Genomic DNA, 71,229 nt, shown 5'->3' on the forward strand with positions numbered 1-71,229 from the left:
TTGGGAGGAAACACCGACAAGCAAACCCGCCCAGATTAATTTTGGCTGTGTCTGTCATTTTTTAAAACTTTTTTCCCCTTCCCTTGGTGTCTTTCCAGGCAGCTGCTCCTCCTCAGTCATGGAAGTGTTGTTAAAGCATCTCACGGAGGCAAATTGTGGAACCGCGCCGCCCAACGAGTTCCACCACCAGATCCCCGCGCTCAGGCCACGCAGCTGTTACTGCGTAACCAAAACTCCATCAGGGCATGATAGAGAAAAATAAACCTTAAGAGAAACCAGACTCAGTCGGGGTGCCAGTTCTCCTCTGGCCTATTAACACACCGTGTATGATTATTATTCTGGCAACCTTACAGGTCAGAAAACATATTAGATCACAATATTCAAAATTTCTGGGTATCACTCAAGAGGCGGGATTATAGAGGATAACTAACCTTAACTACCTAGTGTACTTCACCTAGTGTGCACTACCTGTAAATAAACATAACTACCTAGTGTACTTCACCTAATGTCCACTACCTAGTGTACTTCACCTAGTGTTCATTACCTAGTGTACTTCACATAGTGTGCACTACCTAGTGCACTTCACCTTGTGTGCACTACCTAGTTTACTTCATCTAGTGTGCACTACCTAGTTTACTTCATCTAGTGTGCACTATCTAGTGTACTTCACCAAGTGTGCACTACCTAGTGTACTTCAACTAGTGTGCACTACCTAGTTTGCTTCACCTAGGGTGTACTACCTAGTGTACTTTATATAGTGTGCAGTACCTAGTTTACTTCACCTAGTGTGATGAGAGAGGCCCCCTATGGGAATCCAGAGATTCGAGAAGATCAGAGAAACACAGAATTGTCACCCCAAAAAACCCAAAGGGGTACCCCTTATAAATTTTTTGGGTTGGAAAAACATGTATCTCAGATCTTCTTGAAACTCTAGATTCTGATAGGGGGCACTGAGGCGTAGACAGTAGTGCACGTGTGGTGGCCCTAGAGCCTTCCAGAGCTGAACAGGAGCCAAAAACATAAAGACATGCCTCTTCCCAATTATTGAGCGCCGCCAGATAACCGGTCCACGGACACATTGTTTAAAGATGATATTTCACATTTAATATACATTTTCATGGATTAAAACACCTCTGCTGTACTAGGCAAACTCAACCGCACACATTCATCTAACTTTTGAGTAATATGAGTTCTTAATTTGCATAGAAAAAGCAGTGTCCATGGGCCCCTTATTTGGGTGCCACTGCATAAATTGGAAATGGGATGCCTTTGTGTTTCCGCTCCTGAGGGCTGTAGGGCCACCAGACTTGCGCTCCAGTGTACGCTTCCGTGCCACCTATGGGAATCCAGAGATTTAAGAAGATCAGAAAAACTCAAAATTGTCACCCCAAAAAACCCATACCCCTTATATATTTTTTGTGTCTGAAAAACATGTATTTCAGATCTTCTCGAAACTCTGGATTCTGATAGGGGGCTCTGAGACGTAGACAGGAGTGCAAGTGTGGTGGTCCTAGAGCCTTCCAGAAGTGAACGGGAGCCAAACACATAAAGACAGGCCTCTTCCCAATTATTGAGCGCCGCCAGATAAGCAGTCCGCTGACATAGTGTTTATAGATGATATTTCACATTTAATATACATTTTCAAGGATGAATGAAACTCTACTGTACTAAGCAGACCCAGACCCACTTCTGATGGAACATTTGCAATGGACTGAACTGGAACATCATGAGTCCTTGATCACTTGGAATCCACTATGGAGTTGATTTATTTATTTAATTTCATTTACAAAATTGTGCACTATGCAGCAAAAGCAGCATTCTATATGTATATAGGTGAGTTTGGGTTGTTTTAAATGTTTGTTTTTTTTTAAATATTTAAATATCATAGAGTTGTTTGTGTTTGTATGGATTGGCTGTACACATGAAAACACAACGGTGTAATTTTCAGATTTATCCATTCTGGGTTTTTAAAAATAGTGGTTTCAGGCTCCCAAAATGCTGGATCTGTCTGGACGAAAAACTGATATAATTCATTTATTTGGTGCTTTTTTACCAGTTGATGTGGAATAATACTCTGTGTGTGTGTGTGTGTGTGTGTGTGTGTGTGTGTGTGTGTGTGTGTGTGTGTGTGTGTGTTGGGTTTTCATTCAGTAGAGCTCAATGAATCACAAGAGATGAACATTGAAACTTCAGTTCTATGGGATATAACATCAGCTTCAATGCTGAGTGATTGATTAATTATTGATCTCATTAATTAGCTAATTTGCTCCAACAATGAGTTAACGAGTCCTCCAGGTGGTACAAATGGTGTTCTGTTTGGCTTTAAAAGACTTGGTTGGTTTGGACATTTTGCTGGCATTTGCTTTCTTAGTGGCTTGGGTTGTGTTATACAATGGGCTTGATTAAAGTTACCGTTTTAATGGTTCTTTATCACCAGTTGGTGTGTCATGGTGAGTTATTTTTTTGTTTGCTTAACGTAAATTGTATTATTTGTTTTTGTTTAATATCTGTGTTTTCCAGTTTTCAGCTCCCCAATTGAAGCGGTATCCTTGGATCCTTCCTGGAGTAATGCTGGAAAAAGTTTGTAGACCTCTTTGTGTTTCTTAATCTAATGTTCTGTTGTTGTGTTAAAGAGTATGAGTTTAATAACCCATTTGCATGGTTCTTGTTACTTTTGGTGTTAGCTGAGGGATCTGGTTCTGTCAACGCCACCTTAACCCAGAATAATGCTGAGGGATCTGGTTCTGTCAGCTCCACCTTAACCCAGAATAATACTGAGGGATCCGGTTCTGTCAACTCGCCCTTAACCCAGAATAATGCTGAGGGATCCGATTCTGTCAACTCCACCCTCACCCAGGATGATGCTGAGGGATCTGGTTCTGTCAACGCCACCTTAACCCAGAATAATACCGAGGGATCCGGTTCTGTCAACGCCACCTTAACCAAGAATAATGCTGAGGGATCTGGTTCTGTCAACTCCACCTTAACCCAGAATAATGCTGAGGGATCCGGTTCTGTCAACTCCACCCTCACCCAGGATGATGCTGAGGGATCTGGTTCTGTCAACGCCACCTTAACCCAGAATAATACTGAGGGATCCAGTTCTGTCAACTCCACCCTCATCCAGGATGATTCTGAGGGATCTGGTTCTGTCAACTCCACCTTAACCCAGAATAATGCTGAGGGATCCGGTTCTGTCAACTCCACCCTCACCCAGGATGATGCTGAGGGATCTGGTTCTGTCAACGCCACCTTAACCCAGAATAATACCGAGGGATCCGGTTCTGTCAACGCCACCTTAACCAAGAATAATGCTGAGGGATCTGGTTCTGTCAACTCCACCTTAACCCAGAATAATGCTGAGGGATCCGGTTCTGTCAACTCCACCCTCACCCAGGATGATGCTGAGGGATCTGGTTCTGTCAACGCCACCTTAACCCAGAATAATGCTGAGGGATCCGGTTCTGTCAACTCCTCCCTCATCCAGGATGATTCTGAGGGATCTGGTTCTGTCAACTCCACCTTAACCCAGAATAATGCTGAGGGATCCGGTTCTGTCAACTCCACCTTAACCAAGAATAATGCTGAGGGATCTGGTTCTGTCAACTCCACCTTAACCCAGAATAATGCTGAGGGATCCGGTTCTGTCAACTCCACCCTCACCCAGGATGATGCTGAGGGATCTGGTTCTGTCAACTCCACCTTAACCCAGAATAATGCTGAGGGATCCGGTTCTGTCAACTCCACCTTAACCCAGAATAATGCTGAGGGAGCCGGTTCTGTCAACTCCACCCTCACCCAGGATGATGCTGAGGGATCTGGTTCTGTCAACGCCACCTTAACCCAGAATAATACTGAGGGATCCAGTTCTGTCAACTCCACCTTAACCCAGAATAATGCTGAGGGATCCGGTTCTGTCAACTCCACCCTCATCCAGGATGATTCTGAGGGATCTGGTTCTGTCAACTCCACCTTAACCCAGAATAATGCTGAGGGATCCGGTTCTGTCAACTCCACCTTAACCAAGAATAATGCTGAGGGATCTGGTTCTGTCAACTCCACCTTAACCCAGAATAATGCTGAGGGGTCCGGTTCTGTCAACTCCACCCTCACCCAGGATGATGCTGAGGGATCCGGTTCTGTCAACTCCACCTTAACCCAGAATAATGCTGAGGGAGCCGGTTCTGTCAACTCCACCTTAACCCAGAATAATGCTGAGGGATCTGGTTCTGTCAACTCCACCTTAACCCAGAATAATGCTGAGGGGATCTGATTCTGTCAGCCGGCTCGGGGGGGATCCGGTTCTTCATCCTGGATAATGAGGGGTCTGGCTGATGGTTATATTTTGGCTGTTTCTTAACTGTTTGCATGATCCAAGATTTTGTGTAACAAAATAAATTTTATATTTCTGAATGTGTTGGTTTGTTAACCCTACTTTGCTTGTAGAATAAGCTCTTTACAGACTCTTGGGTTAGTTTGTAATGCTATTAGCATGTGGGTAACGGGTGCCCTGTCTTGAGGTTGGGTCTTGCCCAACAATTCTTGCACTAAAGTTCTGTCAACACTGCTTCTTACTTTAATTTCTTAGACTATGACAGGACATTGCTAGCAATATCTAAAGCAGAAAGAAGGACTGGTTTGTCCAACATTTGTTACATGCGTTTTGTGGCGCTAAAGATTTGTTTTCATCCATTTCTTTAGGTTTCTAATCTTACATCAAACCAAGTGACTTCTCATATGATACAGGTGTTCATTACTTCAAGTATTTAAAGGGTTTCAGTGTGACAACGGCACGTCTAGAATCATATTTTCTAGAATGGTATATCAACTGTTTTGAGAGCATAATGTTTATTTCCAATGGCTGCATTGCTCAATACTGCAAATTTATCATTTGGGATATTTTTGTTTTACTGACTAGCCAAGCAAATACATTTAAGTTGAATCCACTCTCAAATCTTGATCTAAACTAATTTATAACAAAATGTAGGCTAGATGAGATTCATTGTGCAGACGGCTTCATTGGCCACAGTGGAATATTGTAAGGTTGTGTTGAATTGAGGTTAACTTTTTAGTGATTAAGGGAGTGACCTTTCCACACTTTTTTTTTTTTTAAGGTGACATATCCATTCAGAATTTTAATTGGTTATTTATACAGTATTCCATGCCTATGCAGTGTTTGCTTTTCTGTTCAAATAATAGTTTGCGACTGTAGCCCTTTTGATTTTATCTGAAGCATTTATCCTGGGATGTGTAGGTTGTTGCTAGATGACACAACACATTCATGACGTTCTATTTAAAGGTTTTTGACTTCAGAAGAAAATGTTTCAGGTCTTGTTTATTTGTGTACTAAAATCTGCAATGCGTTGTAACCTCTTTCTCTGAGTTTGCTGAGAGTACTGCAGGTGCGAGTGAGTTTTTCTCTGCTTTCTCTTAACTTACACAATGTTTCTGCTTCAAAGTTTTGGAGCGTAGATCTATTCTAAGCAGTTGTTTGTGATTGTAAAAACCATATCTTTTAGCTGTCGGAGAATTTGTCAATTTCGATAGCGTATAATCAGCTTCTACAGTGCTGCTGTGGTTTTTCCTGACACTATTGGAAAAAAAACAGTATTGTACAGAATGGCATTGTTATATTTGTAATATTGCTTACTTAAACCTGTGGACTATAGGCTACCAAGTAGCAATCCACATCAACAGTGTAAAAATAGGCCAGTTCCAGACTCGGCAACACTGAACCGAGCGCCTTTAAATAGTTTTTGTTTGAGAGGGGTTTTTAAAAAGAAAAAATTAGCAGAAAAGTGTTTTTCTCTTTTTGTTTTGTTTTTTGTTTTGATTAGATTTTGACATGCTTCAAAGCCTGCAACAATAGGAGACCAGACCATAACCAGGTAGGCTAAATACACTCACCTGAAGGAGTATTAAGAACACACACTAATACTGTGTTTGACCCCTTTCACCTTCAGAACTGCCTTAATTCTACGTGGCATTGATCAACAAGCTGCTGAAAGCATTCTTTAGAAATGTTGGCCCATATTGATAGGAGAGCATCTTGCAGTTGATGGAGATTTGTGGGATGCATATCCAGGGCATGAAGCTCCCGTTCCACCACATCCAAAAGATGCTCTATTGGGTTGAGATCTGGTGACTGTGGCGGCCATTTTAGTTCAGTCAACTCATTGTCATGTTCAAGAAACCAATTTGAAATGATTGGAGCTTTGTGACATGGTGCATTATCCTGCTGGAAGTAGCCACCAGAGGATGGGTACATGGTGGTCATAAAGGGATGGACATGGTCAGAAACAATGCTCAGGTAGACCGTGGCATTTAAACGATGCCCAATTGGCAGTAAGGGGCCTGAAGTGTGCCAAGAAAACATCCTACACACCATTACACCACCACCACCAGCCTGCACAGTGGTAACAAGGCATGATGGATCCATGTTCTCATTCTGTTTAGGCCAAATTCAAGGAACTTGAAACTGGAGACACATTCAACAGCCATTCCATTGATGTCACTTGACCTACAGACCTGTTTCTCTCCTACCATTCATAGCGAAAACACTAGAAAGAGTTGTTTTAAAGTCTCCAGGTCTCATCTTTCCTCTCACAGTCTAATCAACTGGACATAAACCAGTCAGGTTTCAAAAAGGGCCACTCAGCTGAGACGGCATTATTGTCAGTTACTGAAGCCCTGCGGCTGGCTAAAGCTGCATCCAAATCATCAGTCCTCATCCTCCTTGATCTGTTTGCTGCCTTTGACACTGTGAATCATCAGATTCTCCTATCCACCCTCTCATCACTGGGCATCACAGGGACTCCACTCCACTGGTTTGAGTCCTATCTCACAGGTAGCTTTTTTTAAGGTTGTCTGGAGAGGAGAGGTATCCAAAAAACACATCAACTGACCACGGGGGTTCCTCAGGGCTCACTGCTTGGACCTCTCCTCTTCTCCATTTACACTACATCACTGGGACCCATTATTCAGGCACACAGCCTCTCATATCATTGTTATGCTGATGACACACAAGCTCTACCTCTCCTTGGAACCAGATGATCCGACAGTAGCTGCACGAATCTCAAGCTGTCTGGCGGACATCTCGGCATGGATGAAAAAACATCACCTGCAGCTCAATTTAGCAAAGACTGAGCTGCTCGTCTTCCCTGCTAATCTGACCATACAACACGATTTTACCAGCTGTCCTTCAAAAACCACATCTCAAAGACAGCTCGGTCATGCAGGTTTGTGTTGCACAACATCAGGAAGATCAGACTGTTCCTTACATAGCATGCAACACAGCTTCTTGTCCAAGCCCTGCTCATTTCTAGACTTGACTATTGCAATGCGCTTCTGATGCGTGATTCCTCACCCCGTAATACTGGTGGAGAATGCGGGCAGATTTGGGAGGAAACACCGACAAGCAAACCCGCCCAGATTAATTTTGGCCGTGTCTGTCATTTTTTAAAACTTTTTTCCCCTTCCCTTGGTGTCTTTCCAGGCAGCTGCTCCTCCTCAGTCATGGAAGTGTTGTTAAAGCATCTCACGGAGGCAAATTGTGGAACCGCGCCGCCCAACGAGTTCCACCACCAGATCCCCGCGCTCAGGCCACGCAGCTGTTACTGCGTAACCAAAACTCCATCAGGGCATGATAGAGAAAAATAAACCTTAAGAGAAACCAGACTCAGTCGGGGTGCCAGTTCTCCTCTGGCCTATTAACACACCGTGTATGATTATTATTCTGGCAACCTTACAGGTCAGAAAACATATTAGATCACAATATTCAAAATTTCTGGGTATCACTCAAGAGGCGGGATTATAGAGGATAACTAACCTTAACTACCTAGTGTACTTCACCTAGTGTGCACTACCTGTAAATAAACATAACTACCTAGTGTACTTCACCTAATGTCCACTACCTAGTGTACTTCACCTAGTGTTCATTACCTAGTGTACTTCACATAGTGTGCACTACCTAGTGCACTTCACCTTGTGTGCACTACCTAGTTTACTTCATCTAGTGTGCACTACCTAGTTTACTTCATCTAGTGTGCACTATCTAGTGTACTTCACCAAGTGTGCACTACCTAGTGTACTTCAACTAGTGTGCACTACCTAGTTTGCTTCACCTAGGGTGTACTACCTAGTGTACTTTATATAGTGTGCAGTACCTAGTTTACTTCACCTAGTGTGATGAGAGAGGCCCCCTATGGGAATCCAGAGATTCGAGAAGATCAGAGAAACACAGAATTGTCACCCCAAAAAACCCAAAGGGGTACCCCTTATAAATTTTTTGGGTTGGAAAAACATGTATCTCAGATCTTCTTGAAACTCTAGATTCTGATAGGGGGCACTGAGGCGTAGACAGTAGTGCACGTGTGGTGGCCCTAGAGCCTTCCAGAGCTGAACAGGAGCCAAAAACATAAAGACATGCCTCTTCCCAATTATTGAGCGCCGCCAGATAACCGGTCCGCGGACACATTGTTTAAAGATGATATTTCACATTTAATATACATTTTCATGGATTAAAACACCTCTGCTGTACTAGGCAAACTCAACCGCACACATTCATCTAACTTTTGAGTAATATGAGTTCTTAATTTGCATAGAAAAAGCAGTGTCCATGGGCCCCTTATTTGGGTGCCACTGCATAAATTGGAAATGGGATGCCTTTGTGTTTCCGCTCCTGAGGGCTGTAGGGCCACCAGACTTGCGCTCCAGTGTACGCTTCCGTGCCACCTATGGGAATCCAGAGATTTAAGAAGATCAGAAAAACTCAAAATTGTCACCCCAAAAAACCCATACCCCTTATATATTTTTTGTGTCTGAAAAACATGTATTTCAGATCTTCTCGAAACTCTGGATTCTGATAGGGGGCACTGAGACGTAGACAGGAGTGCAAGTGTGGTGGTCCTAGAGCCTTCCAGAAGTGAACGGGAGCCAAACACATAAAGACAGGCCTCTTCCCAATTATTGAGCGCCGCCAGATAAGCAGTCCGCAGACATAGTGTTTATAGATGATATTTCACATTTAATATACATTTTCAAGGATGAATGAAACTCTACTGTACTAAGCAGACCCAGACCCACTTCTGATGGAACATTTGCAATGGACTGAACTGGAACATCATGAGTCCTTGATCACTTGGAATCCACTATGGAGTTGATTTATTTATTTAATTTCATTTACAAAATTGTGCACTATGCAGCAAAAGCAGCATTCTATATGTATATAGGTGAGTTTGGGTTGTTTTAAATGTTTTTTTTTTTTTTAATATTTAAATATCATAGAGTTGTTTGTGTTTGTATGGATTGGCTGTACACATGAAAACACAACGGTGTAATTTTCAGATTTATCCATTCTGGGTTTTTAAAAATAGTGGTTTCAGGCTCCCAAAATGCTGGATCTGTCTGGACGAAAAACTGATATAATTCATTTATTTGGTGCTTTTTTACCAGTTGATGTGGAATAATACTCTGTGTGTGTGTGTGTGTGTGTGTGTGTGTGTGTGTGTGTGTGTGTGTGTGTGTGTGTGTGTGTGTCTGTGTGTGTGTCTGTGTGTGTGTTGGGTTTTCATTCAGTAGAGCTCAATGAATCACAAGAGATGAACATTGAAACTTCAGTTCTATGGGATATAACATCAGCTTCAATGCTGAGTGATTGATTAATTATTGATCTCATTAATTAGCTGATTTGCTCCAATAATGAGTTAACGAGTCCTCCAGGTGGTACAAATGGTGTTCTGTTTGGCTTTAAAAGACTTGGTTGGTTTGGACATTTTGCTGGCATTTGCTTTCTTAGTGGCTTGGGTTGTGTTATACAATGGGCTTGATTAAAGTTACCGTTTTAATGGTTCTTTATCACCAGTTGGTGTGTCATGGTGAGTTATTTTTTTGTTTGCTTAACGTAAATTGTATTATTTGTTTTTGTTTAATATCTGTGTTTTCCAGTTTTCAGCTCCCCAATTGAAGCGGTATCCTTGGATCCTTCCTGGAGTAATGCTGGAAAAAGTTTGTAGACCTCTTTGTGTTTCTTAATCTAATGTTCTGTTGTTGTGTTAAAGAGTATGAGTTTAATAACCCATTTGCATGGTTCTTGTTACTTTTGGTGTTAGCTGAGGGATCTGGTTCTGTCAACGCCACCTTAACCCAGAATAATGCTGAGGGATCTGGTTCTGTCAACTCCACCTTAACCCAGAATAATGCTGAGGGATCCGGTTCTGTCAACTCCACCCTCACCCAGGATGATGCTGAGGGATCTGGTTCTGTCAACGCCACCTTAACCCAGAATAATACTGAGGGATCCAGTTCTGTCAACTCCACCTTAACCCAGAATAATGCTGAGGGATCCGGTTCTGTCAACTCCACCCTCATCCAGGATGATTCTGAGGGATCTGGTTCTGTCAACTCCACCTTAACCCAGAATAATGCTGAGGGATCCGGTTCTGTCAACTCCACCTTAACCCAGAATAATGCTGAGGGAGCCGGTTCTGTCAACTCCACCTTAGCCCAGAATAATGCTGAGGGATCTGGTTCTGTCAACTCCACCTTAACCCAGAATAATGCTGAGGGATCCGGTTCTGTCAACTCCACCCTCACCCAGGATGATGCTGAGGGATCTGGTTCTGTCAACGCCACCTTAACCCAGAATAATACTGAGGGATCCAGTTCTGTCAACTCCACCGTAACCCAGAATAATGCTGAGGGATCCGGTTCTGTCAACTCCACCCTCATCCAGGATGATTCTGAGGGATCTGGTTCTGTCAACTCCACCTTAACCCAGAATAATGCTGAGGGATCCGGTTCTGTCAACTCCACCTTAACCAAGAATAATGCTGAGGGATCTGGTTCTGTCAACTCCACCTTAACCCAGAATAATGCTGAGGGGTCCGGTTCTGTCAACTCCACCCTCACCCAGGATGATGCTGAGGGATCTGGTTCTGTCAACTCCACCTTAACCCAGAATAATGCTGAGGGATCCGGTTCTGTCAACTCCACCTTAACCCAGAATAATGCTGAGGGAGCCGGTTCTGTCAACTCCACCTTAACCCAGAATAATGCTGAGGGATCTGGTTCTGTCAACTCCACCTTAACCCAGAATAATGCTGAGGGGATCTGATTCTGTCAGCCGGCTCGGGGGGGATCCGGTTCTTCATCCTGGATAATGAGGGGTCTGGCTGATGGTTATATTTTGGCTGTTTCTTAACTGTTTGCATGATCCAAGATTTTGTGTAACAAAATAAATTTTATATTTCTGAATGTGTTGGTTTGTTAACCCTACTTTGCTTGTAGAATAAGCTCTTTACAGACTCTTGGGTTAGTTTGTAATGCTATTAGCATGTGGGTAACGGGTGCCCTGTCTTGAGGTTGGGTCTTGCCCAACAATTCTTGCACTAAAGTTCTGTCAACACTGCTTCTTACTTTAATTTCTTAGACTATGACAGGACATTGCTAGCAATATCTAAAGCAGAAAGAAGGACTGGTTTGTCCAACATTTGTTACATGCGTTTTGTGGCGCTAAAGATTTGTTTTCATCCATTTCTTTAGGTTTCTAATCTTACATCAAACCAAGTGACTTCTCATATGATACAGGTGTTCATTACTTCAAGTATTTAAAGGGTTTCAGTGTGACAACGGCACGTCTAGAATCATATTTTCTAGAATGGTATATCAACTGTTTTGAGAGCATAATGTTTATTTCCAATGGCTGCATTGCTCAATACTGCAAATTTATCATTTGGGATATTTTTGTTTTACTGACTAGCCAAGCAAATACATTTAAGTTGAATCCACTCTCAAATCTTGATCTAAACTAATTTATAACAAAATGTAGGCTAGATGAGATTCATTGTGCAGACGGCTTCATTGGCCACAGTGGAATATTGTAAGGTTGTGTTGAATTGAGGTTAACTTTTTAGTGATTAAGGGAGTGACCTTTCCACACTTTTTTTTTTTTTTAAGGTGACATATCCATTCAGAATTTTAATTGGTTATTTATACAGTATTCCATGCCTATGCAGTGTTTGCTTTTCTGTTCAAATAATAGTTTGCGACTGTAGCCCTTTTGATTTTATCTGAAGCATTTATCCTGGGATGTGTAGGTTGTTGCTAGATGACACAACACATTCATGACGTTCTATTTAAAGGTTTTTGACTTCAGAAGAAAATGTTTCAGGTTTTGTTTATTTGTGTACTAAAATCTGCAATGCGTTGTAACCTCTTTCTCTGAGTTTGCTGAGAGTAATGCAGGTGCGAGTGAGTTTTTCTCTGCTTTCTCTTAACTTACACAATGTTTCTGCTTCAAAGTTTTGGAGCGTAGATCTATTCTAAGCAGTTGTTTGTGATTGTAAAAACCATATCTTTTAGCTGTCGGAGAATTTGTCAATTTCGATAGCGTATAATCAGCTTCTACAGTGCTGCTGTGGTTTTTCCTGACACTATTGGAAAAAAAACAGTATTGTACAGAATGGCATTGTTATATTTGTAATATTGCTTACTTAAACCTGTGGACTATAGGCTACCAAGTAGCAATCCACATCAACAGTGTAAAAATAGGCCAGTTCCAGACTCGGCAACACTGAACCGAGCGCCTTTAAATAGTTTTTGTTTGAGAGGGGTTTTTAAAAAGAAAAAATTAGCAGAAAAGTGTTTTTCTCTTTTTGTTTTGTTTTTTGTTTTGATTAGATTTTGACATGCTTCAAAGCCTGCAACAATAGGAGACCAGACCATAACCAGGTAGGCTAAATACACTCACCTGAAGGACTATTAAGAACACACACTAATACTGTGTTTGACCCCTTTCACCTTCAGAACTGCCTTAATTCTACGTGGCATTGATCAACAAGCTGCTGAAAGCATTCTTTAGAAATGTTGGCCCATATTGATAGGAGAGCATCTTGCAGTTGATGGAGATTTGTGGGATGCATATCCAGGGCACGAAGCTCCCGTTCCACCACATCCAAAAGATGCTCTATTGGGTTGAGATCTGGTGACTGTGGCGGCCATTTTAGTTCAGTCAACTCATTGTCATGTTCAAGAAACCAATTTGAAATGATTGGAGCTTTGTGACATGGTGCATTATCCTGCTGGAAGTAGCCACCAGAGGATGGGTACATGGTGGTCATAAAGGGATGGACATGGTCAGAAACAATGCTCAGGTAGACCGTGGCATTTAAACGATGCCCAATTGGCAGTAAGGGGCCTGAAGTGTGCCAAGAAAACATCCTACACACCATTACACCACCACCACCAGCCTGCACAGTGGTAACAAGGCATGATGGATCCATGTTCTCATTCTGTTTAGGCCAAATTCAAGGAACTTGAAACTGGAGACACATTCAACAGCCATTCCATTGATGTCACTTGACCTACAGACCTGTTTCTCTCCTACCATTCATAGCGAAAACACTAGAAAGAGTTGTTTTAAAGTCTCCAGGTCTCATCTTTCCTCTCACAGTCTAATCAACTGGACATAAACCAGTCAGGTTTCAAAAAGGGCCACTCAGCTGAGACGGCATTATTGTCAGTTACTGAAGCCCTGCGGCTGGCTAAAGCTGCATCCAAATCATCAGTCCTCATCCTCCTTGATCTGTCTGCTGCCTTTGACACTGTGAATCATCAGATTCTCCTATCCACCCTCTCATCACTGGGCATCACAGGGACTCCACTCCACTGGTTTGAGTCCTATCTCACAGGTAGCTTTTTTTAAGGTTGTCTGGAGAGGAGAGGTATCCAAAAAACACATCAACTGACCACGGGGGTTCCTCAGGGCTCACTGCTTGGACCTCTCCTCTTCTCCATTTACACTACATCACTGGGACCCATTATTCAGGCACACAGCCTCTCATATCATTGTTATGCTGATGACACACAAGCTCTACCTCTCCTTGGAACCAGATGATCCGACAGTAGCTGCACGAATCTCAAGCTGTCTGGCGGACATCTCGGCATGGATGAAAAAACATCACCTGCAGCTCAATTTAGCAAAGACTGAGCTGCTCGTCTTCCCTGCTAATCTGACCATACAACACGATTTTACCAGCTGTCCTTCAAAAACCACATCTCAAAGACAGCTCGGTCATGCAGGTTTGTGTTGCACAACATCAGGAAGATCAGACTGTTCCTTACATAGCATGCAACACAGCTTCTTGTCCAAGCCCTGCTCATTTCTAGACTTGACTATTGCAATGCGCTTCTGATGCGTGATTCCTCACCCCGTAATACTGGTGGAGAATGCGGGCAGATTTGGGAGGAAACACCGACAAGCAAACCCGCCCAGATTAATTTTGGCCGTGTCTGTCATTTTTTAAAACTTTTTTCCCCTTCCCTTGGTGTCTTTCCAGGCAGCTGCTCCTCCTCAGTCATGGAAGTGTTGTTAAAGCATCTCACGGAGGCAAATTGTGGAACCGCGCCGCCCAACGAGTTCCACCACCAGATCCCCGCGCTCAGGCCACGCAGCTGTTACTGCGTAACCAAAACTCCATCAGGGCATGATAGAGAAAAATAAACCTTAAGAGAAACCAGACTCAGTCGGGGTGCCAGTTCTCCTCTGGCCTATTAACACACCGTGTATGATTATTATTCTGGCAACCTTACAGGTCAGAAAACATATTAGATCACAATATTCAAAATTTCTGGGTATCACTCAAGAGGCGGGATTATAGAGGATAACTAACCTTAACTACCTAGTGTACTTCACCTAGTGTGCACTACCTGTAAATAAACATAACTACCTAGTGTACTTCACCTAATGTCCACTACCTAGTGTACTTCACCTAGTGTTCATTACCTAGTGTACTTCACATAGTGTGCACTACCTAGTGCACTTCACCTTGTGTGCACTACCTAGTTTACTTCATCTAGTGTGCACTACCTAGTTTACTTCATCTAGTGTGCACTATCTAGTGTACTTCACCAAGTGTGCACTACCTAGTGTACTTCAACTAGTGTGCACTACCTAGTTTGCTTCACCTAGGGTGTACTACCTAGTGTACTTTATATAGTGTGCAGTACCTAGTTTACTTCACCTAGTGTGATGAGAGAGGCCCCCTATGGGAATCCAGAGATTCGAGAAGATCAGAGAAACACAGAATTGTCACCCCAAAAAACCCAAAGGGGTACCCCTTATAAATTTTTTGGGTTGGAAAAACATGTATCTCAGATCTTCTTGAAACTCTAGATTTTGATAGGGGGCACTGACCGTAGTGCAAGTGTGGTGGCCCTAGAGCCTTCCAGAGCTGAACAGGAGCCAAAAACATAAAGACATGCCTCTTCCCAATTATTGAGCGCCGCCAGATAACCGGTCCGCGGACACATTGTTTAAAGATGATATTTCACATTTAATATACATTTTCATGGATTAAAACACCTCTGCTGTACTAGGCAAACTCAACCGCACACATTCATCTAACTTTTGAGTAATATGAGTTCTTCATTTGCATAGAAAAAGCAGTGTCCATGGGCCCCTTATTTGGGTGCCACTGCATAAATTGGAAATGGGATGCGTTTGTGTTTCCGCTCCTGAGGGCTGTAGGGCCACCAGACTTGCGCTCCAGTGTACGCTTCCGTGCCACCTATGGGAATCCAGAGATTTAAGAAGATCAGAAAAACTCAAAATTGTCACCCCAAAAAACCCATACCCCTTATATATTTTTTGTGTCTGAAAAACATGTATTTCAGATCTTCTCGAAACTCTGGATTCTGATAGGGGGCACTGAAACGTAGACAGGAGTGCAAGTGTGGTGGTCCTAGAGCCTTCCAGAAGTGAACGGGAGCCAAACACATAAAGACAGGCCTCTTCCCAATTATTGAGCGCCGCCAGATAATCAGTCCGCAGACATAGTGTTTATAGATGATATTTCACATTTAATATACATTTTCAAGGATGAATGAAACTCTACTGTACTAAGCAGACCCAGACCCACTTCTGATGGAACATTTGCAATGGACTGAACTGGAACATCATGAGTCCTTGATCACTTGGAATCCACTATGGAGTTGATTTATTTATTTAATTTCATTTACAAAATTGTGCACTATGCAGCAAAAGCAGCATTCTATATGTATATAGGTGAGTTTGGGTTGTTTTAAATGTTTTTTTTTTTTAAATATTTAAATATCATAGAGTTGTTTGTGTTTGTATGGATTGGCTGTACACATGAAAACACAACGGTGTAATTTTCAGATTTATCCATTCTGGGTTTTTAAAAATAGTGGTTTCAGGCTCCCAAAATGCTGGATCTGTCTGGACGAAAAACTGATATAATTCATTTATTTGGTGCTTTTTTACCAGTTGATGTGGAATAATACTCTGTGTGTGTGTGTGTGTGTGTGTGTGTGTGTGTGTGTGTGTGTGTGTGTGTGTGTGTGTGTGTGTGTGTGTGTGTGTGTGTGTGTGTGTGTGTGTGTCTGTGTGTGTGTCTGTGTGTGTGTTGGGTTTTCATTCAGTAGAGCTCAATGAATCACAAGAGATGAACATTGAAACTTCAGTTCTATGGGATATAACATCAGCTTCAATGCTGAGTGATTGATTAATTATTGATCTCATTAATTAGCTGATTTGCTCCAATAATGAGTTAACGAGTCCTCCAGGTGGTACAAATGGTGTTCTGTTTGGCTTTAAAAGACTTGGTTGGTTCGGACATTTTGCTGGCATTTGCTTTCTTAGTGGTTTGGGTTGTGTTATACAATGGGCTTGATTAAAGTTACCGTTTTAATGGTTCTTTATCACCAGTTGGTGTGTCATGGTGAGTTATTTTTTTGTTTGCTTAACGTAAATTGTATTATTTGTTTTTGTTTAATATCTGTGTTTTCCAGTTTTCAGCTCCCCAATTGAAGCGGTATCCTTGGATCCTTCCTGGAGTAATGCTGGAAAAAGTTTGTAGACCTCTTTGTGTTTCTTAATCTAATGTTCTGTTGTTGTGTTAAAGAGTATGAGTTTAATAACCCATTTGCATGGTTCTTGTTACTTTTGGTGTTAGCTGAGGGATCTGGTTCTGTCAACGCCACCTTAACCCAGAATAATGCTGAGGGATCTGGTTCTGTCAGCTCCACCTTAACCCAGAATAATACTGAGGGATCCGGTTCTGTCAACTCGCCCTTAACCCAGAATAATGCTGAGGGATCCGATTCTGTCAACTCCACCCTCACCCAGGATGATGCTGAGGGATCTGGTTCTGTCAACGCCACCTTAACCCAGAATAATACCGAGGGATCCGGTTCTGTCAACTCCACCTTAACCAAGAATAATGCTGAGGGATCTGGTTCTGTCAACTCCACCTTAACCCAGAATAATGCTGAGGGATCCGGTTCTGTCAACTCCACCCTCACCCAGGATGATGCTGAGGGATCTGGTTCTGTCAACGCCACCTTAACCCAGAATAATACCGAGGGATCCGGTTCTGTCAACGCCACCTTAACCAAGAATAATGCTGAGGGATCTGGTTCTGTCAACTCCACCTTAACCCAGAATAATGCTGAGGGATCCGGTTCTGTCAACTCCACCCTCACCCAGGATGATGCTGAGGGATCTGGTTCTGTCAACGCCACCTTAACCCAGAATAATACTGAGGGATCCAGTTCTGTCAACTCCACCTTAACCCAGAATAATGCTGAGGGATCCGGTTCTGTCAACTCCACCCTCATCCAGGATGATTCTGAGGGATCTGGTTCTGTCAACTCCACCTTAACCCAGAATAATGCTGAGGGATCCGGTTCTGTCAACTCCACCTTAACCAAGAATAATGCTGAGGGATCTGGTTCTGTCAACTCCACCTTAACCCAGAATAATGCTGAGGGATCCGGTTCTGTCAACTCCACCCTCACCCAGGATGATGCTGAGGGATCTGGTTCTGTCAACTCCACCTTAACCCAGAATAATGCTGAGGGATCCGGTTCTGTCAACTCCACCTTAACCCAGAATAATGCTGAGGGAGCCGGTTCTGTCAACTCCACCTTAACCCAGAATAATGCAGAGGGATCTGGTTCTGTCAACTCCACCTTAACCCAGAATAATGCTGAGGGGATCTGATTCTGTCAGCCGGCTCGGGGGGGATCCGGTTCTTCATCCTGGATAATGAGGGGTCTGGCTGATGGTTATATTTTGGCTGTTTCTTAACTGTTTGCATGATCCAAGATTTTGTGTAACAAAATAAATTTTATATTTCTGAATGTGTTGGTTTGTTAACCCTACTTTGCTTGTAGAATAAGCTCTTTACAGACTCTTGGGTTAGTTTGTAATGCTATTAGCATGTGGGTAACGGGTGCCCTGTCTTGAGGTTGGGTCTTGCCCAACAATTCTTGCACTAAAGTTCTGTCAACACTGCTTCTTACTTTAATTTCTTAGACTATGACAGGACATTGCTAGCAATATCTAAAGCAGAAAGAAGGACTGGTTTGTCCAACATTTGTTACATGCGTTTTGTGGCGCTAAAGATTTGTTTTCATCCATTTCTTTAGGTTTCTAATCTTACATCAAACCAAGTGACTTCTCATATGATACAGGTGTTCATTACTTCAAGTATTTAAAGGGTTTCAGTGTGACAACGGCACGTCTAGAATCATATTTTCTAGAATGGTATATCAACTGTTTTGAGAGCATAATGTTTATTTCCAATGGCTGCATTGCTCAATACTGCAAATTTATCATTTGGGATATTTTTGTTTTACTGACTAGCCAAGCAAATACATTTAAGTTGAATCCACTCTCAAATCTTGATCTAAACTAATTTATAACAAAATGTAGGCTAGATGAGATTCATTGTGCAGACGGCTTCATTGGCCACAGTGGAATATTGTAAGGTTGTGTTGAATTGAGGTTAACTTTTTAGTGATTAAGGGAGTGACCTTTCCACACTTTTTTTTTTTTTTAAGGTGACATATCCATTCAGAATTTTAATTGGTTATTTATACAGTATTCCATGCCTATGCAGTGTTTGCTTTTCTGTTCAAATAATAGTTTGCGACTGTAGCCCTTTTGATTTTATCTGAAGCATTTATCCTGGGATGTGTAGGTTGTTGCTAGATGACACAACACATTCATGACGTTCTATTTAAAGGTTTTTGACTTCAGAAGAAAATGTTTCAGGTTTTGTTTATTTGTGTACTAAAATCTGCAATGCGTTGTAACCTCTCTCTGAGTTTGCTGAGAGTAATGCAGGTGCGAGTGAGTTTTTCTCTGCTTTCTCTTAACTTACACAATGTTTCTGCTTCAAAGTTTTGGAGCGTAGATCTATTCTAAGCAGTTGTTTGTGATTGTAAAAACCATATCTTTTAGCTGTCGGAGAATTTGTCAATTTCGATAGCGTATAATCAGCTTCTACAGTGCTGCTGTGGTTTTTCCTGACACTATTGGAAAAAAAACAGTATTGTACAGAATGGCATTGTTATATTTGTAATATTGCTTACTTAAACCTGTGGACTATAGGCTACCAAGTAGCAATCCACATCAACAGTGTAAAAATAGGCCAGTTCCAGACTCGGCAACACTGAACCGAGCGCCTTTAAATAGTTTTTGTTTGAGAGGGGTTTTTAAAAAGAAAAAATTAGCAGAAAAGTGTTTTTCTCTTTTTGTTTTGTTTTTTGTTTTGATTAGATTTTGACATGCTTCAAAGCCTGCAACAATAGGAGACCAGACCATAACCAGGTAGGCTAAATACACTCACCTGAAGGACTATTAAGAACACACACTAATACTGTGTTTGACCCCTTTCACCTTCAGAACTGCCTTAATTCTACGTGGCATTGATCAACAAGCTGCTGAAAGCATTCTTTAGAAATGTTGGCCCATATTGATAGGAGAGCATCTTGCAGTTGATGGAGATTTGTGGGATGCATATCCAGGGCACGAAGCTCCCGTTCCACCACATCCAAAAGATGCTCTATTGGGTTGAGATCTGGTGACTGTGGCGGCCATTTTAGTTCAGTCAACTCATTGTCATGTTCAAGAAACCAATTTGAAATGATTGGAGCTTTGTGACATGGTGCATTATCCTGCTGGAAGTAGCCACCAGAGGATGGGTACATGGTGGTCATAAAGGGATGGACATGGTCAGAAACAATGCTCAGGTAGACCGTGGCATTTAAACGATGCCCAATTGGCAGTAAGGGGCCTGAAGTGTGCCAAGAAAACATCCTACACACCATTACACCACCACCACCAGCCTGCACAGTGGTAACAAGGCATGATGGATCCATGTTCTCATTCTGTTTAGGCCAAATTCAAGGAACTTGAAACTGGAGACACATTCAACAGCCATTCCATTGATGTCACTTGACCTACAGACCTGTTTCTCTCCTACCATTCATAGCGAAAACACTAGAAAGAGTTGTTTTAAAGTCTCCAGGTCTCATCTTTCCTCTCACAGTCTAATCAACTGGACATAAACCAGTCAGGTTTCAAAAAGGGCCACTCAGCTGAGACGGCATTATTGTCAGTTACTGAAGCCCTGCGGCTGGCTAAAGCTGCATCCAAATCATCAGTCCTCATCCTCCTTGATCTGTCTGCTGCCTTTGACACTGTGAATCATCAGATTCTCCTATCCACCCTCTCATCACTGGGCATCACAGGGACTCCACTCCACTGGTTTGAGTCCTATCTCACAGGTAGCTTTTTTTAAGGTTGTCTGGAGAGGAGAGGTATCCAAAAAACACATCAACTGACCACGGGGGTTCCTCAGGGCTCACTGCTTGGACCTCTCCTCTTCTCCATTTACACTACATCACTGGGACCCATTATTCAGGCACACAGCCTCTCATATCATTGTTATGCTGATGACACACAAGCTCTACCTCTCCTTGGAACCAGATGATCCGACAGTAGCTGCACGAATCTCAAGCTGTCTGGCGGACATCTCGGCATGGATGAAAAAACATCACCTGCAGCTCAATTTAGCAAAGACTGAGCTGCTCGTCTTCCCTGCTAATCTGACCATACAACACGATTTTACCAGCTGTCCTTCAAAAACCACATCTCAAAGACAGCTCGGTCATGCAGGTTTGTGTTGCACAACATCAGGAAGATCAGACTGTTCCTTACATAGCATGCAACACAGCTTCTTGTCCAAGCCCTGCTCATTTCTAGACTTGACTATTGCAATGCGCTTCTGATGCGTGATTCCTCACCCCGTAATACTGGTGGAGAATGCGGGCAGATTTGGGAGGAAACACCGACAAGCAAACCCGCCCAAATTAATTTTGGCCGTGTCTGTCATTTTTTAAAACTTTTTTCCCCTTCCCTTGGTGTCTTTCCAGGCAGCTGCTCCTCCTCAGTCATGGAAGTGTTGTTAAAGCATCTCACGGAGGCAAATTGTGGAACCGCGCCGCCCAACGAGTTCCACCACCAGATCCCCGCGCTCAGGCCACGCAGCTGTTACTGCGTAACCAAAACTCCATCAGGGCATGATAGAGAAAAATAAACCTTAAGAGAAACCAGACTCAGTCGGGGTGCCAGTTCTCCTCTGGCCTATTAACACACCGTGTATGATTATTATTCTGGCAACCTTACAGGTCAGAAAACATATTAGATCACAATATTCAAAATTTCTGGGTATCACTCAAGAGGCGGGATTATAGAGGATAACTAACCTTAACTACCTAGTGTACTTCACCTAGTGTGCACTACCTGTAAATAAACATAACTACCTAGTGTACTTCACCTAATGTCCACTACCTAGTGTACTTCACCTAGTGTTCATTACCTAGTGTACTTCACATAGTGTGCACTACCTAGTGCACTTCACCTTGTGTGCACTACCTAGTTTACTTCATCTAGTGTGCACTACCTAGTTTACTTCATCTAGTGTGCACTATCTAGTGTACTTCACCAAGTGTGCACTACCTAGTGTACTTACACTAGTGTGCACTACCTAGTTTGCTTCACCTAGGGTGTACTACCTAGTGTACTTTATATAGTGTGCAGTACCTAGTTTACTTCACCTAGTGTGATGAGAGAGGCCCCCTATGGGAATCCAGAGATTCGAGAAGATCAGAGAAACACAGAATTGTCACCCCAAAAAACCCAAAGGGGTACCCCTTATAAATTTTTTGGGTTGGAAAAACATGTATCTCAGATCTTCTTGAAACTCTAGATTTTGATAGGGGGCACTGACCGTAGTGCAAGTGTGGTGGCCCTAGAGCCTTCCAGAGCTGAACAGGAGCCAAAAACATAAAGACATGCCTCTTCCCAATTATTGAGCGCCGCCAGATAACCGGTCCGCGGACACATTGTTTAAAGATGATATTTCACATTTAATATACATTTTCATGGATTAAAACACCTCTGCTGTACTAGGCAAACTCAACCGCACACATTCATCTAACTTTTGAGTAATATGAGTTCTTCATTTGCATAGAAAAAGCAGTGTCCATGGGCCCCTTATTTGGGTGCCACTGCATAAATTGGAAATGGGATGCCTTTGTGTTTCCGCTCCTGAGGGCTGTAGGGCCACCAGACTTGCGCTCCAGTGTACGCTTCCGTGCCACCTATGGGAATCCAGAGATTTAAGAAGATCAGAAAAACTCAAAATTGTCACCCCAAAAAACCCATACCCCTTATATATTTTTTGTGTCTGAAAAACATGTATTTCAGATCTTCTCGAAACTCTGGATTCTGATAGGGGGCACTGAAACGTAGACAGGAGTGCAAGTGTGGTGGTCCTAGAGCCTTCCAGAAGTGAACGGGAGCCAAACACATAAAGACAGGCCTCTTCCCAATTATTGAGCGCCGCCAGATAATCAGTCCGCAGACATAGTGTTTATAGATGATATTTCACATTTAATATACATTTTCAAGGATGAATGAAACTCTACTGTACTAAGCAGACCCAGACCCACTTCTGATGGAACATTTGCAATGGACTGAACTGGAACATCATGAGTCCTTGATCACTTGGAATCCACTATGGAGTTGATTTATTTATTTAATTTCATTTACAAAATTGTGCACTATGCAGCAAAAGCAGCATTCTATATGTATATAGGTGAGTTTGGGTTGTTTTAAATGTTTTTTTTTTTTAAATATTTAAATATCATAGAGTTGTTTGTGTTTGTATGGATTGGCTGTACACATGAAAACACAACGGTGTAATTTTCAGATTTATCCATTCTGGGTTTTTAAAAATAGTGGTTTCAGGCTCCCAAAATGCTGGATCTGTCTGGACGAAAAACTGATATAATTCATTTATTTGGTGCTTTTTTACCAGTTGATGTGGAATAATACTCTGTGTGTGTGTGTGTGTGTGTGTGTGTGTGTGTGTGTGTGTGTGTGTGTGTGTGTGTGTGTGTGTGTGTGTGTGTGTGTGTGTGTGTCTGTGTGTGTGTTGGGTTTTCATTCAGTAGAGCTCAATGAATCACAAGAGATGAACATTGAAACTTCAGTTCTATGGGATATAACATCAGCTTCAATGCTGAGTGATTGATTAATTATTGATCTCATTAATTAGCTGATTTGCTCCAATAATGAGTTAACGAGTCCTCCAGGTGGTACAAATGGTGTTCTGTTTGGCTTTAAAAGACTTGGTTGGTTCGGACATTTTGCTGGCATTTGCTTTCTTAGTGGTTTGGGTTGTGTTATACAATGGGCTTGATTAAAGTTACCGTTTTAATGGTTCTTTATCACCAGTTGGTGTGTCATGGTGAGTTATTTTTTTGTTTGCTTAACGTAAATTGTATTATTTGTTTTTGTTTAATATCTGTGTTTTCCAGTTTTCAGCTCCCCAATTGAAGCGGTATCCTTGGATCCTTCCTGGAGTAATGCTGGAAAAAGTTTGTAGACCTCTTTGTGTTTCTTAATCTAATGTTCTGTTGTTGTGTTAAAGAGTATGAGTTTAATAACCCATTTGCATGGTTCTTGTTACTTTTGGTGTTAGCTGAGGGATCTGGTTCTGTCAACGCCACCTTAACCCAGAATAATGCTGAGGGATCTGGTTCTGTCAGCTCCACCTTAACCCAGAATAATACTGAGGGATCCGGTTCTGTCAACTCGCCCTTAACCCAGAATAATGCTGAGGGATCCGATTCTGTCAACTCCACCCTCACCCAGGATGATGCTGAGGGATCTGGTTCTGTCAACGCCACCTTAACCCAGAATAATACCGAGGGATCCGGTTCTGTCAACTCCACCTTAACCAAGAATAATGCTGAGGGATCTGGTTCTGTCAACTCCACCTTAACCCAGAATAATGCTGAGGGATCCGGTTCTGTCAACTCCACCCTCACCCAGGATGATGCTGAGGGATCTGGTTCTGTCAACGCCACCTTAACCCAGAATAATACCGAGGGATCCGGTTCTGTCAACGCCACCTTAACCAAGAATAATGCTGAGGGATCTGGTTCTGTCAACTCCACCTTAACCCAGAATAATGCTGAGGGATCCGGTTCTGTCAACTCCACCCTCACCCAGGATGATGCTGAGGGATCCAGTTCTGTCAACTCCACCTTAACCCAGAATAATGCTGAGGGATCCGGTTCTGTCAACTCCACCCTCATCCAGGATGATTCTGAGGGATCTGGTTCTGTCAACTCCACCTTAACCCAGAATAATGCTGAGGGATCCGGTTCTGTCAACTCCACCTTAACCAAGAATAATGCTGAGGGATCTGGTTCTGTCAACTCCACCTTAACCCAGAATAATGCTGAGGGATCCGGTTCTGTCAACTCCACCCTCACCCAGGATGATGCTGAGGGATCTGGTTCTGTCAACTCCACCTTAACCCAGAATAATGCTGAGGGATCCGGTTCTGTCAACTCCACCTTAACCCAGAATAATGCTGAGGGAGCCGGTTCTGTCAACTCCACCTTAACCCAGAATAATGCAGAGGGATCTGGTTCTGTCAACTCCACCTTAACCCAGAATAATGCTGAGGGGATCTGATTCTGTCAGCCGGCTCGGGGGGGATCCGGTTCTTCATCCTGGATAATGAGGGGTCTGGCTGATGGTTATATTTTGGCTGTTTCTTAACTGTTTGCATGATCCAAGATTTTGTGTAACAAAATAAATTTTATATTTCTGAATGTGTTGGTTTGTTAACCCTACTTTGCTTGTAGAATAAGCTCTTTACAGACTCTTGGGTTAGTTTGTAATGCTATTAGCATGTGGGTAACGGGTGCCCTGTCTTGAGGTTGGGTCTTGCCCAACAATTCTTGCACTAAAGTTCTGTCAACACTGCTTCTTACTTTAATTTCTTAGACTATGACAGGACATTGCTAGCAATATCTAAAGCAGAAAGAAGGACTGGTTTGTCCAACATTTGTTACATGCGTTTTGTGGCGCTAAAGATTTGTTTTCATCCATTTCTTTAGGTTTCTAATCTTACATCAAACCAAGTGACTTCTCATATGATACAGGTGTTCATTACTTCAAGTATTTAAAGGGTTTCAGTGTGACAACGGCACGTCTAGAATCATATTTTCTAGAATGGTATATCAACTGTTTTGAGAGCATAATGTTTATTTCCAATGGCTGCATTGCTCAATACTGCAAATTTATCATTTGGGATATTTTTGTTTTACTGACTAGCCAAGCAAATACATTTAAGTTGAATCCACTCTCAAATCTTGATCTAAACTAATTTATAACAAAATGTAGGCTAGATGAGATTCATTGTGCAGACGGCTTCATTGGCCACAGTGGAATATTGTAAGGTTGTGTTGAATTGAGGTTAACTTTTTAGTGATTAAGGGAGTGACCTTTCCACACTTTTTTTTTTTTTTAAGGTGACATATCCATTCAGAATTTTAATTGGTTATTTATACAGTATTCCATGCCTATGCAGTGTTTGCTTTTCTGTTCAAATAATAGTTTGCGACTGTAGCCCTTTTGATTTTATCTGAAGCATTTATCCTGGGATGTGTAGGTTGTTGCTAGATGACACAACACATTCATGACGTTCTATTTAAAGGTTTTTGACTTCAGAAGAAAATGTTTCAGGTTTTGTTTATTTGTGTACTAAAATCTGCAATGCGTTGTAACCTCTCTCTGAGTTTGCTGAGAGTAATGCAGGTGCGAGTGAGTTTTTCTCTGCTTTCTCTTAACTTACACAATGTTTCTGCTTCAAAGTTTTGGAGCGTAGATCTATTCTAAGCAGTTGTTTGTGATTGTAAAAACCATATCTTTTAGCTGTCGGAGAATTTGTCAATTTCGATAGCGTATAATCAGCTTCTACAGTGCTGCTGTGGTTTTTCCTGACACTATTGGAAAAAAAACAGTATTGTACAGAATGGCATTGTTATATTTGTAATATTGCTTACTTAAACCTGTGGACTATAGGCTACCAAGTAGCAATCCACATCAACAGTGTAAAAATAGGCCAGTTCCAGACTCGGCAACACTGAACCGAGCGCCTTTAAATAGTTTTTGTTTGAGAGGGGTTTTTAAAAAGAAAAAATTAGCAGAAAAGTGTTTTTCTCTTTTTGTTTTGTTTTTTGTTTTGATTAGATTTTGACATGCTTCAAAGCCTGCAACAATAGGAGACCAGACCATAACCAGGTAGGCTAAATACACTCACCTGAAGGACTATTAAGAACACACACTAATACTGTGTTTGACCCCTTTCACCTTCAGAACTGCCTTAATTCTACGTGGCATTGATCAACAAGCTGCTGAAAGCATTCTTTAGAAATGTTGGCCCATATTGATAGGAGAGCATCTTGCAGTTGATGGAGATTTGTGGGATGCATATCCAGGGCACGAAGCTCCCGTTCCACCACATCCAAAAGATGCTCTATTGGGTTGAGATCTGGTGACTGTGGCGGCCATTTTAGTTCAGTCAACTCATTGTCATGTTCAAGAAACCAATTTGAAATGATTGGAGCTTTGTGACATGGTGCATTATCCTGCTGGAAGTAGCCACCAGAGGATGGGTACATGGTGGTCATAAAGGGATGGACATGGTCAGAAACAATGCTCAGGTAGACCGTGGCATTTAAACGATGCCCAATTGGCAGTAAGGGGCCTGAAGTGTGCCAAGAAAACATCCTACACACCATTACACCACCACCACCAGCCTGCACAGTGGTAACAAGGCATGATGGATCCATGTTCTCATTCTGTTTAGGCCAAATTCAAGGAACTTGAAACTGGAGACACATTCAACAGCCATTCCATTGATGTCACTTGACCTACAGACCTGTTTCTCTCCTACCATTCATAGCGAAAACACTAGAAAGAGTTGTTTTAAAGTCTCCAGGTCTCATCTTTCCTCTCACAGTCTAATCAACTGGACATAAACCAGTCAGGTTTCAAAAAGGGCCACTCAGCTGAGACGGCATTATTGTCAGTTACTGAAGCCCTGCGGCTGGCTAAAGCTGCATCCAAATCATCAGTCCTCATCCTCCTTGATCTGTCTGCTGCCTTTGACACTGTGAATCATCAGATTCTCCTATCCACCCTCTCATCACTGGGCATCACAGGGACTCCACTCCACTGGTTTGAGTCCTATCTCACAGGTAGCTTTTTTTAAGGTTGTCTGGAGAGGAGAGGTATCCAAAAAACACATCAACTGACCACGGGGGTTCCTCAGGGCTCACTGCTTGGACCTCTCCTCTTCTCCATTTACACTACATCACTGGGACCCATTATTCAGGCACACAGCCTCTCATATCATTGTTATGCTGATGACACACAAGCTCTACCTCTCCTTGGAACCAGATGATCCGACAGTAGCTGCACGAATCTCAAGCTGTCTGGCGGACATCTCGGCATGGATGAAAAAACATCACCTGCAGCTCAATTTAGCAAAGACTGAGCTGCTCGTCTTCCCTGCTAATCTGACCATACAACACGATTTTACCAGCTGTCCTTCAAAAACCACATCTCAAAGACAGCTCGGTCATGCAGGTTTGTGTTGCACAACATCAGGAAGATCAGACTGTTCCTTACATAGCATGCAACACAGCTTCTTGTCCAAGCCCTGCTCATTTCTAGACTTGACTATTGCAATGCGCTTCTGATGCGTGATTCCTCACCCCGTAATACTGGTGGAGAATGCGGGCAGATTTGGGAGGAAACACCGACAAGCAAACCCGCCCAAATTAATTTTGGCCGTGTCTGTCATTTTTTAAAACTTTTTTCCCCTTCCCTTGGTGTCTTTCCAGGCAGCTGCTCCTCCTCAGTCATGGAAGTGTTGTTAAAGCATCTCACGGAGGCAAATTGTGGAACCGCGCCGCCCAACGAGTTCCACCACCAGATCCCCGCGCTCAGGCCACGCAGCTGTTACTGCGTAACCAAAACTCCATCAGGGCATGATAGAGAAAAATAAACCTTAAGAGAAACCAGACTCAGTCGGGGTGCCAGTTCTCCTCTGGCCTATTAACACACCGTGTATGATTATTATTCTGGCAACCTTACAGGTCAGAAAACATATTAGATCACAATATTCAAAATTTCTGGGTATCACTCAAGAGGCGGGATTATAGAGGATAACTAACCTTAACTACCTAGTGTACTTCACCTAGTGTGCACTACCTGTAAATAAACATAACTACCTAGTGTACTTCACCTAATGTCCACTACCTAGTGTACTTCACCTAGTGTTCATTACCTAGTGTACTTCACATAGTGTGCACTACCTAGTGCACTTCACCTTGTGTGCACTACCTAGTTTACTTCATCTAGTGTGCACTACCTAGTTTACTTCATCTAGTGTGCACTATCTAGTGTACTTCACCAAGTGTGCACTACCTAGTGTACTTACACTAGTGTGCACTACCTAGTTTGCTTCACCTAGGGTGTACTACCTAGTGTACTTTATATAGTGTGCAGTACCTAGTTTACTTCACCTAGTGTGATGAGAGAGGCCCCCTATGGGAATCCAGAGATTCGAGAAGATCAGAGAAACACAGAATTGTCACCCCAAAAAACCCAAAGGGGTACCCCTTATAAATTTTTTGGGTTGGAAAAACATGTATCTCAGATCTTCTTGAAACTCTAGATTTTGATAGGGGGCACTGACCGTAGTGCAAGTGTGGTGGCCCTAGAGCCTTCCAGAGCTGAACAGGAGCCAAAAACATAAAGACATGCCTCTTCCCAATTATTGAGCGCCGCCAGATAACCGGTCCGCGGACACATTGTTTAAAGATGATATTTCACATTTAATATACATTTTCATGGATTAAAACACCTCTGCTGTACTAGGCAAACTCAACCGCACACATTCATCTAACTTTTGAGTAATATGAGTTCTTCATTTGCATAGAAAAAGCAGTGTCCATGGGCCCCTTATTTGGGTGCCACTGCATAAATTGGAAATGGGATGCGTTTGTGTTTCCGCTCCTGAGGGCTGTAGGGCCACCAGACTTGCGCTCCAGTGTACGCTTCCGTGCCACCTATGGGAATCCAGAGATTTAAGAAGATCAGAAAAACTCAAAATTGTCACCCCAAAAAACCCATACCCCTTATATATTTTTTGTGTCTGAAAAACATGTATTTCAGATCTTCTCGAAACTCTGGATTCTGATAGGGGGCACTGAAACGTAGACAGGAGTGCAAGTGTGGTGGTCCTAGAGCCTTCCAGAAGTGAACGGGAGCCAAACACATAAAGACAGGCCTCTTCCCAATTATTGAGCGCCGCCAGATAATCAGTCCGCAGACATAGTGTTTATAGATGATATTTCACATTTAATATACATTTTCAAGGATGAATGAAACTCTACTGTACTAAGCAGACCCAGACCCACTTCTGATGGAACATTTGCAATGGACTGAACTGGAACATCATGAGTCCTTGATCACTTGGAATCCACTATGGAGTTGATTTATTTATTTAATTTCATTTACAAAATTGTGCACTATGCAGCAAAAGCAGCATTCTATATGTATATAGGTGAGTTTGGGTTGTTTTAAATGTTTTTTTTTTTTAAATATTTAAATATCATAGAGTTGTTTGTGTTTGTATGGATTGGCTGTACACATGAAAACACAACGGTGTAATTTTCAGATTTATCCATTCTGGGTTTTTAAAAATAGTGGTTTCAGGCTCCCAAAATGCTGGATCTGTCTGGACGAAAAACTGATATAATTCATTTATTTGGTGCTTTTTTACCAGTTGATGTGGAATAATACTCTGTGTGTGTGTGTGTGTGTGTGTGTGTGTGTGTGTGTGTGTGTGTGTGTGTGTGTGTGTGTGTGTGTGTGTGTGTGTGTGTGTCTGTGTGTGTGTCTGTGTGTGTGTTGGGTTTTCATTCAGTAGAGCTCAATGAATCACAAGAGATGAACATTGAAACTTCAGTTCTATGGGATATAACATCAGCTTCAATGCTGAGTGATTGATTAATTATTGATCTCATTAATTAGCTGATTTGCTCCAATAATGAGTTAACGAGTCCTCCAGGTGGTACAAATGGTGTTCTGTTTGGCTTTAAAAGACTTGGTTGGTTCGGACATTTTGCTGGCATTTGCTTTCTTAGTGGTTTGGGTTGTGTTATACAATGGGCTTGATTAAAGTTACCGTTTTAATGGTTCTTTATCACCAGTTGGTGTGTCATGGTGAGTTATTTTTTTGTTTGCTTAACGTAAATTGTATTATTTGTTTTTGTTTAATATCTGTGTTTTCCAGTTTTCAGCTCCCCAATTGAAGCGGTATCCTTGGATCCTTCCTGGAGTAATGCTGGAAAAAGTTTGTAGACCTCTTTGTGTTTCTTAATCTAATGTTCTGTTGTTGTGTTAAAGAGTATGAGTTTAATAACCCATTTGCATGGTTCTTGTTACTTTTGGTGTTAGCTGAGGGATCTGGTTCTGTCAACGCCACCTTAACCCAGAATAATGCTGAGGGATCTGGTTCTGTCAGCTCCACCTTAACCCAGAATAATACTGAGGGATCCGGTTCTGTCAACTCGCCCTTAACCCAGAATAATGCTGAGGGATCCGATTCTGTCAACTCCACCCTCACCCAGGATGATGCTGAGGGATCTGGTTCTGTCAACGCCACCTTAACCCAGAATAATACCGAGGGATCCGGTTCTGTCAACTCCACCTTAACCAAGAATAATGCTGAGGGATCTGGTTCTGTCAACTCCACCTTAACCCAGAATAATGCTGAGGGATCCGGTTCTGTCAACTCCACCCTCACCCAGGATGATGCTGAGGGATCTGGTTCTGTCAACGCCACCTTAACCCAGAATAATACCGAGGGATCCGGTTCTGTCAACGCCACCTTAACCAAGAATAATGCTGAGGGATCTGGTTCTGTCAACTCCACCTTAACCCAGAATAATGCTGAGGGATCCGGTTCTGTCAACTCCACCCTCACCCAGGATGATGCTGAGGGATCTGGTTCTGTCAACGCCACCTTAACCCAGAATAATACTGAGGGATCCAGTTCTGTCAACTCCACCTTAACCCAGAATAATGCTGAGGGATCCGGTTCTGTCAACTCCACCCTCATCCAGGATGATTCTGAGGGATCTGGTTCTGTCAACTCCACCTTAACCCAGAATAATGCTGAGGGATCCGGTTCTGTCAACTCCACCTTAACCAAGAATAATGCTGAGGGATCTGGTTCTGTCAACTCCACCTTAACCCAGAATAATGCTGAGGGATCCGGTTCTGTCAACTCCACCCTCACCCAGGATGATGCTGAGGGATCTGGTTCTGTCAACTCCACCTTAACCCAGAATAATGCTGAGGGATCCGGTTCTGTCAACTCCACCTTAACCCAGAATAATGCTGAGGGAGCCGGTTCTGTCAACTCCACCTTAACCCAGAATAATGCAGAGGGATCTGGTTCTGTCAACTCCACCTTAACCCAGAATAATGCTGAGGGGATCTGATTCTGTCAGCCGGCTCGGGGGGGATCCGGTTCTTCATCCTGGATAATGAGGGGTCTGGCTGATGGTTATATTTTGGCTGTTTCTTAACTGTTTGCATGATCCAAGATTTTGTGTAACAAAATAAATTTTATATTTCTGAATGTGTTGGTTTGTTAACCCTACTTTGCTTGTAGAATAAGCTCTTTACAGACTCTTGGGTTAGTTTGTAATGCTATTGGCATGTGGGTAACGGGTGCCCTGTCTTGAGGTTGGGTCTTGCCCAACAATTCTTGCACTAAAGTTCTGTCAACACTGCTTCTTACTTTAATTTCTTAGACTATGACAGGACATTGCTAGCAATATCTAAAGCAGAAAGAAGGACTGGTTTGTCCAACATTTGTTACATGCGTTTTGTGGCGCTAAAGATTTGTTTTCATCCATTTCTTTAGGTTTCTAATCTTACATCAAACCAAGTGACTTCTCATATGATACAGGTGTTCATTACTTCAAGTATTTAAAGGGTTTCAGTGTGACAACGGCACGTCTAGAATCATATTTTCTAGAATGGTATATCAACTGTTTTGAGAGCATAATGTTTATTTCCAATGGCTGCATTGCTCAATACTGCAAATTTATCATTTGGGATATTTTTGTTTTACTGACTAGCCAAGCAAATACATTTAAGTTGAATCCACTCTCAAATCTTGATCTAAACTAATTTATAACAAAATGTAGGCTAGATGAGATTCATTGTGCAGACGGCTTCATTGGCCACAGTGGAATATTGTAAGGTTGTGTTGAATTGAGGTTAACTTTTTAGTGATTAAGGGAGTGACCTTTCCACACTTTTTTTTTTTTTTAAGGTGACATATCCATTCAGAATTTTAATTGGTTATTTATACAGTATTCCATGCCTATGCAGTGTTTGCTTTTCTGTTCAAATAATAGTTTGCGACTGTAGCCCTTTTGATTTTATCTGAAGCATTTATCCTGGGATGTGTAGGTTGTTGCTAGATGACACAACACATTCATGACGTTCTATTTAAAGGTTTTTGACTTCAGAAGAAAATGTTTCAGGTTTTGTTTATTTGTGTACTAAAATCTGCAATGCGTTGTAACCTCTCTCTGAGTTTGCTGAGAGTAATGCAGGTGCGAGTGAGTTTTTCTCTGCTTTCTCTTAACTTACACAATGTTTCTGCTTCAAAGTTTTGGAGCGTAGATCTATTCTAAGCAGTTGTTTGTGATTGTAAAAACCATATCTTTTAGCTGTCGGAGAATTTGTCAATTTCGATAGCGTATAATCAGCTTCTACAGTGCTGCTGTGGTTTTTCCTGACACTATTGGAAAAAAAACAGTATTGTACAGAATGGCATTGTTATATTTGTAATATTGCTTACTTAAACCTGTGGACTATAGGCTACCAAGTAGCAATCCACATCAACAGTGTAAAAATAGGCCAGTTCCAGACTCGGCAACACTGAACCGAGCGCCTTTAAATAGTTTTTGTTTGAGAGGGGTTTTTAAAAAGAAAAAATTAGCAGAAAAGTGTTTTTCTCTTTTTGTTTTGTTTTTTGTTTTGATTAGATTTTGACATGCTTCAAAGCCTGCAACAATAGGAGACCAGACCATAACCAGGTAGGCTAAATACACTCACCTGAAGGACTATTAAGAACACACACTAATACTGTGTTTGACCCCTTTCACCTTCAGAACTGCCTTAATTCTACGTGGCATTGATCAACAAGCTGCTGAAAGCATTCTTTAGAAATGTTGGCCCATATTGATAGGAGAGCATCTTGCAGTTGATGGAGATTTGTGGGATGCATATCCAGGGCACGAAGCTCCCGTTCCACCACATCCAAAAGATGCTCTATTGGGTTGAGATCTGGTGACTGTGGCGGCCATTTTAGTTCAGTCAACTCATTGTCATGTTCAAGAAACCAATTTGAAATGATTGGAGCTTTGTGACATGGTGCATTATCCTGCTGGAAGTAGCCACCAGAGGATGGGTACATGGTGGTCATAAAGGGATGGACATGGTCAGAAACAATGCTCAGGTAGACCGTGGCATTTAAACGATGCCCAATTGGCAGTAAGGGGCCTGAAGTGTGCCAAGAAAACATCCTACACACCATTACACCACCACCACCAGCCTGCACAGTGGTAACAAGGCATGATGGATCCATGTTCTCATTCTGTTTAGGCCAAATTCAAGGAACTTGAAACTGGAGACACATTCAACAGCCATTCCATTGATGTCACTTGACCTACAGACCTGTTTCTCTCCTACCATTCATAGCGAAAACACTAGAAAGAGTTGTTTTAAAGTCTCCAGGTCTCATCTTTCCTCTCACAGTCTAATCAACTGGACATAAACCAGTCAGGTTTCAAAAAGGGCCACTCAGCTGAGACGGCATTATTGTCAGTTACTGAAGCCCTGCGGCTGGCTAAAGCTGCATCCAAATCATCAGTCCTCATCCTCCTTGATCTGTCTGCTGCCTTTGACACTGTGAATCATCAGATTCTCCTATCCACCCTCTCATCACTGGGCATCACAGGGACTCCACTCCACTGGTTTGAGTCCTATCTCACAGGTAGCTTTTTTTAAGGTTGTCTGGAGAGGAGAGGTATCCAAAAAACACATCAACTGACCACGGGGGTTCCTCAGGGCTCACTGCTTGGACCTCTCCTCTTCTCCATTTACACTACATCACTGGGACCCATTATTCAGGCACACAGCCTCTCATATCATTGTTATGCTGATGACACACAAGCTCTACCTCTCCTTGGAACCAGATGATCCGACAGTAGCTGCACGAATCTCAAGCTGTCTGGCGGACATCTCGGCATGGATGAAAAAACATCACCTGCAGCTCAATTTAGCAAAGACTGAGCTGCTCGTCTTCCCTGCTAATCTGACCATACAACACGATTTTACCAGCTGTCCTTCAAAAACCACATCTCAAAGACAGCTCGGTCATGCAGGTTTGTGTTGCACAACATCAGGAAGATCAGACTGTTCCTTACATAGCATGCAACACAGCTTCTTGTCCAAGCCCTGCTCATTTCTAGACTTGACTATTGCAATGCGCTTCTGATGCGTGATTCCTCACCCCGTAATACTGGTGGAGAATGCGGGCAGATTTGGGAGGAAACACCGACAAGCAAACCCGCCCAAATTAATTTTGGCCGTGTCTGTCATTTTTTTAAACTTTTTTCCCCTTCCCTTGGTGTCTTTCCAGGCAGCTGCTCCTCCTCAGTCATGGAAGTGTTGTTAAAGCATCTCACGGAGGCAAATTGTGGAACCGCGCCGCCCAACGAGTTCCACCACCAGATCCCCGCGCTCAGGCCACGCAGCTGTTACTGCGTAACCAAAACTCCATCAGGGCATGATAGAGAAAAATAAACCTTAAGAGAAACCAGACTCAGTCGGGGTGCCAGTTCTCCTCTGGCCTATTAACACACCGTGTATGATTATTATTCTGGCAACCTTACAGGTCAGAAAACATATTAGATCACAATATTCAAAATTTCTGGGTATCACTCAAGAGGCGGGATTATAGAGGATAACTAACCTTAACTACCTAGTGTACTTCACCTAGTGTGCACTACCTGTAAATAAACATAACTACCTAGTGTACTTCACCTAATGTCCACTACCTAGTGTACTTCACCTAGTGTTCATTACCTAGTGTACTTCACATAGTGTGCACTACCTAGTGCACTTCACCTTGTGTGCACTACCTAGTTTACTTCATCTAGTGTGCACTACCTAGTTTACTTCATCTAGTGTGCACTATCTAGTGTACTTCACCAAGTGTGCACTACCTAGTGTACTTACACTAGTGTGCACTACCTAGTTTGCTTCACCTAGGGTGTACTACCTAGTGTACTTTATATAGTGTGCAGTACCTAGTTTACTTCACCTAGTGTGATGAGAGAGGCCCCCTATGGGAATCCAGAGATTCGAGAAGATCAGAGAAACACAGAATTGTCACCCCAAAAAACCCAAAGGGGTACCCCTTATAAATTTTTTGGGTTGGAAAAACATGTATCTCAGATCTTCTTGAAACTCTAGATTCTGATAGGGGGCACTGAGGCGTAGACAGTAGTGCACGTGTGGTGGCCCTAGAGCCTTCCAGAGCTGAACAGGAGCCAAAAACATAAAGACATGCCTCTTCCCAATTATTGAGCGCCGCCAGATAACCGGTCCGCGGACACATTGTTTAAAGATGATATTTCACATTTAATATACATTTTCATGGATTAAAACACCTCTGCTGTACTAGGCAAACTCAACCGCACACATTCATCTAACTTTTGAGTAATATGAGTTCTTAATTTGCATAGAAAAAGCAGTGTCCATGGGCCCCTTATTTGGGTGCCACTGCATAAATTGGAAATGGGATGCCTTTGTGTTTCCGCTCCTGAGGGCTGTAGGGCCACCAGACTTGCGCTCCAGTGTACGCTTCCGTGCCACCTATGGGAATCCAGAGATTTAAGAAGATCAGAAAAACTCAAAATTGTCACCCCAAAAAACCCATACCCCTTATATATTTTTTGTGTCTGAAAAACATGTATTTCAGATCTTCTCGAAACTCTGGATTCTGATAGGGGGCACTGAGACGTAGACAGGAGTGCAAGTGTGGTGGTCCTAGAGCCTTCCAGAAGTGAACAGGAGCCAAACACATAAAGACAGGCCTCTTCCCAATTATTGAGCGCCGCCAGATAAGCAGTCCGCAGACATAGTGTTTATAGATGATATTTCACATTTAATATACATTTTCAAGGATGAATGAAACTCTACTGTACTAAGCAGACCCAGACCCACTTCTGATGGAACATTTGCAATGGACTGAACTGGAACATCATGAGTCCTTGATCACTTGGAATCCACTATGGAGTTGATTTATTTATTTAATTTCATTTACAAAATTGTGAACTATGCAGCAAAAGCAGCATTCTATATGTATATAGGTGAGTTTGGGTTGTTTTAAATGTTTTTTTTTTTAAATATTTAAATATCATAGAGTTGTTTGTGTTTGTATGGATTGGCTGTACACATGAAAACACAACGGTGTAATTTTCAGATTTATCCATTCTGGGTTTTTAAAAATAGTGGTTTCAGGCTCCCAAAATGCTGGATCTGTCTGGACGAAAAACTGATATAATTCATTTATTTGGTGCTTTTTTACCAGTTGATGTGGAATAATACTCTGTGTGTGTGTGTGTGTGTGTGTGTGTGTGTGTGTGTGTGTGTGTGTGTGTGTGTGTGTGTGTGTGTGTGTCTGTGTGTGTGTCTGTGTGTGTCTGTGTGTGTGTCTGTGTGTGTGTTGGGTTTTCATTCAGTAGAGCTCAATGAATCACAAGAGATGAACATTGAAACTTCAGTTCAATGGGATATAACATCAGCTTCAATGCTGAGTGATTGATTAATTATTGATCTCATTAATTAGCTGATTTGCTCCAATAATGAGTTAACGAGTCCTCCAGGTGGTACAAATGGTGTTCTGTTTGGCTTTAAAAGACTTGGTTGGTTTGGACATTTTGCTGGCATTTGCTTTCTTAGTGGCTTGGGTTGTGTTATACAATGGGCTTGATTAAAGTTACCGGTTTAATGGTTCTTTATCACCAGTTGGTGTGGCATGGTGAGTTATTTTTTGTTTGTTTAACGTAAATTGTATTATTTGTTTTTGTTTAATATCTGTGTTTTCCAGTTTTCAGCTCCCCAATTGAAGCTGTATCCTTGGATCCTTCCTGGAGTAATGCTGGAAAAAGTTTGTAGACCTCTTTGTGTTTCTTAATCTAATGTTCTGTTGTTGTGTTAAAGAGTATGAGTTTAATAACCCATTCACATGGTTATTGTTACTTTTGGTGTTAGCTGAGGGATCTGGTTCTGTCAACTCCACCTTAACCCAGAATAATTCTGAGGGATCCGGTTCTGTCAACTCGCCCTTAACCCAGAATAATGCTGAGGGATCCGGTTCTGTCAACTCCACCCTCACCCAGGATGATGCTGAGGGATCTGGTTCTGTCAACGCCACCTTAACCCAGAATAATACTGAGGGATCTGGTTCTGTCAACTCCACCTTAACCCAGAATAATTCTCAGGGATCCGGTTCTGTCAACTCCACCCTCACCCAGGATGATGCTGAGGGATCTGGTTCTGTCAACGCCACCTTAACCCAGGATAATGCTGAGGGATCTGGTTCTGTCAACACCACCTTAACCCAGGATGATGCTGAGGGATCTGGTTCTGTCAACACCACCTTAACCCAGAATAATGCTGAGGGATCTGGTTCTGTCAACGCCACCTTAACCCAGAATAATGCTGAGGGATCTGGTTCTGTCAACGCCACCTTAACCCAGAATAATGCTGAGGGTTCTGTCAACACCACCATACGCGATGATGATGATGGATCTGGTTCTGTCAACCCCACCTTCAGTGGTGATAATGAAGATGATGACCATGATGATGATGAGTGGTCTGGTTAGGTTTTCCCCTGGTTTATATACCACCACTTGTATTAAGGATGATGCTGACGGTTCTATTTTGGCTGTTTCTTAATTATTAACACGATCCAAGGTTTTGTGTAACAAAATAAAATGTTGTGTTGGAGCGGTTTTGTAATTATTTTAATGTGGGTAACAGGTGGCCAGTCTTGAGCTCTGGTTTTGCTCAACAAATCTTGCACTAAAGTCCTGTCAACACTGCTTCGTCCTACTTTAATGTCTTAGACTATGACAGAAAATTGCTTGTGATCTCTGAAGCAGAAAGAAGGCCTAGATTGTCCAACATAAGTCAACTCTTTACCATGACTCTCATTGCTCTTAAGACCAGAGAGGAGGTTTCTAATTTTCTATCTCTGAAAAGCAATTTAATTGCCAATGGATCCACAGGTAATCTGTGTTTTCTACATTAGGAAAGCAGCGGCACTCTGCTCAGAGAGCAGCTGAGCCCAGGGTTCTGATAGTGGGTGACTCCACAGTCAGAAACATTAGTAGCAGGGAAACGACTACATGCTGTCTTCCACAAGGACCACTTTCTGATGTAAACAGGGATCAGTGAAGAGCAGCGGTCCTAACACTGAGCCTTGGGGTACTCCTTACTGGACTTGTGATCGGTGTGACATCTCTTCATTTACTGCTACAAACTGATAACGGTCAGATAAGTACGATTTATACCATGCCAAAGCAGTTCCACTAACGCCAACATAATTTTAGAGTCTATTCAAAAGAGTGCTGTGATCGATAGTGTTGTATACAATGCTAAGATAACACTAGTGGAGAGATACAACCACGATCAGATGATAAGAGTAAATCATTTGTAACTCTAATTAGAGCAGTCTCAGTACTATGATACGGTCTAAATCCTGACTGGAAATTCTCACATATACTCTTTCTTTCTAAAAAGGAACATAATTGTGAAGACACTGCCTTTTCTAGTGTTTTTAACAGAAACGGTAGATTTGAGATTGGCCTGTAATTGACTAATTCCTTAGGATCAGGTTGCATTTTTTTAATAAGTGGTGTAATTATAGCCACCTTAAAAGTTTTCGGTACATATCCTATCAACTTCCGGTGCGCTGTTCAGCGGCGCACTGCGCTTCACTATCCTATGTTTATGACTTGTTTGTTTTGTTTAAATGTTCACTGTCCGGTGTTTGGTTGAGGACTTGTAAAAGTGGAAAGATGAAGGCACGGGAAAATGCACTCTTGATCTGTATTCTGGGGATAATTGGCCTCTGTGGACTATGTTTGGGGATGCAATTACCAACTGCATGTGGAACCTCATTATGCGGCGTCACAATGCCGTCAGCACGCACGTACAGCCGGGAGACGTTGCTGGAGTTAAACTTAAAGACTACTCAAGGGATGTTAACAGGCCAATTCAAAGATTTGCTAGAGAATATTCCACGCGAGCTGATAAGAACGAAACGAAAGAAAAGAGGAAGAAGAGGTGGAATTCGGACTCGACTGCGAAGGAGATTTACTCGGCCACCGCTGCCATCTATTGTCTTCAGTAATCTGCGTTCTCTGAGTAACAAAGTGGATATGATAAGATCGCACACAAGGTACTGTAATGAATTTCGTGAAGCATCTTTGCTCTGCTTCACAGAAAGTTGGCTGCAGTCTACAATGCCTGACTCACTTTTTGAGGTTCCTGGATTCACATTAGTTCGCACTGATAGAGACAAAATCTCGGGTAAAAGCAAAGGAGGTGGCATCTGTGTGTATATAAACGATAAATGGGGCCGAGCGTATTCAATAAAATATAAAATATGTGACTCTAACGTTGAAATTCTCGGCATGACTTTAAGACCTTTTTATCTGCCAAGAGAATTTGGTTGTATTTTGTTCTTCGTGGTATATGTTCCGCCCAGCGGTAAACCATCTCAGGCAGCCAAGCCTGATAGTGGATTATATTCACGAACTACAGCTACACTATTCAGATGCACCCGTGATTGTGCTAGGTGATTTAAACCAGTGCAAATTGGAGACTTTTTTGCCGGGATTTGAACAGTATGTAAAGACTCAAACAAGACATAATAATATCCTTGATAAGTGCTTTGTGAATGTATAGGATGCTTATGTGTCAAAGAGTATGCCACCAATTTTAAACTCTGACCACAATGTGATACATATGATTCCTGTGTACAAGACCAAACTTAAAAAAAGCAAACCAGAAAAGAAAGTGATTAGACTGTGGTCGAATGAAAGTGTGCAACAACTGAAAGCTTGTTTCGACTGGACAAATTGGGACATTTTTGAGAATGGCTCACTCGATGAAAGAACTACAGTGTTAAACGACTATATTAACTTCTGTGTGTAGCTGGTCATACCTACTAAAAAAATTAAAGTGTATCCAAATAATAAGTCATATGTGACCAAGGATATTAAAGAAGTTATTAATTTAAGGAAATTAGCTTTTAAGAATAAGGATATCAGCGCACTTAAACAAACAGAAAGAGAGTTAAAAACTAAATTAAAGGAAACAAAAGAAGTTCATAAGAGGCGTTTGGAGGAAGCCTTTAAGACTAGTAATACTAAAAAGGTTTGGGATATTATGAAATCAATGACTGGATTGGTCTCCTCAAACAAATTAATTGTAACTGATAATGAACTTTGTTTTGGGAATGAATTGAACAGCTTTTTTACCAGATTTGAAGATAAATATGACAATAGTGAGGACATAAGAGATACAATTCCAGCATTATTGGACAGAATTGTTATTGAGGTTGAGGAAGTTAGAAAAATGTTTTTGTCTATTAATACAAAAAAAGCAGCTGGTCCAGATGGATGTAGTGCAGGTCTGCTGAAGAATTTTGCACATGAGTTGGCTCCGGTGTGGCAACCAGTATTTCAAACCTCAGTAGACACACTGACTGTGCCTGTGATATGGAAAACCGCTTGCATAAAACCATTACCTAAAATGTCTTGTCCAAGAGAATATAAAGATTATAGACCAATAGCCCTTACCTCAGTGATTGGAAAATGTCTAGAAAGAATATTGCTCCAGCATTTAGTTCTGATGGTTAAAGTTAAATTAGATCCCTGGCAATTTGCCTATAAGAAAGGCTGTAGTACTGAAGATGCAGTGGCTGCTGTAGTGCATATCATCTCTAAACATTTAGATAAACCGAAAACAACTGTAAGAACTGTATTTATAGATTTTTCATCTGCCTTCAACACTATACAGGTTGACATACTGGTGTCAAAACTTGTACAGTTGAGTGTAAATCCATACCTAATTCTCTGGTATATATCTTTTCTCACTAACAGAGTTCAAAGAGTTAAAGTAAATAAAACAATGTCATCTGCTATCACAACTAATGTCGGAGTACCACAAGGCTGTGTAAGTTCAGCCGTACTTTTTACCTTGTATACAGATGACTGTCGTACGGACATGTTAAATCAGTATTTGTTAAAGTATTCTGATGATACTGTTTTAATATCTGTGTTGAATAACTGTGACAGTCCTGATTTTCATCAACAGGGTGTGACTAAAATGATAGAGTGGTGCGAGAATAATGCCCTTGTCATTAATACGAGTAAAACGGAGGAGACTATATTTTGTCCAACATCTGACACTCAATTAATGCCTGTTTTTATCCATAATGAAGAAATCAGACAGGTTAAAGAATATAAGTATTAAGAGTTATGATTGATGAGATGTTATCCTGGAAAGATCATATTGACTCTCTCTGTAAAAGAACAAAGCAGAGAATTTATTTTCTTCGTCGTCTTAGGTCATTTGGAGTAAGAAAACTGATTTTTCTGCTGTTCTTTAGGTCTGTTATAATGAGTATATTGCAATATTGCAACTCTATCTGGTATAGGAGTCTGTCAGTTAAGTCAAAAACAAAGTTGTTTAATCAGATAAAAATCTGTTCAAAAATTGTGGGTCAGCCCCTTGAGAAGCTTTATGATTCAGCTTATTATAAAAACTTGTTAAGGCTGGCTAATACTATGGTTTCTGACCCTAAGCATGTCCTACATAAAGAATTTGAATTGTTACCATCAAATTGGAGGTATAGAGTCCCTAGATTTAACAAAGTGAGGCTGTAACACTCTTTCGTGTATCAGGCTACCTTAGAGTTGAAAAAATCACTAAGGTAAAAATTCACAGTATGGAGATGGTGGATTAAGTGTATGTCGATGTTAAGATACTGTTGTGCAAGAAAAATTTCAGACTTGTCTGACAATAAAGTGTATACCATCATCATCATCATCATCATCATCATAATGTCAAGGATGAGTTAATAATAATAAGCAGAGTATCTATGACCTCTGGAAGCATCTCTTTTAATAGCCTAGTCGGTATAGGGTCAAGCATACATGTTGATTTGATGATTTTACAAATTTAGTTTACTCATACTCCTTTACATACTCATGTAACTCATTTTGAGTATGAGTTTAGTTTACTCATACTCCTACACATACTAGTACACATACATAGTGAGTGCTTCTCAATATCCCTCCACGTTTCCTCGCTCCTCCGTCCTATGACACAGAAACCGATGGAGCTCAGCCATCTTGTAGGAGATCTCAATTCTCTGATTGCATCGCGAGGAGGGGAGGATGGAGGAGTGAGGAGGCTTCCTGAGGAGTCATGAGCGAGGATACACAGGTGGATCCTCTGCGGAAGTGTTTTATCGACTAAACGTGACGCAAGGATTAATTCCCCTCCCCCACATCTCAAATGTGTGTCAAATAACAACACCTGACAGTTGCAGAATTATATCAAAGCACAAGAAAAAGAACGAAACTAATAGAAACTAATACTATACAGCAAATAAAAAGCAGTTAATAACTGGAATTCATTGTTAATAATAATTGGTAATATTTATTAAAAGATGGACAACTGGGAGTATGTGTGTGCGGTGGCTGACTAGTGCTGGAGGCAGGAGTGCTTCCCAAATCTTATTTGTGCATCCTCGTTTCCTTTCCTAGATTCCTTTCCTCCTTCCTTAGCTCCACCCCTTCAGGATGCGAGGGAAGGATGTGAGGAAAAGACGCGAGGATGGAGTAATTGAATCAAGTGAAATGATATATCCTCGCTCTCTTTGACGTCACTTTAAAGCGGTGTCAGTTAATGATGAATTAATCCTTCCGTCACATTTAGTCGATAAAACACTTCCGCAGAGGATCCACCTGTGTATCCTCGCTCATGACTCCTCAGGAAGCCTCCTCACTCCTCCATCTTCCCCTCCTCGCGATGCAATCAGAGAATGGCGGTAGATGGCGGCGCGCACAGACGCAGCGGCTTCATGCTCTACCATTCGTAATTGTTAAAAACACTCAGGCGAATCACAGTTACAGTCGGTTGGACATCTTAAACATAGGTTTTCAATGTAATCAAGTAATTACAAGCGAATTCCTGGAGTCACATTACATACCAGAAGAGATGGCCAGGACACCCGGCTCTACATGGACTATTATCGGCTCTATCAAGCGACGAAGGCGGAGAAGACACAGAAAGCAAAAGCGTGGATGCAGGTCGGGCCTACTAGTTCGGCTAAGGGAACAGCCGCACAAACCACCTCTTCCTAGTATATTTCTCACTAACGCCAGATCGCTTGCCAACAAAATGGATGAATTATTACTGCAAATTGCCACAAACAACAACATGAAGGACTGCTGCATCTTGTTGATAACAGAAACATGGTTAAATCTGCTCGTACCTAATGCTGCTGTGGAGCTAACTGGTAGAACAGCATTCCGCCAGGACAGGAATATAGATTCTGGTAAGACCAAGGGTGGCGGGCTCTGTTGTTACATACACAATGACTGGTGCACGAATTCTAACATCATAGACAGTCTTTGTTCTCCTGATTTGGAGTACTTAACTGTCAAATGCAGGCCTTTTTATCTGCCTCGAGAGTTTACCGCTGTTATGGTTACAGTTTTTTACATTCCACCAGATGCAAACGCAAACACGGCTCAAAGCCACTTGCTGCACGCTATAAATGCAAATCAGACTATTCATCCTGATGCTGTTCATATCATAGCAGGGGATTTTAATCATGCAGACTTGAATACAGTTCTTCCTAAACTCCATCAACACATCAAGTGTGCAAAGAGGGGGGGAAACACATTGGATAAGGCGTATACAAATGTTAAGAGAGGCTACAGGGCAATTCCACTGCCACACTTGGGCCAGTCAGACCACCTTTCTGTGTTTTTAATCCCAGCATACTCCCCTTTAAGAAGGAAAGTGCCCACCGCCATCAAGACTGTGAAAAAATGTCCAGAAGGAGCCTCTTCCCAGCTACAAGACTGTTTCGAAAGAACCAACTCGGACATCTTTGACAATCGGGATTTGGAGGTGTTTACATCAACTGTACTCTGCTATATTAAGAACTGTGTCGACATCCGTTTTTATTCCAACCAGAAGCCCTGGATGAATAGAGAGGTTAGATCTCTCTTAAAAGACCGTAATGCTGCTTTTAGGTCAGGAGACAAAGCCCTCTATAGTGCAGCTAGATCAAACCTTAAAAGAGCTATCAGGAGTGCAAAAGCAGAGTACAAAAGAGAGATTGAGGACCACTTCAACCACAAGGACCCACGTCGACAATGGCAGGGTATCCAACATCTCACAAACTTCAAAAACACCAATAACAAAACTACTGATGCTAATGCCTTGTTGGCAGAACAACTCAACTATTTCTTTGCCCGCTTTGAAATTAATGCAACACAGACGTTCACACCCCCCATACCGGTTCCCAACGGACATGCACCCCCGTTCATAATACAGGAACACAGGGTGAGGAGTATGCTCAGGGGTGTTAACACTAGGAAGGCGGCGGGACCGGATGGAGTGACGGGAAGAGTGCTCAGAGAATGCGCAGACCAGCTCTGTGCAGTCTTCACAAAGATCTTCAACCTGTCCCTGTCAACAGCCACCATCCCATCTTGCCTGAAGACAACTACAGTTGTCCCAGTACCAAAGAAAACAGTTATTAGTGATATTAACGACTACCGTCCAGTTGCACTTACCCCAATTATTATGAAGTGTTTTGAAAAGCTGGTCCAGCAGCACATCAAAACCAGCCTCCAGGATACCTTCGACCAACAGCAGTATGCCTACAGAACCAACAGGTCTACTGAAGATGCTATCACTACAGCCCTGCATACAGCATTGTCACACCTGGAGCGCCAAGGCAGCTATGTGAGGATGCTTTTTATCGACTATAGTTCTGCATTCAACACAGTCATCCCGGATAGGTTGGTAGCTAAACTGTTGGATTTAGGCTTTTCCACCTCTATCTGTCTCTGGATTAAGGACTTCCTGACCAACCTCCCACAGAGAGTTAGGTTGGGCCACCATTCTTCACCCACCTTGATTCTCAACACAGGTACTCCACAAGGGTGCGTGCTGAGTCAGCTTCTCTACATCCTTTACATTCACGACTGCACCCCAATCTATCCTGCCAACACTATTATCAAATTCGCAGATGATACAACCATAGTTGGACTCATCTCAGGAGGAGACGAACTGGCGTACCGAGATGAAATACAGAGACTGACAGAATGGTGCGGGATAAACAACCTGGCACTGAATGCATCAAAAGCCAAAGACCTTATCATGGACTTTAGAAAACACCACACGGAACACACACCACTGCACATCGAGGGGGTTTGCGTAGAGATAGTCCCAGCCTTCAGATTCTTGGGTATGACCATAGCTAATGATCTCACCTGGAGCACAAACACGTCATCAGCAGTCAAAAAAGCACAATAGCGACTTTATTTCTTGAGGATTCTCAGGAAGAACAATCTACAATCACAGCTGCTAGTGTCTTTCTACCGATGCTCCATTGAAAGTGTACTAATTTACTGTATCTCCACCTGGTATGTCTGCTGCTCAGTGGCAGATCGGAAAGCTCTACAGAGGGTCATCAATTCAGCACAAAAAATCATTGGATGCCCTCTGCCTTCCCTTAAGGAACTTTACTCCACAGGCTGCCTTAGTAGAGCGGAAAACATTTTAAAGGACCGGTCCATTTGCAATGGACTGAACTGGAACATCATGAGTCCTTGATCACTTGGAATCCACTATGGAGTTGATTTATTTATTTAATTTCATTTACAAAATTGTGCACTATGCAGCAAAAGCAGCATTCTATATGTATATAGGTGTGTTTGGGTTGTTTTAAATGTTTTTTTTTTTTTAAATATTTAAATATCATAGAGTTGTTTGTGTTTGTATGGATTGGCTGTACACATGAAAACACAACAGTGTAATTTTCAGATTTATCCATTCGGGGTTTTTAAAAATAGTGTTTTCAGGCTCCCAAAATGCTGGATCTGTCTGGACGAAAAACTGATATAATTCATTTATTTGGTGCTTTTTTACCAGTTGATGTGGAATAATACTCTCTCTGTGTGTGTGTGTGTGTGTGTGTGTGTGTGTGTGTGTGTGTGTGTGTGTGTGTGTGTGTGTGTGTGTGTGTGTGTGTGTGTGTGTGTGTGTGTGTGTGTGTGTGTGTGTGTGTGTGTGTGTGTGTTGGGTTTTCATTCAGTAGAGCACAATGAATCACAAGAGATGAACATTGAAACTTCAGTTCTATGGAATATAACATCAGCTTCAATGCTGAGTGATTCATTAATTATTGATCTCATTAATTAGCTGATTTGCTCCAATAATAAGTTAACGAGTCCTCCAGGTGGTACAAATGGTGTTCTGTTTGGCTTTAAAAGACTTGGTTGGTTTGGACATTTTGCTGGCATTTGCTTTCTTAGTGGCTTGGGTTGTGTTATACAATGGGCTTGATTAAAGTTACCGTTTTAATGGTTCTTTATCACCAGTTGGTGTGGCATGGTGAGTTATTTTTTGTTTGTTTAAAATAAATTGTATTATTTGTTTTTGTTTAATATCTGTGTTTTCCAGTATTCAGCTCCCCAATTGAAGCTGTATCCTTGGATCCTTCCTGGAGTAATGCTGGAAAAAGTTTGTAGACCTCTTTGTGTTTCTTAATCTAATGTTGTGTTCAAGAGTATGAGTTTAATAACCCATTTACATGGTTATTGTTACTTTTGGTGTTAGCTGAGGGATCTGGTTCTGTCAACGCCACCTTAACCCAGAATAATGCTGAGGGATCTGGTTCTGTCAACTCCACCTTAACCCAGAACAATGCTGAGGGATCTGGTTCTGTCAACTCCACCTTAACCCAGAATAATGCTGAGGGATCTGGTTCTGTCCACTCCACCTTAACCCAGAATAATGCTGAGGGATCCGGTTCTGTCAACTCCACCCTCACCCAGGATGATGCTGAGGGATCTGGTTCTGTCAATGCCACCTTAACCCAGAATAATGAGGGATCCGGTTCTGTCAACTCCACCTTAACCCAGAAAAATACTGAGGGATCCGGTTCTGTCAACTCCACCTTAACCCGGAATAATGCTGAGGGATCCGATTCTGTCAACTCCACCCTCACCCAGGATGATGCTGAGGGATCTGGTTCTGTCAACTCCAACTTAACCCAGAATAATGCTGAGGGATCTGGTTTTGTCAACTCCACCTTAACCCAGAATAATGCTGAGGGATACGGTTCTGTCAACTCCACCCTCACCCAGGATGATGCTGAGGGATCTGGTTCTGTCAACGCCACCTTAACCCAGAATAATACTGAGGGCTCCGGTTCTGTCAACTCCACCTTAACCCAGAATAATGCTGAGGGATCCGGTTCTGTCAACTCCACCCTCACCCAGGATGATGCTGAGGGATCTGGTTCTGTCAATGCCACCTTAACCCAGAATAATGCTGAGGGATCCGGTTCTGTCAACTCCACCTTAACCCAGAATAATGCTGAGGGATCCGGTTCTGTCAACTCCACCTTAACCCAGAATAATACTGAGGGGTCTGGTTCTGTCAACTCAACCTTAACCCAGAATAATGCTGAGGGATCCGGTTCTGTCAACTCCACCTTAACCCAGAATAATGCTGAGGGATCTGGTTCTGTCAACTCCACCTTAATCCAGAATAATGCTGAGGGTATCTGATTCTGTCAGCCGGCTCGGTGGGGGATCCGGTTCTTCATCCTGGATGATGAGGGGTCTGGCTGATGGTTATATTTTGGCTGTTTCTTAACTGTTTGCATGATCCAAGATTTTGTGTAACAAAATAAATTTTATATTTCTGAATGTGTTGGTTTGTTAACCCTACTTTGCTTGTAGAATAAGCTCTTTACAGACTCTTGGGTTAGTTTGTAATGCTATTAGCATGTGGGTAACGGGTGCCTTGTCTTGAGGTTGGGTCTTGCCCAACAATTCTTGCACTAAAGTTCTGTCAACACTGCTTCTTACTTTAATTTCTTAGACTATGACAGGACATTGCTAGCAATATCTAAAGCAGAAAGAAGGACTGGTTTGTCCAACATTTGTTACATGCGTTTTGTGGCGCTAAAGATTTGTTTTCATCCATTTCTTTAGGTTTCTAATTTTACATCAACCCAAGTGACTTCTCATATGATACAGGTGTTCATTACTTCAAGTATTTAAAGGGTTTCAGTGTGACAACGGCACGTCTAGAATCATATTTTCTAGAATGGCATATCAACTGTTTTGAGAGCATAATGTTTATTTCCAATGGCTGCATTGCTCAATACTGCAAAACGCAATCACAAATTTATCATTTGGGATATTTTTGTTTTACCGACTAGCCAAGCAAATACATTTAAGTTGAATCCACTCTCAAATCTTGATCTAAACTAATTTATAACAAAATGTAGGCTAGATGAGATTCATTGTGCAGACGGCTTCATTGGCCACAGTGGAATATTGTAAGGTTGTGTTGAATTGAGGTTAACTTTTTAGTGATTAAGGGAGTGACCTTTCCTTTTTTTTAAGGTGACATATCCATTCAGAATTTTAATTGGTTATTTATACAGTATTCCATGCCTATGCAGTGTTTGCTTTTCTGTTCAAATAATAATTTGCGACTGTAGCCCTTTTAATTTTATCTGAAGCATTTATCCTGGGATGTGTAGGTTGTTGCTAGACGACACAACACATTCATGACGTTCTATTTAAAGGTTTTTGACTTCTGAAGAAAATGTTTCGGGTCTTGTTTATTTGTGTACTAAAATCTGCAATGCGTTGTATCCTCTTTCTCTGAGTTTGCTGAGAGTACTGCAGGTGCAAGTGAGTTTTTCTCTGCTTTCTCTTAACTTACACAATGTTTCTGCTTCAAAGTTTTGGAGCGTAGATCTATTCTAAGCAGTTGTTTGTGATTGTATAAACCATATCTTTTAGCTGTCGGAGAATTTGTCAATTTCGATAGCGTATAATAAGCTTCTACAGTGCTGCTGTGGTTTTTCCTGACACTATTGGGAAAAATAACAGTATTGTACAGAATGGCATTTTTATATTTGTAATATTGCTTACTTAAACCTGTGGACTATAGGCTACCAAGTAGCAATTCACATCAACAGTGTAAAAATAGGCCAGTTCCAGACTCGGCGACACTGAACCGAGCGCCTTTAAATAGTTTTTGTTTGAGAGGGGTTTTTAAAAAGAAAAAAGCAGAAAAGTGTATTCTCTTTTTGTTTTGTTTTTTGTTTTGATTAGATTTTGACATGCTTCAAAGCCTGCAACAATAGGAGACCAGACCATAACCAGGTAGGCTAAATACACTCACCTGAAGGAGTATTAAGAACACACACTAATACTGTGTTTGACCCCTTTCACCTTCAGAACTGCCTTAATTCTACGTGGCATTGATCAACAAGCTGCTGAAAGCATTCTTTAGAAATGTTGGCCCATATTGATAGGAGAGCATCTTGCAGTTGATGGAGATTTGTGGGATGCACATCCAGGGCACGAAGCTCCCGTTCCACCACATCCAAAAGATGCTCTATTGGGTTGAGATCTGGTGACTGTGGGGGCCATTTTAGTTCAGTCAACTCAATTGTCATGTTCAAGAAACCAATTTGAAATGATTGGAGCTTTGTGACATGGTGCATTATCCTGCTGGAAGTAGCCACCAGAGGATGGGTACATGGTGGTCATAAAGGGATGGACATGGTCAGAAACAATGCTCAGGTAGACTGTGGCATTTAAACGATGCCCAATTGGCAGTAAGGGGCCTGAAGTGTGCCAAGAAAACATCCCTCACACCATTACACCACCACCACCAGCCTGCACAGTGGTAACAAGGCATGATGGATTCATGTTCTCATTCTGTTTAGGCCAAATTCAAGGAACTTGAAACTGGAGACACACTCAACAGCCATTCCATTGATGTCACTTGACCTACAGACCTGTTTCTCTCCTACCATTCATAGCGAAAACACTTGAAAGAGTTGTTTTCAAGTCTCCAGGTCTCATCTTTCCTCTCACAGTCTAATCAACTGGACGTAAACCAGTCAGGTTTCAAAAAGGGCCACTCAGCTGAGACGGCATTATTGTCAGTTACTGAAGCCCTGCGGCTGGCTAAAGCTGCATCCAAATCATCAGTCCTCATCCTCCTTGATCTGTCTGCTGCCTTTGACACTGTGAATCATCAGATTCTCCTATCCACCCTCTCATCACTGGGCATCACAGGGACTCCACTCCACTGGTTTGAGTCCTATCTCACAGGTAGCTCTTTTAAGGTTGCCTGGAGAGGAGAGGTATCCAAAAAACACATCAACTGACCATGGGGGTTCCTCAGGGCTCACTGCTTGGACCTCTCCTGTTCTCCATTTAGAAGAATATCATTGTTATGCTGATGACACACAGCAAAAACATCATCTGCAGCTCAATTTAGCAAAGATGGAGCTGCTCGTCTTCCCTGCTAATCTGACCATACAACATGATTTTACCAGCTGTCCTTAAAAAAACACATCTCAAAGACAGCTCGGACATGCAGGTTTGTGTTGCACAACATCAGGAAGATCAGACTGTTCCTTACATAGCATGCAACACAGCTTCTTGTCCAAGCCCTGGTCATTTCTAGACTTGACTATTGCAATGCGCTTCTGATGCGTGATTCCTCACCCCGTAATACTGGTGGAGAATGCGGGCAGATTTGGGAGGAAACACCGACGAGCAAACCCGCCCAAATTAATTTTGGCCGTGTCTGTCATTTTTTAAAACTTTTTTCCCCTTCCCTTGTTGTCTTTCCAGGCAGCTGCTCCTCCTCAGTCATGGAAGTGTTGTTAAAGCATCTCACGGAGGCAAATTGTGGAACCGCGCCGCCTAACGAGTTCCAACGCCAGATCCCCGCGCTCAGGCCACGCAGCTGTTACTGCCTAACCAAAACTCCATCAGGGCATGATAGAGAAAAATAAACCTTAAGAGAAACCAGACTCAGTCGGGGTGCCAGTTCTCCTCTGGCCTATTAACACACCGTGTATGATTATTATTCTGGCAACCTTACAGGTCAGAAAACATATTAGATCACAATATTCAAAATATCTGGGTATCACTCAAGAGGCGGGATTATTGAGGATAACTAACCTTAACTACCTAGTGTACTTCACCTAGTGTGCACTACCTGTAACTAAACATAACTACCTAGTGTACTTCACCTAATGTCCACTACCTAGTGTACTTCACCTAGTGTACTTTACCTAGTGTACTTCACATAGTGTGCACTACCGAGTGCACTTCACCTTGTGTGCACTACCTAGTTTACTTCATCTAGTGTGCACTACCTAGTTTACTTCATCTAGTGTGCACTATCTAGTGTACTTCACCAAGTGTGCACTACCTAGTTTACTTCAACTAGTGTGCACTACCTAGTTTGCTTCACCTAGGGTGTACTACCTAGTGTACTTTATATATTGTGCAGTACCTAGTTTACTTCACCTAGTGTGATGAGAGAGGCCCCCTATGGGAATCCAGAGATTCGAGAAGATCAGAGAAACTCTGAAAAACATGTATTTCAGATCTTCTCGAAACTCTGGATTCTGATAGGGGGCACTGAGACGTAGACAGGAGTACATTTTCATGGATTAAAACACCTCTGCTGTACTAGGCAAACTCAACCGCACACATTCATCTAACTTTTGAGTAATATGAGTGCTTAATTTGCATAGAAAATGCAGTGTCAATGGGCCCCTTATTTGAGTGCCACTGCATAAATTGGAAATGGGATGACTTTGTGTTTCGGCTCCTGTTCAGCTCCTGAGGGCTCTAGGGCCACAAGACTTGTGCTCCAGTGTACGCTTCCGTGCCCCCTATGGGAATCCAGAGATTCGAGAAGATCAGAGAAACTCAAAATTGTCACGCCAAAAAAACCAAAGGGGTACCCCTTATATATTTTTTGTGTCAGAAAAACATGTATTTCAGATCTTCTCGAAACTCTGGATTCTGATATGGGGCACTGAGACGTAGACAGTAGTGCAAGTGTGTTGGTCCTAGAGCCTTCCAGAGCTGAACAGGAGCCAAAAACATAAAGACATGCCTCTTCCCAATTATTTAGCACCGCCAAATAACCGGTCCGCAGATATAGTCTTTATAGATGATATTTCACATTTAATATAAATTTTCATGGATTAAAACACCACTGCTGTACTAGGCAAACTCAACCGCACACATTCATCTAACTTTTGAGAAACTCAAAATTGTCACCCCAAAAAACCCAAAGGGGTACCCCTTATATATTTGTTGTGTCGGAAAAACATGTATTTCAGATCTTCTCGAAACTCTGGATTCTGATAGGGGGCACTGAGACGTAGACAGTAGTGCAAGTGTGGTGGTCCTAGAGCCTTCCAGATCTGAACAGGAGCCAAAAACATAAAGACATGCCTCTTCCCAATTATTGAGCGCCGGCAGATAACCAGTCCGCAGACATAGTGGTATAGATTATATTTCACATTTAATATGCATTTTCATGGATTAAAACACCACTGCTGTACTAGGCAAACTCAACCGCACACATTCATCTAAATTTTGAGTAATATGAGTGCTTAATTTGCATAGAAAAAGCAGTGTCCATGGGCCCCTTATTTGGGTTCCACTGTATAAATTGGAAATGGGATGACTTTGTGTTTCGGCTCCTGTTCAGCTCCTGAGGGCTCTAGGGCCACCAGACTTGCGCTCCAGTGTACGCTTCCGTGCCCCCTATGGGAATCCAGAGATTCGAGAAGATCAGAGAAACTCAAAATTGTCACGCCAAAACACCCAAAGGGGTAACCCTTATATATTTTTTGTGTTGGAAAAACATGTATTTCAGATCGTCTCGAAACTCTGGATTCTGATATGGGGCACTGAGACGTAGACAGTAGTGCAAGTGTGGTGGTCCTAGAGCCTTCCAGAGCTGAACAGGAGCCAAAAACATAAAGACATGCCTCTTCCCAATTATTGAGCACCGCCAAATAACCGGTCCGCAGACATAGGCTTTATAGATGATATTTCACATTTAATATACATTTTCATGGATTAAAACACCACTGCTGTACTAGGCAAACTCAACCGCACACATTCATCTAACTTTTGAGAAACTCAAAATTGTCACCCCAACAAACCCAAAGGGTACCTGTGAGGGACCAAGCAGTCAAGGGCAAAGATCACAGGATTTCCAACCAAAAAATGTATTTATTAAATGAAGAAAGCCAAAGTTCACAAATTAAATTTCTTGAAAAACTGAATGAAAATAAAGTCAGGTCTGGGCCCAAAACAAAAGGGTACACTGAACAGAACCAAACTTAACAATAATCAAATCAAACTAAACAGAAAAAAACATGGCCTCCCCAAATGCCACACATGGGGAAATTTATACACAAAGGACTAGTCCATTACACACACATAGGGAACAACAAACATCCATTAACCCAAGGAGAATAAATGAGACTACATGACAAAGTTGTTAATTAATTCACTAACAGGTCATAAACAAGTTAATATACACAAACAAATATAATAACCAAAAAATAAACAAACAATCTTACACCCCCCCCCCCTCCCCCGGCTAATCTGCAGCATGGACTCAACCACCGGCACAAAATGGCGGCTGCTGACGCCAGCTGGTCCTTTACTCGAACGGACCTCCACAGAAGTGCAGCGCTCTGCCCAGACAGCACCAAACCTCCGCTTTCCACATATAGGTAACTTAAACTCAAAAAAACAAATGTTAACACAATATACCACTAATAACTAGAAAGTGTGCACCCAAACTTGTCATGTATGGCATAAGTGTAAATTAGAAATAAAATGGTGAACCTGAACCAAATCTGTGTCTGTCTTTATTATGAAATTTACAATGTGATCTGCAACAGAATATTTAATCATGAAATATACTAAAAGACCAGCAACCTAATGTATAAACAAACAAGAGAAAGATGCATGTCTATGTGGGTGTGGCTTAGTTACCGCCTTGCTGTGTGGCCACGTTGTCGGCCATCACACTCCCCCCCCACTTCAGGAACCTCACTGACACAGCGAGAGAGGAAATCAGCCGTAGCATTATCTTTCCCTGGAACATACTTGACAACAAATCAGAAGGGCTGCATGGCCAAATACCACCGAGTAATTCTGCTATTGGTGTCCTTCATCCTCTTCAACCACTGCAGAGCCTTGTGGTCCGTTTCCACAATAAACTCTCTCCCCAGCAGATAATATTTTAGGGAATCCAGAGCCCATTTCACAGCAAAGCACTCCTTTTCGATAGTCGAATACCGCACCTCTCGCGGGAAGAGCTTACGGCTAATACAAGCCATGAGTTGTCGCCCATTGGCGTGCCCTTGCAGTAGCACGGCTCCAATGCCTCGCTCCGAAGCATCTGTTTGCACAATAAACGGTTCATTAAAGTCCGGATTATGCAACACAGGGTCCTCACCAAGGGCAATCTGGATGTCTTGAAATGCCATCTTTGCTTCCTCTGACCACTGAAGTCGGTTGGGGCACATTGAGCCCACCATATCTGTCAAGGCTGCTGCTCTGCCAGAGAAATTGGGAATGAAGCGGTTATAAAAGCCAGCCATACCCAGAAACGATCTTAATTCTTTCCGTGTTTGGGGTAAAGGACACTGTTGAATTACCTGGACTTTTTTTACCTGGGGTCTGACCACCCCTTTATCAATGACATAGCCCAGATATTCAATTTCAGTTCGGGCTACAGCACATTTGAGGGGATTGATGGTGAGGCCAGCTTGCTGGAGTCGCCGCAGAACTTCTTGAAGATGTTGTAGGTGCTGTTCCCACGTGTCACTGTAGATAACAATGTCATCTAAGTAGGCGGCCATAAAAGACAAACCATGCAATATCTGGTCTATGAGCCTCTGAAAAGTGGCTGGAGCCCCATGCAGGCCAAAAGGGAGGACCCGGAAATGAAATAGCCCCATGGGGTTCTAAAGGCAGTCAACTCTCTAGATTGAAGGGTGAGAGGAATTTGCTAATATCCTTTGGCGAGGTCAATGGTGGTTAGATACTTGCTTTGACCCAAGCGGTCAATTCGGTCGCTTATACGGGGTGTTGGATAGGAATCGAACTTAGAGACAGAGTTCAGGTATCGAAAATCAATACAAAACCGTAAGCTTCCATCTTTCTTTGGAACCAAAACCACTGGGTTGCACCACTCACTCTTAGACGGCTCGATGATTCCCAATGTCAGCATTAGATCCATCTCTTTCCTCAAGGAAACCTGTAATCGCTCAGGTATTCAATAACTCATCCTTTTGACAACAGCATCCCTTTTCAACACAATCTCATGTTCAATCAATGTTGTAGCCCCAGGGTACTCCGAAAAAAGGTCAGGGTGACAAAGTGCTCTCACCTGTGATTGGCGATCTTTTGGTAAATGTTCCAGATTGACACATTCTGCAACCGGCTGAGGCAAATATTGCTCCTCCACTTCCTCTTCTTCCATCACCTGTTTAATCATCAGAACTTGTGACTCTTTCTCAGGACGAGGAATCCACTCTTTCAGCAAATTAATATGCAATACTTTACTAGATCTGTCCAGGCCTGGTGTGGCAATTTCATAAGTGGTGGGTCCCAGCTTCCGCTGGATCTCAAATGGACCCTGCCATTTTGCCAATAGTTTGCTCTCTTGACTCGGTAACATCACCAGCACTTTCTGGCCAGGATTAAAACTCCTTTCACCTGCGGACCGATCATACCATGACTTCTGGGATCTCTGTGCCTCAGCCATGTGAGTTTGGGCCAGTCTTGCCATCGCCTCCAACCGTTCCCTCATCTGCACAACATAAGAGATCACATTCATTGAGTCCCCGGTACCCTGGGTTCCTTCCCACTGCTCACGAAGCAGAGTCAAAGGGCCTCTCACCTCACGTCCATATAATAACTCAAAAGGAGAGAACCCAGTTGAGGCCTGGGGAACCTCTCGGTATGCAAACATGAGCTAGGGCAACCACTGATCCCAATCCTTGCCCGACTCACTGATGAACTTGCGAAGCATTTGTTTGAGTGTTTGATTGAAACGTTCTGTGAGTCCATCTGTTTGCGGATGATAAGGAGTGGTACGTAAACTCTCGACCCCCAGAAGCTTATACACCTGCTTTAAAAGAGTGGACATAAAGTTAGTTCCCTGATCAGTAAGAATCTGACAGGGGAACCCAACTCTGGAAAAAGTTGTATCAAGCAAGTTGCTACGTACTTGGCTTTAATGGACTTCATCGAGAATACTTCAGGATATTTAGTTGCATAATCAGTTATAACAAGCATAAATCTATTTCCAGCTCGACTCCTTTCTACAGGGCCCACAATATCCATACCCAGTCTCTCAAATGGTGTACCCACAACAGGTAGAGGTTGTAATGGAGCTCTAGGAGGGCTTCTCATAGAGACTTTCTGGCACTCCGGACAACTTTTACAGTACTGAGTCACATCCCTACTTAGTCCTGGCCAGTAGAAGTGTCTTTTGATGCGAGCTAAGGTCTTGTGTTTTCCTAGGTGGCCAGCCCAGGGAATTGAATGGCTCAACATGAGGATTACCTCTCGGACACCTTGTGGCACAACAAGCTGGTTTGTCAACTCTGTTACGGTTTGTGTCTTGTTTTCTTCTCCTTGTAATGACGTCATGACTCTGTGTGTTTTTCTCTGTGTCTGAGTTCATTATTAGGTCCGCACCTGTGTGTCATTACACACCTGCACCTTGTTGGAGTCGTTTTGGATCCACTATAATAAAGACACTGAAGCGGAGCATGGCAGGAGAGAGGAGAACCAGCAAACAAGTTTTTTCATATTTCTTTTGATTTAGTTCAATTACGTTGCTGTTCGTCTTGTTAATATTTGTTATCTTCATATTATTTGAAGTGAAGTTTGTGCTTGTGTCTGTGATACGTGTTTCGTGAGTTTCTAGATGTTCGTGAGTATAATAAATGTTAATGCAGTGCACTCATGTTTCACGTGTCCTTCTTTATGTTGTGAAACCCTTACGTAGCCACTTTTAACAAAAGGGTTCGTAACATAAATTGGGGGCTCGTCGAGATATCAGATTACTGTAACTGTTTGATGAGCGGAGAAAGGTAGTGGTGATTGGCGATCTCCGGGTAGTTAGAGTAAACCAGGGGGGCCGTGCTTAGCGCCGGTTCTCACTACGGTTTGCTATTTATTTTTTTCTTTATTGTTTTAGTTTGTTGTTTTTGGAGGTATTCCGGGGGAGAGGCTTGCCTCTTAACTGATACCCTCTGAAGACTAGAGAGGTCTTAGTTAGGTCTCGGTTAGGTAGGTTTAGGTCCGGAGTCGTCCGTAGCCTACTAATTTATTATGTTTGTTTTTTGCTCATCAATTTATTATGGCGACGTTTGATTTAAATGAGTTTGTAAATCAACCTAGTATTGCAGTGTTGGAAACATGTAGAAAGGACGATTTGTTCCTTATTGCGCGACATTTTGAAATTCCTGTTTCAAAAACATTGCTTAAGAAAGACTTGAAAGCTTGTTTGTTAACTGGGTTAATTAATGTTGGGGTGTTATCTTTAGCGGAGGATGTTCCTGAATTAACAGAAGCAGTTGCAGCTGTTCTGGATGAGGAGCAACTCCCATTGCATTCTTCTACCTCACTGTGTTCTCTCGTGGGAAATCCAGTTACGCCAGGTCCCAATGAGGGAGCGAAGGTAGGACTACCACCTCTTTCTTTGCCAAAATTTGAGCCTTTTTCCCTCTCTACCGATGAATCGCCTGTACGTCAGGGAGATTTGCGTTTAAAAGTGCGATTAGCTCGTTTACGGCTTGAGGTGCAAGACCGAGCTCAAGCACGGAAGGATGAGTTGCAGCATCAGCTTGAAATGTACCGTATTGATGCGGAGATGAAAATTAAAATGCGTCGGTTAGAGTTAGAGTCTGGTCGAGATGACGCAGAAAGATCTAAAAAAATTGCTGTCGAAAATAGACCTAGTTCTGAGGTTGAAGCTGCTGCATTAGTGCCAAATATTCCTGCGACACCTATAGTTAGCTCTCTACCTGTGTTAACGGATTCTCTTGATCATTCGACTTCGTTTAATGTAGCGAAAAATATTGTAATTGTTCCACCTTTTCGGGAGAAAGAGGTTGAAGCTTATTTTCAGGCATTCGAAAGAATAGCATCTGCTTTGAAGTGGCCAACAGAAGTCTGGTCTTTAATGTTACAATGTAAGTTAACAGGGAAAGTGCAAGAAGTTTGTGCCTCTCTTCCGTTGGAGGAAAGTGTTCAATATGAGACCGTAAAAAATGCGATTCTCCGTGCCTATGGATGGACTGCATTTATATAGCGCCTTTATCCAAAGCCTATGAGTTAGTACCTGAACATTACCGACAACGTTTTCGCTCAACGAAAAAATCCGCTTCTCAAACGTATGTCGAATTTGCCCGTGAGAAGGGTATACTTTTTGATCGATGGATAAAGGCGTGTAAAGTCGCGGATTATCAATCTTTGTGTGAACTTTTGCTCATTGAAGAGTTTAAGAATTGCGTTCCTGAGCGTACTGCTTTATATTTAAACGAACAAAAGGTTACTACTGTACAGCAAGCAGCTGTCCTAGCAGACGAGTATGCACTCATTCATAAACCTGTGTTTGTAAAGCGTGCGAGTGATTTAGGATACACTTCACAAAGAGAGAATGAAGTTAATTCTTTTAACTTTAAAGACAGGCCTAGTCCATCTAGCCCGAATATGCGTAAAGAGTGTGGCTATTGTCACAAGGTCGGACATATTATTGCTGAGTGTCGAATTCTAAAACGAAAGCATGAACGTCAGGATTTTTCAGCTCAACCTCGCGGTTCAGTTTTAGTAAAAAGTGTGTCTCCACAGACCCTGACGTCGGTAGTTCCTGATGAGTGTTTTCAGCCTTTCGTGTTTGACGGTTATGTATCATTGACTGGTTGTGTTGAGGATCAAAAAGCTGTGAAGATCTTGCGTGATACGGGAGGATCTCAATCTTTTATATTGTCTGACACTTTGCCTTTTTGTGCGAGCTCAGAATGTGATACAAGCACTATTGTGCAGGGTATAGAAATGGGCTTCATCACTGTCCCTCTTCATCGCGTCTGGGTAACGTCTGAATTAGTTTCTGGATGTTTTAATATAGCAGCTCGTTCTTCCCTACCTGTGAAAGGTATCAATTTTATTATGGGAAATGATCTTGCTGGAGGAAAAGTGATGCCAGTGGTGCATGTTACCAAAATCCCAGTTACTGATCAACAGTCAGATGCGCTCGCACAACATTTCCCAAATGTTTTTGCTTCTAGTGTAGTTACGACACGCGCTCAGGCGAAAAATCTCGGTAAGGAGAATGAAGTGAATTTAGGTGAGTCTATCTTTTCAGAGATTTTTGAGAAAAATGCTGTGGCCGAGCATGTGGATGTTAATTCGATCCAAAAATCTGTTTGTCCCGATCCTGACTTATTTTTGCCTGTTTCGTGCGATGTTCTTACTGCAGCACAGAAAAGTGATCATACGTTGGAGAAATGTCGTTTAAGTGCTGACACAAAGTCACTTGCGTTTAATCATCAGTTCTATTGGAACAACACTGTGTTAATGCGCAGCTGGAATGCTCGAGTGTCGAATGATGAGAATTCGGATGATTGGAATGTGGTCCATCAGATTGTGGTACCCTCAAAATTTCGACAGAATATTTTAAGCTTGGCACATGATCATCCTTGGTCTGGTCACCTTGGTATAAATAAGACTTACCATCGGGTGCTTCAGCATTTCTTTTGGCCTGGGTTGAAGGCTGATGTGTCTCGATATTGTAAGTCTTGTCATGTATGCCAAGTAGTAGGAAAGCCCAATCAGATTGTGCCATCTGCTCCACTTCGTCCTATTCCGGCTGTAGGTGAACCGTTTGAACGCGTCTTGGTAGATTGCGTCAGGCCGCTGCCGCGAACTAAATCCGGTTCTCAGTACATTTTGACAATTATGTGCGCCGTCACACATTTTCCAGAAGCAATTCCGTTACGAAATATAACTGCCAAAAGTGTCACTAAGGCTCTGATAAAAATTTTCACTACATTCGGATTGCCGAGAACTGTGCAAACCGATCAAGGAACTAATTTCTTGTCAAAAATTTTCAAAAATGTGTTGAAAGGTTTGAGTGTGTCACATGTCACATCCAGTGCCTACCATCCTGAATGGCAAGGGGCACTGGAGAGATGGCATCAGACGCTGAAGTCCAGTTTGCGAAAATATTGCCTGGAGGCAGGGAATGAGTGGGATGAGGGAGTCCCTTTGGTTTTATTTGCACTGCGTGAAGCGCGACAAGAGTCACTTGGTTTAGTCCGTCGGAGTTGGTTTTTGGACATAATGTACGGGGTCCTTTAAAAGTACTGAAAGATGAATTTTTCTCTACCGGTGTGACTGAGAAACATAATGTGCTTGATTTCGTTTCTCGTACCCGTGAACGATTGCGAAATGCTTGTGATGTCACAAAAGAAGCTCTTGCTCTTTCGCAGAAGAAAATGAAGCGTCATTTTGACAAAATCGCGGTTGTGCGTAATTTCACACCTGGGGAGCAAGTACTAGTGTTGCTTCCTTTACCTGGTTCTGCTTTGGCTGCGCGATTTGCAGGTCCTTATGTAATTAAGAGTAAGTTGAGTGACACTGATTATATAGTCCTCACCCCAGAACGACGACGGAAGACACGTTTGTGTCATGTAAATATGCTGAAACGATATGTCGCTCGAACTGGGAAGACTGATGAGGGGACTGATTTGTCCCAGAGTCAGTCCCAGCCAGTGTTAAATGTGGAACGAGTATCTCTGCTGTCCAGTACCAGGGGTGCTGAAGATGTAGATGATGGGTTGAAAATGTCAACAGAGATGTTCAGTGGTGGTCCTCTAAATAATTCAGAGATTTTAAAAGTTTTATCATCTCATTTGTCTTATTTATCTAGCGACCAGCGTCAGGATGTGATTGACTTAATAGAAGATTATCCTAACTTGTTCAGTGATGTTCCGACTGGTACCTCTATTATCGAACATGATATTGAGGTAGGTAACGCACTCCCCATAAAACAACATGCGTATCGTTCTCCAGTAGGTAAACGGGAGATCATGAAATGTGAAGTGAACTATCTGGTTACAAATGGTTTCGCCGAGAAAAGTAATAGCCCGTGGAGTTCACCGTGCATTTTAGTACCCAAAGCTGACGGTTCATTCCGTTTCTGCACTGATTTTCGGAAGGTGAATTCTGTCACTGTGCCGGATGCATTTCCGTTGCCTCGAATAGAGGATTGTATTGACAACCTTGGCACTGCCCGGTACATTACGAAATTAGATCTTTTGAAAGGCTATTGGCAGGTGCCATTAACTGAACGTGCTTCTAAGATCTCTGCATTTGTGACTCCCGATTCTTTCCTTCAGTATACGCGTATGGCGTTCGGGCTTCGAAACGCGCCCGCTACCTTTCAAAGGTTGATGTCTACAGTTTTGGGTGATGTTCCAAACTGTAATATTTATCTGGATGATGTCGTTATTTATTCTTCTACGTGGACTGAGCACATCTCTACCTTGCACAATGTTTTTGGCCGGTTAACAGCCGCCTCTTTAACTTTAAATTTGACTAAATGCGATTTTGCAAAAGCCTCCGTTACATACTTGGGGAAACAGGTTGGAAACGGTCAAGTACGTCCGGTCGATGCAAAAGTGACTGCTATTCTTGTCTATCCTGTGCCCACTACGAGGAGAGAGTTGCGACGATTTTTAGGTATGGCTGGCTATTACAGGTGTTTTTGTAGAAATTTTTCTACTGTAGTCGCTCCTTTAACGAAGATGTGCAGCTCTAAAATTGTTTTTAATTGGACTAATGAATGTCAAAGTGCCTTTGGGTGTGCGAAGTCTCTCCTTTGCAGTGCTCCGGTGTTGTCTGCTCCTGACCTAGCTTGTCCGTTCAAGCTTGAGGTAGACGCCAGTGCGACCGGAGTTCAGGGAGGTGCTGATGGAATCTCCCATCCAGTATCTTATTTTTCAGCTAAATTCAACCGTCACCAGTTGAACTATTCTACTATCGAGAAAGAGACTCTAGCTATGTTGCTTGCTTTGCAGCATTTCGAGGTATACGTTCGATACAGCTCTACTCCTGTCATCGTCTATACAGATCATAATCCGTTGTTTTTTTTAAACAAAATGTACAATCATAACCAACGTTTAATGCGTTGGGCGCTGATGGCTCAGTGTTATAATCTGGAGATCCACCACAAGAAGGGAATCGATAACATCATGGCAGATGCCCTTTCTCGGGGCTAGGGTAAATGTATAATTTTTTTTTATGTATGTGCGTAAGTTTGTATTATTGTAACTATGTCTTGGTTGCTTTTACTGTTAGCTCCATCCAGAACCTGTCTAAAAAAGAGGACTGGTTCTTTCTTTAAGTGGGGGAGTGTTACGGTTTGTGTCTTGTTTTCTTCTCCTTGTAATGACGTCATGACTCGGTGTGTTTTTCTCTGTGTCTGAGTTCATTATTAGGTCCGCACCTGTGTGTCATTACACACCTGCACCTTGTTGGAGTCGTTTTGGATCCACTATAATAAAGACACTGAAGCGGAGCATGGCAGGAGAGAGGAGAACCAGCAAACAAGTTTTTTCATATTTCTTTTGATTTAGTTCAATTACGTTGCTGTTCGTCTTGTTAATATTTGTTATCTTCATATTATTTGAAGTGAAGTTTGTGCTTGTGTCTGTGATACGTGTTTCGTGAGTTTCTAGATGTTCGTGAGTATAATAAATGTTAATGCAGTGCACTCATGTTTCACGTGTCCTTCTTTATGTTGTGAAACCCTTACGTAGCCACTTTTAACAAAAGGGTTCGTAACAACTCAAACTGGCGATAAAGAATCCCCTTTTGGAATAAATAACTTTCGGAGTCAGAGTCAGCGTCCTCAGCATTGGTCATAGCTTCCTGTTGTGCCTTCTTGAGATACGGAGCCAGGCTGACGTCCTCCTGCTGGAGCTGGATAATGTTAGTGGGCACCTGGAAACTTTGAAATTTCAAATGAGGGGTTAGCCGGTATTTTGGAAACATTATATGCAAGCTTGTCCCGCCATCTCTCACTACGGGACTTCCGCAACTTTGAAGGTTCCACTTCAATATCCACATCAAAGAAAGGTAAAGTACTGAGTGGCTGCATGGGTTCCTCGACCTGTTTTCTTTTTGCTCTGGTGACTACAACATTGCAAAGCGGTTCTGGCTGCAGTAAATCTAACAGCACTGGTAAATCATGCCCCAGAATCACCGGATACGGCAAATTATCTGCAACCCCAACGTCCATGAGATAAGTCTGTCCCTGTACTTTGATGTAAAGAGCCGCGGCGGGTAACAGTTTCTCATCGCCATGAACACAGCATATCAGTTTCTTGTCTGCAAGATTGATCAAGGCAGGTGAAACAAACTGTCTGTGTACCAAAGTCTGGTCGCTGCCAGTGTCAACTAGAGCATGGAGATCTTTACCGTTCACTTCCACAGTGGTCATCTTTAAGGAAAGTCCAGGCCTTACTGGAGCTGCATTATTCCTGGGCACATAACACACTTGAGAGAGCTTGATAACAATCTTTGGGCAAACAGGTTTGGTATGACCCTCTTGACCACACAAGTAACAAATTGGCACTTTCTTGGGAGGTTTAAAAGACATCACAGACTCAGATTTTCCTCCTACAGGAGGCTTACCCGAGGAGTTGTACTGGGATGGATGAAAGACCTAAGGCTTGCGAGACTCTCTCCCACCCCGCCAACCCCATGGCTGGTTCCTTCCCCGGGCAGCAACGAACACATCCGCTAATGATGCCGCTTCCGCAGCAGTATCAGGGCCCCGCTCACGGATCCATACCTGAAGCTCAGGAGAGAGCATTCGAAGATACTGCTCAAGAATTATTATTTCTCCAATTTCCTCAACAGTTTTACCTCTAGGTCGAATCCATTTCCCATACAGCTCCTTCAGCCTGGCATACAGCTCATTGGGACTTTCAAACGGTTCAACATCCAGAGAACGAAATCTTTGTCGATAAGTTTCTAAATTAATGTCGTACTTTCTCAGAATAGCTGACTTGACACAATCATAATCAAGAGAGTCATCAATGTCCATGAGCACATATGCCGCTCGGGCCTTACCAGTCAGTAGGGGAATCAGGCGGAATGCCTAGTCAGCCTTAGGCCAGCAACATGCTGCAGCAATCCTCTCAAAAGTTATCAAGAAATGTTCTACGTCATCCGACTCACTTAATTTTTCTAACCTGGGCTCTTCAATCAAGGACTGACCTCTATCATAGTCCCCATGATGAAGTTCTCTTTCACTCCTTTTAGAAAGTGGTCGGCCAAAATCAGGGTCCCCATCCTGCATTTCCCCAGGATTTAAATTCATAGCAAGTGGATCAGGAGTGGGTGGAGTACGAGTACGAGCTTGCACCTCCATCTGAAGCAGGCCAAACTGATGCTGCAATGCCTTAAATCGTCTCTCTTGTTCCTTTTGCTCTTGGGCCCGCCCGGCCTCCCGAGCATCCATCTGGGCCATGTGGGCTCGAAACAAACTTGACAGATCTGAAAGCGTTGGCTCCCGACCTCCAGACTCCTCTGGGACAATCTCCTCACCATCCTCTATGGACTCTATCTCTCCTTCTTGTGTTTCCATTAGCACCATCTTTTGTGCCCCTTTTCTGCCAGACCGACTCATGGCTTAAATAAAACAGGGTAGAGGAAAAGGGGGGGGGGAACACCCAAAAAAATAATTAAGAAACCTGTGTCCTCTGCTGATCCCACTTCTGACACCATATGTGTCAGTACCCCTTATATATTTTTTGTGTCGGAAAAACATGTATTTCAGATCTTCTCGAAACTCTGGATTCTGAAAGGGGTCACTGAGACGTAGAAAGTAGTGCAAGTGTGGTGGTCCTAGAGCCTTCCAGAGCTGAACAGGAGCCAAAAACATAAAGACATGCCTCTTCCCAATTATTGAGCGCCGCCAGATAACCTGTCCGCAGACATAGTGGTATAGATGATATTTCACATTTAATATACATTTTCATGGATTAAAACACCTCTGCTGTACTAGGCAAACTCAACCAAACACATTCATGTAACTTTTGAGAAACTCAAAATTGTCACCCCAAAAAACCCAAAGGGGTACCCCTTATATATTTTTTGTGTCGGAAAAACATGTATTTCAGATCTTCTCGAAACTCTGGATTCTGATCGGGGGCACTGAGACGTAGACAGTAGTGCAAGTGTGGTGGTCCTAGAGCCTTCCAGAGCTGAACAGGAGCCAAAAACATAAAGACATGCCTCTTCCCAATTATTGAGCGCCGCCAGATAACCTGTCCGCAGACATAGTCTTTATAGATGATATTTCACATTTAATATACATTTTCATGGATTAAAACACCACTGCTGTACTAGGCAAACTCAACCGCACACATTCATCTAACTTTTGAGTAATATGAGTGCTTAATTTGCATAGAAAAAGCAGTGTCCATGGGCCCCTTATTTGGCCGCCACTGCATAAATTGGAAATGGGATGACTTTGTGTTTCGGCTCCTGTTCAGCTCCTGAGGGCTCTAGGGCCACCAGACTTGCGCTCCAGTGTACGCTTCCGTGCCCCCTGCACTCAACAGCAGTTCAAATAATGAAAAGACAATGCAGAAAATCTGAACGCATGTGGCGGAAGACAAAACTTGTAGTCCATTATAACATCTATAAAGACACCCTTCATGCTTTCAATGTTGAACTATGCAAAGCTAGACAGACCTTCTTCTCAAATATTATAAACAGAAACATAAACAACACGCGCACTCTTTTTGCTACTGTCAAGAGACTAACAAACCCCCCGAGTCAGACTCCTAGTGAAATGCTCTCAGACAGTAAATGCAGTGAGTTTGCTTCCTACTTCTCAGAGAAAATCAATAATATCAGAAAGGCGATCAGCACATCCTCTAGTTGCTCTGGGGTCAGTCAGATCATACCAAACCCTCGGAAAATTACCATGTCAGATTTCAACGCTATTGACTGCAAAATTTTAGAAGACACAGTACAGCATCTTAAAACATCAACCTGTGCCCTAGACACACTCCCCACTTCTTTCTTCAAAAGTGTGTTTAACTGTTTAGAAGCAGATCTCCTAGAAGTGGTAAACTCCTCACTCCTCTATGGGACTTTTCCAACCGCCCTTAAAACTGCAATAGTTAAGCCTCTTCTGAAAAAGAGAAATCTGGATAACTCCATACTGAGCAACTACAGACCAATCTCAAATCTCCCCTTCATAGGCAAAATCATTGAAAAAGTTGTTTTCAATCAGTTGAACAAATTCTTACACTCAAATGGATACTTTGACAATTTTCAATCTGGTTTCCGTCCACATCACAGTACAGAGACAGCGCTCATAAAGATTATAAATGATATTCGCTTAAACACTGATACAGGCAAAACATCAATTCTGGTACAACTGGATCTCAGTGCCGCATTCGATACTGTTGACCACAACATACTTCTAGACAGGCTGGAAAACTGGGTTGGGCTTTCTGGAATGGTCCTCAAATGGTTCAGATCATACTTAGAAGGGAGAGGTTATTATGTGAGTATAGGAGACCATAAGTCTGAGTGGACGTCCATGACATGCGGAGTCCCACAAGGGTCAATTCTAGCACCTCTCCTGTTTAACCTGTATATGCTGCCACTGAGCCAAATAATGAAAAAGAACAATATTGCTTACCACAGCTATGCTGATGACACCCAGCTCTACTTAGCACTATCACCTAATGACTACAGCCCCATTGACTCCCTGTGCAAATGCATTGATGAAGTTAACAACTGGATGTGCCAAAACTATCTTCAGTTAAACAAAGACAAAACCGAAATCACTACATTTGGAAACAAAGATGAAATTCTCAAGGTGAACGCGTATCTTGAGGCTAAAGGCCTGATAACAAAAAATCAAGTCAGGAATCTTGGAGTGATTTTACAGTCCGACCTGAGTTTCAGTAGTCATGTCAAAGCAATAACTAAATCAGCATACTATCATCTGAAAAATATTGCAAGGATTAGATGTTTTGTCTCCAGGCAAGACTTAGAGAAACTCGTTCATGCTTTCATCACCAGTAGGGTGGACTATTGTAACGGCCTTCTCACTGGCCTTCCTAAAAAGACCATTAGACAGCTGCAGCTCATACAGAACGCTGCTGCCAGGATTGTGAGCAGAACCAGAAAATATGACCATATCACACCAGTCCTCAGGTCTTTACACTGGCTTCCAGTTACATTTAGGATCGATTTTAAAGTACTATTACTTGTTTATAAATCACTCAATGAGCTAGGACCCCAATACATCGCAGATATGCTGATTAAATACAAACCCAACAGATCACTCAGATCAGCAGGATCAAGTCAGTTAGAAATACCAAGAGTTCACTCAAAGCAAGGAGAGTCTGCTTTTAGCTATTATGCCAGCCGTAGTTGGAACCAGCTTCCTGAACAGATCAGATGTGCTCCAACAGTAGCCACATTCAAATCCAGACTCAAAACACATCTGTTCAGCTGTGCGTTTACTGAATGAGCACTGTGCACTGTGCCACTGTACGTCCGACTGATTGCACCCTATCTTATCTCTTTATTCTTTTTATAATTATTTTAGTTTACCTTTGTTCTTATCTCTGGTTATTGTTTATTTTATATGTTCTTTTGAGTTGAATATGACGAGTGAAAACTGGGTTTGATGGAAATAGTAAGTTTGACAATAAGGTTTGAGTATGTGTAAATCTGTGGAGGGTATGATGAGTGAGTAAGGGTTTTAACAAGAAGGTTCCTGAGTAAAAATCAGGGAATAGTGATTAAAATGGATGTTATGAACGTGTTTGAGAAAGAAATGAATGAGAGGTGTTCTAATTAAGATGGTACATGTATGTAGGCTGTAAACTGAAGAATGTTTATTTTTATATCAGATCATTATTTTTTTTTTATTTTTTATTATTATTATTATTATTTTTTTTTTATTATTATTATTTTAATTACTATATCTTTACGACTGTTTTAACTATGCTTGTTTTTAATTCTTTATTCGTCCATATGGTATTCTTTTTTTTCTCATGCATTTGTTACCACTATTTTAATTAATTTCTATGTAAAGCACTTTGAATTGCCATTGGGTATGAAATGTGCTATACAAATAAACTTGCCTTGCCTTGCCTTGCCTTGCCCTATGGGAATCCAGAGATTCGAGAAGATCAGAGAAACTCAAAATTGTCACGCCAAAAAACCCTTATATATTTTTTGTGTCGGAAAAACATGTATTTCAGATCTTCTCGAAACTCTGGATTCTGAAAGGGGGCACTGAGACGTAGACAGTAGTGCAAGTGTGGTGGTCCTAGAGCCTTCCAGAGCTGAACAGGAGCCAAAAACATAAAGACATGCCTCTTCCCAATTATTGAGCGTCGCCAGATAACCGGTCCGCAGACATAGTGGTATAGATGATATTTCACATTTAATATACATTTTCAGGGATTAAAACACCTCTGCTGTACTAGGCAAACTCAACCGCACACATTCATCTAACTTTTGAGAAACTCAAAATTGTCACCCCAAAAAACCCAAAGGGGTACCCCTTATATATTTTTTGTGTCGGAAAAACATGTATTTCAGATCTTCTCGAAACTCTGGATTCTGATCGGGGGCACTGAGACGTAGACAGTAGTGCAAGTGTGGTGGTCCTAGAGCCTTCCAGAGCTGAACAGGAGCCAAAAACATAAAGACATGCCTCTTCCCAATTATTGAGCACGGCCAAAAAAAACAGTCCGCAGACATAGTCTTTATAGATGATATTTCACATTTAATATACATTTTCATGGATTAAAACACCACTGCTGTACTAGGCAAACTCAACCGCACACATTCATCTAACTTTTGAGAAACTCAAAAATTTCACCCCAAAAAACCCAAAGGGGTACCCCTTATATATTTTTTGTGTCGGAAAAACATGTATTTCAGATCTTCTCGAAACTCTGGATTCTGATCGGGGGCACTGAGACGTAGACAGTAGTGCAAGTGTGGTGGTCCTAGAGCCTTCCAGAGCTGAACAGGAGCCAAAAACATAAAGACATGCCTCTTCCCAATTATTGAGCGCCGCCAGATAACCGGTCCGCAGACATAGTGGTATAGATGGTATTTCACATTTAATATACATTTTCATGGATTAAAACACCTCTGCTGTACTAGGCAAACTCAACCGCACACATTCATCTAACTTTTGAGAAACTCAAAATTGTCACCCCAAAAAACCCAAGGGGTACCCCTTATATATTTTTTGTGTCGGAAAAACATGTATTTCAGATCTTCTCGAAACTCTGGATTCTGATAAGGGGCACTGAAACATAGACAGTAGTGCAAGTGTGGTGGTCCTAGAGCCTTCCAGAGCTGAACAGGAGCCAATAACATAAAGACATGCCTCTTCCCAATTATTGAGCACCGCCAAATAACCGGTCCGCAGACATAGTCTTTATAGATGATATTTCACATTTAATATACATTTTCATGGATTAAAACACCACTGCTGTACTAGGCAAACTCAACCGCACACATTCATCTAACTTTTGAGTAATATGAGTGCTTAATTTGCATAGAAAAAGCAGTGTCCATGGGCCCCTTATTTGGGCGCCACTGCATAAATTGGAAATGGGATGACTTTGTTTTTCGGCTCCTGTTCAGCTCCTGAGGGCTCTAGGGCCACCAGACTTTCGCTCCAGTGTACGCTTCCGTGCCCCCTATGGAAATCCAGAGATTCGAGAAGATCAGAGAAACTCAAAATTGTCACGCCAAAAAACCCAAAGGGGTACCCCTTATTTATTTTTTGTGTCGGAAAAACATGTATTTCAGATCTTCTCGAAACTCTGGATTCTGAAAGGGGGCACTGAGACGTAGACAGTAGTGCAAGTGTGGTGGTCCTAGAGCCTTCCAGAGCTGAACAGGAGCCAAAAACATAAAGACATGCCTCTTCCCAATTATTGAGCGCCGGCAGATAACTTGTCCGCAGACATAGTGGTATAGATGATATTTCACATTTAATATACATTTTCTTGGATTTAAACACCTCTGCTGTACTAGGCAAACTCAACCGCACACATTCATCTAACTTTTGAGAAACTCAAAATTGTCACCCCAAAAAACCCAAGGGGTACCCCTTATATATTTTTTGTGTCGGAAAAACATGTATTTCAGATCTTCTCGAAACTCTGGATTCTGATAAGGGGCACTGAGACATAGACAGTAGTGCAAGTGTGGTGGTCCTAGAGCCTTCCAGAGCTGAACAGGAGCCAAAAACATAAAGACATGCCTCTTCCGAATTATTGAGCGCCGCCAGATAACCGGTCCGCAGACATAGTGGTATACATGATATTTCACATTTAATATACATTTTCATGGATTAAAACACCTCTGCTGTACTAGGCAAACTCAACCGCACACATTCATCTAACTTTTGAGAAACTCAAAATTGTCACCCCAAAAAACCCAAGGGGTACCCCTTATATATTTTTTGTGTCGGAAAAACATGTATTTCAGATCTTCTCGAAACTCTGGATTCTGATAAGGGGCACTGAGACATAGACAGTAGTGCAAGTGTGGTGGTCCTAGAGCCTTCCAGAGCTGAACAGGAGCCAAAAA

At 42.2% G+C, this 71,229-nt stretch overlaps 7 protein-coding genes across 7 annotated transcripts; 6 read left to right on the plus strand and 1 right to left on the minus strand.

Moving 5' to 3' along the window:
• The first annotated feature begins 2,338 nt into the window (after positions 1 to 2,338).
• LOC137079131 (dentin sialophosphoprotein-like) lies at positions 2,339 to 7,659 on the plus strand. Its single transcript, XM_067447095.1, has 4 exons — positions 2,339 to 2,450; positions 2,521 to 4,001; positions 7,050 to 7,238; positions 7,496 to 7,659. Exons 2-4 carry the CDS (start codon positions 2,612 to 2,614, stop codon positions 7,657 to 7,659), a joined length of 1,743 nt encoding a protein of 580 aa, XP_067303196.1. The 5' UTR covers positions 2,339 to 2,450; positions 2,521 to 2,611.
• Positions 7,660 to 9,763: 2,104 nt separating this feature from the next.
• Positions 9,764 to 11,253, plus strand: LOC137078254 (sericin-2-like). Its single transcript, XM_067445407.1, has 2 exons — positions 9,764 to 9,875; positions 9,946 to 11,253. The coding sequence occupies exon 2, from the start codon at positions 10,037 to 10,039 to the stop codon at positions 11,111 to 11,113; it is 1,077 nt and encodes a 358-aa protein (XP_067301508.1). The 5' UTR covers positions 9,764 to 9,875; positions 9,946 to 10,036; the 3' UTR covers positions 11,114 to 11,253.
• Positions 11,254 to 16,885: 5,632 nt separating this feature from the next.
• On the plus strand, positions 16,886 to 18,162 carry LOC137078253 (sericin-2-like). The gene has a single exon (XM_067445406.1). It carries the CDS (start codon positions 16,901 to 16,903, stop codon positions 18,020 to 18,022), a length of 1,122 nt encoding a protein of 373 aa, XP_067301507.1. The 5' UTR covers positions 16,886 to 16,900; the 3' UTR covers positions 18,023 to 18,162.
• A 5,608-nt stretch (positions 18,163 to 23,770) lies between these two features.
• LOC137078255 (sericin-2-like) lies at positions 23,771 to 25,002 on the plus strand. Its single transcript, XM_067445408.1, has one exon. The coding sequence runs from the start codon at positions 23,786 to 23,788 to the stop codon at positions 24,860 to 24,862; it is 1,077 nt and encodes a 358-aa protein (XP_067301509.1). The 5' UTR covers positions 23,771 to 23,785; the 3' UTR covers positions 24,863 to 25,002.
• Positions 25,003 to 30,618: 5,616 nt separating this feature from the next.
• Positions 30,619 to 31,755, plus strand: LOC137079132 (sericin-2-like). Its single transcript, XM_067447096.1, has one exon. The coding sequence runs from the start codon at positions 30,634 to 30,636 to the stop codon at positions 31,753 to 31,755; it is 1,122 nt and encodes a 373-aa protein (XP_067303197.1). The 5' UTR covers positions 30,619 to 30,633.
• A 5,539-nt stretch (positions 31,756 to 37,294) lies between these two features.
• Positions 37,295 to 38,353, plus strand: LOC137078266 (uncharacterized). The gene is made up of 3 exons (XM_067445425.1): positions 37,295 to 37,382; positions 37,452 to 37,510; positions 37,795 to 38,353. The coding sequence occupies exons 1-3, from the start codon at positions 37,325 to 37,327 to the stop codon at positions 38,227 to 38,229; spliced, it is 552 nt and encodes a 183-aa protein (XP_067301526.1). The 5' UTR covers positions 37,295 to 37,324; the 3' UTR covers positions 38,230 to 38,353.
• Positions 38,354 to 47,108: 8,755 nt separating this feature from the next.
• Positions 47,109 to 50,516, minus strand: LOC137079133 (uncharacterized). Its single transcript, XM_067447097.1, has 3 exons — positions 50,499 to 50,516; positions 47,330 to 48,242; positions 47,109 to 47,188 (listed from the first exon to the last, which is right to left on the minus strand). Exons 1-3 carry the CDS (start codon positions 50,514 to 50,516, stop codon positions 47,109 to 47,111), a joined length of 1,011 nt encoding a protein of 336 aa, XP_067303198.1.
• Between the last annotated feature and the right edge of the window lie 20,713 nt (positions 50,517 to 71,229).

The sequence above is a fragment of the Pseudorasbora parva genome, chromosome 6 (genome assembly GCF_024679245.1).
Source record: "Pseudorasbora parva isolate DD20220531a chromosome 6, ASM2467924v1, whole genome shotgun sequence".
NCBI lineage: Eukaryota > Metazoa > Chordata > Actinopteri > Cypriniformes > Gobionidae > Pseudorasbora > Pseudorasbora parva.

Bases quoted from the DNA above. Each gene is read 5' to 3' on its own strand.
- LOC137079131 (XM_067447095.1), top strand. From the start codon at position 2,612: ATGTTCTGTTGTTGTGTTAAAGAGTATGAGTTTAATAACCCATTTGCA. The intron at 4,002-7,049 runs GTTCTGTCAACT...CCTTGGAACCAG, and splicing joins GAATAATGCTGAGGGATCCG to ATGATCCGACAGTAGCTGCA. The intron at 7,239-7,495 runs GTTTGTGTTGCA...GTGTCTTTCCAG, and splicing joins AAGACAGCTCGGTCATGCAG to GCAGCTGCTCCTCCTCAGTC.
- LOC137078254 (XM_067445407.1), top strand. From the start codon at position 10,037: ATGTTCTGTTGTTGTGTTAAAGAGTATGAGTTTAATAACCCATTTGCA.
- LOC137078253 (XM_067445406.1), top strand. From the start codon at position 16,901: ATGTTCTGTTGTTGTGTTAAAGAGTATGAGTTTAATAACCCATTTGCA.
- LOC137078255 (XM_067445408.1), top strand. From the start codon at position 23,786: ATGTTCTGTTGTTGTGTTAAAGAGTATGAGTTTAATAACCCATTTGCA.
- LOC137079132 (XM_067447096.1), top strand. From the start codon at position 30,634: ATGTTCTGTTGTTGTGTTAAAGAGTATGAGTTTAATAACCCATTTGCA.
- LOC137078266 (XM_067445425.1), top strand. From the start codon at position 37,325: ATGGGCTTGATTAAAGTTACCGGTTTAATGGTTCTTTATCACCAGTTG. The intron at 37,383-37,451 runs GTGAGTTATTTT...TGTGTTTTCCAG, and splicing joins TCACCAGTTGGTGTGGCATG to TTTTCAGCTCCCCAATTGAA. The intron at 37,511-37,794 runs AGTTTGTAGACC...ACCCAGAATAAT, and splicing joins CCTGGAGTAATGCTGGAAAA to ACTGAGGGATCTGGTTCTGT.
- LOC137079133 (XM_067447097.1), bottom strand. The intron at 47,189-47,329 runs CATTATTCTGGG...AGGTCTACAAAC, and splicing joins GACAGAACCAGATCCCTCAG to TTTTTCCAGCATTACTCCAG.